Genomic DNA, 72089 nt, shown 5'->3' on the forward strand with positions numbered 1-72089 from the left:
AAGCCCCGACTAACACATTTATGCCCGATTTTTCAAATGTCCTGGAGTTCTTGTGATAACTCTGAAGCTGTCCTAGAGTTCTTATGATAACTTTTGTTACTCTCAGTGTGTTTCTTGCGTTAAATCAGGGCACGTTTTAGCGTTTGTTATAAAAATGTTGAATATATTAAATTTCAAAAGTTACCAAATTTAAAAAGTAACCTAATTTCAATAGTTACCAAATTGCAGCAGTAACCAAATCTGAATAGTAACCAAATTTAAATAGTTCATTCCAACAATTACAAACCTCAAAGAGTAACCAAATCCTGGTAATATTTCAGAATGCTTCAGTGCCTCTTCAAATCAATATAGTGGCACTAAAGCTACGACGTACGACGGACACACGTGCCAGCGATGGGATTCACAAACTCCCCACACACATACACGAACTCAACCCATCAGGTTTCCAGAGAGATCTGTGACAGAAGCTGCCAACTATTGTCGAGATCCCGACCCCTTAGGGTTACCATGGTGTTACACAACAGACCCAAAAATTAGGTGGCAGTATTGTGGCATTTACGAGTGTCCGGGTGGTAAGTGGCTGTTAGATAATATTCTCTAACAAATGAAACGGAGACAGTGAAACTTGGAAGAAAAACCCAAGAGAAAAAAATGTTAAATGAACTCAAACTTGACGTCATTCTGATAAAGAGTATACGCTATAATCATTTTAACTTTACATTGTATCGCAGAAATTTTTCTGCGCAGCAATAATTTGTCACAAATTATATCGCGAAAAGTTCAAAAGTTTCAATTGAAAAAATTATGTACCATCGAAATCGTCAAAAATTTATTTCTCATTCTTGTGTCCAAAAGATCTTTATTAAATGCACATCGTACCTGTCTAGCTTCGTTTTCAATGTCAGGATTTAAAGAAGGTCATAAAAATTCCTTTTTGTATTTAATGTAAAAAAAAATCTGTCAAAATGTCCGAAAAGGTGTTGTGAAGTAAGGAGGTCATTGTATACATTGTTGAGAACATAAACTATATATACACAATTGCAAAACCTATATCAGACTAGAGTTGCGTCTCGTCCAATATAGGTTTAAAAGCTGTGTACTCATCCAATATAATTCAGTATTGTACTCAACACTATAAATTTACGTCATGATATTGACACATGTCTAATATCGTACAAGAACGCATCGTACATGAAGGCATGATACTTATTTATCTATCTGTAACACGGTTGTTTCCTTCCAGGGAACTACTGGGCCGGAATGGCCATACTGGAAGATGTCTGGAAATGGATCCACACGGAGACTGAACTTGATCAAGGTTACACTAACTGGTATCAAAACCAATACTGGCAATATTGCGGGTCATTAAATTCGAACGTAAACTATCAATGGATTAGAAGCAAATGTTCACATACGGCAATGTACATTTGCGAACAGACGAAATATGCATAAGAGAGTTGTCGTCTTTTTATGATGAACGCTTCGTGAAATCAGACATTGATTGAACGCAGAACAATTCAATTCTATTCTTGATTCATTGTAACAATGCTGCCAGCGTTCTTTGCCGTAAAATGGAACTATTTTACAACACACAATAATTCATGATCATTTGATATATTTTGTACAAACATTAGTATAATATTTGCTGTATTTGCATATGCATTAAGTCAAAAACAGGATGAAATCTCCAGTTCAAATAGGGATAATAGTTAGATTTAATTAAAAAATTCTTCTTGATTTGATTTTGCAAAACTAGAAATCTCTAGAAACTCTTCAGAAAATGTGTGATGACATATTCTGTTCAAAATTCAAAAGTAGTGTAACTGTAGATGTTGATTTTTCTAGCGTCATCATATTTTACTTTTGGGCACTCATGGCCAGATGTTGACCGATATTAATGTAAATAGCAAAGCTGTATTTTTGATAAGTTTATATATCTTTTAAACTTTATGGAGTAAGACTCTCTCTTCTTCTAAATTTAGTTGGGTTCTTTGCTTATGATTTTCATGTTGGAGGGCTGAGAAAGAGAATCTCAACTTAGCATAGGAAAACTTTGCTACATGTTCTCTATCAAGAATGTGGAGAATCATAACTTTGTCAAAGTTCAGAGCTTTATACTATTTAAGATAAAAAGATGCTTAAGCTCAGTCGGTAAAGCCTCGGAACGGCTTTCCGAGGGCACCGGGTTTGAGTCCCGGTCAGGCTGTACATTGAAAAACAGTATTAATAACATGTCTGGTCCAAGAAGAAATGGTCGTAATAAACTTATATCATATAGATTCTTTAAACAAGGTTATGAAACAGAAATGTATGTCTCTATAAGTAATATTCCTGCTAAACACAGATCCGCTCTGGCTAAATTCAGATGCGGTGTTGCGCCTATACGTTTAGAAACGGGGCGATATGAAAATATGTCTGTTAATGCTAGACTGTCCTATTTGTAAAAATGCAGTTGAAACGGAAAACCATGTCTTATTAGAATGTTAATGTTATGAAACAATAAGAAGGAGTTTATATGAAGAAGCTGTTAAAATTAATCATAACTTTCACGGATGGAATGATGATCACAAATTTGATTTTTTTCTATCTTATCACGATATTGTTAGAGAAAGTGTCAAAGCCTGTTTCTCAATATTAAATATGAGATCGAACCTTCTGTACAGTTAGTTTTTATAATAGACAGTTACTTTTAATTGTACAGATATATTTGCTTGGTTTTTTAACATGTTATTTATTGTATTTTATAATTTTTGCTCTTTTTAAGCCAATGGCCAAGTAATATCTGATGATACCCATGTACCCTGAAACATTCGCGTTCTCCAGTAATCATATCCTATACATTCATTTTCTTACTTAGTCTCGCCCCTTACAATTATTTTCATGGTCATGCCATGTAGATCTATTTTTCTTACTTTTCATAGACTGTACATCCATATTCTTACACACAAAGATGTACTTGGTCACGTCCTGTACATCTCTGTTCTTACTTGTAATATCCTATACATTTATGTTCTTACATTGCCACGTCCCTTACAAACATGCGCTTGGTCAGGTCCTGTACATTTATATTCTTACCTGTAATGTCCTATACATTTATGTTCTTACATGGCCAGGTCCCTTACAAACATGTACTTGGTCACGTCCGGTACATCTATGTTCTTTCTTGTTTTACCCTGTACATTAGCGTTCTTACATGTCACGTCCCATACAAAGATGTACATGGTCACGTCCTGTACATTTATGTTCTACTTATAATATCCTATACAATCAAATTCTTACATGATCATGTCCCTTACAAACATGTACTTGATCATATCATAAACATTTATGTTCCTACTTGAAATATCCTGTACTTTCATGTTCTTATTTCGTCACCTTCGTTATAAACATGTACATGTACTTAATCATGCCCTGTATATGAATATCCTCATTTATCACATACTGTGTAATTATATCTTATAATAAAAAAGTTCTCTGAAAGTGATTTTTTATATATCCTTTAAATAACAAGAATTGTCTTTAGAACTTCTATAAATGCCGTTTTATTGTCTATTTAACATTTCTACATTTTGCTTGAAGTAAATTTGTAATTTATTTCGCATGAACGGTACATAACTCACGTGACCCATTATCAACCGGAATTTTCAATATTTTGAAATATGTAGTCATTTAGCTCAACTTGGTGATGAAGAAAATGAACATTATGTCAAATTAAAAATTCTATACAACAAACATGCCAAGATATGTAATTTTTTTAGACGATACATGTATTTTAAACTCGAAGAGCAGCGTATAGTGGCATCTTTTAGAAAAGTATTCAAATAGACAATCTTGGTCCATCCAACAGTTTGCAGGAGGGCTTTGAATGAGGCATTAGAATTGCAAGGATCAATCATAAAAATCATGAAATAAAGCATCTGCATGAAAATATTTTGGAAAAAAAAAATGTTCGGGTTCATTCGACTCCGAATAAGACAGAAGTAATTACGTAAAGAAAGACACCAGTTGCAGTTATTTTTGATAATTCTGCATAAGAATTGCAAGGATCAATAATTAAAATCATGAAATAAAGCATCCACATAATTTTTTTTGAAAAAATATTAAAGTCGAATAAGGAAAAGTGAACCAGTTCCTTATTCCTTATTCAACTCCGAATAAGGAACAGAAGAAAATATGTAAAGAAAGACACCAGTTGCAGTTATTTTTGATAAATTTGCATAAGAATTGCAAGAATCAATCATTAAAATCATGCAGATTTATAAAAAATAATTGCAACTGGTGTCTTTCTTTACGTATTTTCTTCTGTTCCTTATTCGGAGTTGAATAAGGAATAAGGAACTGGTTCCCTATTCCTTATTCGACTTTTAACATTTTTTTCCAAAATAATTTATGCAGATTCTTTATGCAATGATTTGAATGAGGTATAAATTTTATTTTAAATAAATACTAATTCTGCTGTTCCTTATTTAGATTTGAATAAGGAATCAAGAACTAGTTCCCTATTCCTTATTCGAAAAAGGAATAAGGAACTGATTCCTTATTCCTTATTCGAAAAAGGAATAAGGAATAGGGAACTAACTTTATGTACATAGAGCACAGTTCAACCACCGATACGTATCGTTCCTGGCAAGGCTGTCAAGCAGTTTACCATTATTAGTTTACCATTATAAGGGCTTTGAATAATTGCCTTCAATTTCGCAAGGAACTTAAACTTCTGTAAATGCCAGAGAAGAGGTACAGTGCGAATGACCGTAGAAAGGATTTCATAATCAATCACAACGAAAGTGACCTGCGCCGTCCGGGAATTGAACACGGGTCGCCCGATTCACAGTCCAACGCTCTAGCTATTGAGCTAACCGGACGGCTAGGTTGTAACTACACTTAAATGAAATTTTATATATGTATATAATTATGCTTATAAAACAATTTTCAAACATTGAAGAAAATGTGAAATATTAAATGCAAATATTTGTGCACATTATATGTAATCATTAAAATATATAACATTCATTTCGTATTGAAAAATTTGACTTAGACTTTATAGAAAATAAATGTTTAATTAAACTCCCTTTTTTACATGAAATGTTAAATTCGGTAATATCTTTACAAATAATGCTTTTTGGAACTTACAATATTGATAAACTTAATTTGAGCATCATACTTATGATATAAAACCATAAAAATATTGTGTAACAGGAAGGATCTTTAACAAAATCATTGCAAAAAGTCTTTTAAAATTACATTATTCAAAGCATGGCACTGTCAAGGTATCTCGTCTTCCCATTCGGGCCAGCTAAATGTCACCTTAATATCTTTAAGGTCTTTAGATCTTTCTCTTTTTTTTCGTTGGCTAATCAATGAGCATATTAGTTATACTTGTTTTCTGTAGGACATCATGTGTGAATCTGAATTGTTGAAACTGTCTTTGAAGTGCAACTTTAAAATACAAAAAATTATATCTTTAAATTATTATGTAGCACTTTCTATTTCGTTCGCCATTTAGTGCAATGGGGTGTTCATGGCACTATTTGATACAATATGTAACATTACTCATTATTTTCTCATTTTATTATTAACATAAACAATCGACACCGTGTTATAAAGCACATATACTTATACTTATACACACAATTATTACATATGTTTGTATATACAGAGTTTTTTTGGGTATATTTTTGCACATAGTTCACAACTAATATATAATATATAATGTATATACATGTAGGGGCTTATTTACTTACATAAATATAAACACATATATGTGCTACCTACACTTATTTCACTATTAAATAACTATTTCAATTTATATAACGAAGTTTACTAACAGCACAACGTATAAACTATAATTACATTATATACACATGTATGTTATATATTCAACAAATAAGCATCACCAGAAAATTGGTGAATATTTTATACACGTTCATATCTGAAAAGAAGTCTAATCTTTTATCTGAACTCATATTCTTATACATGCCCTTTTGGTTGGCAAATTTTGGGTATGGTCATTCTTTGTATAGAACTCCTTTTTCGGATAATAGTCATTCGGATAAGCATGTATAAAAACGGGGGGAGGGGGAGGGGAGTCAGTTTATCACATAATTTAGCTAAACACTGTCTGTTTTATCATGTTGGAAGAACGCATGAACGCCACATTAAAGTCACGATATAAACTAATGCTGAAAAAATGTTTTCAGATGTTATGTATTTGATAAGAGAATTGCTGTTAAACGTTATGCTGTTAGCTGTTGACTCAAATGACTCCACATATAGCGGATTCTGGTAAACGATATCTGTATTAGGATTATGGTACGGCGGCTGGTCGTTACTATGGTTATATTGTCGGGGGTGTAAAGGGGCGGCCGTCGTTCTGTCACCTATTGTACCCTTACAAAATCTTGATTGGTCCTCTGAAAGCAGAATTTAATGAAAATGACGATGCGTTTATTCGTAATATTATAATAAGGTCTTCAGCCCAAAATACAAGCATGTTTTCATTGTTCAAAGTATTTTTAATTCAAGTTGGATCGTATCATATTCAATCAATTAGGATAAATGATATAACCAGACAGTTCTGGTGTTTCTTTTATGCTCAGTGAAGAAATGTGGTGCAATAAAAGGATATGTGGCAACTTGTGAGTGCACTGCAGTTATTGCACTGTCTGTGAAATGTTATACGCAACACATTAGCATTCTTATTCAGATTTTAACAACACTTTTAATGTAAATTTGATGAATTTGATGAATTCAAACACACAATAAGTATGTAAAAAATCCCGCAAAAAGCACATATTTAACTGTACAAACTAAACATACGCATTTGTTTATGATTCTAAATTAAGCAATGGAGTTTTAATCCTAAATCAATAGTATGCACTATGGTGTCCTGAATTGGCCATTAAATAGCGCCTGTTGACAAGCTATGAGATGACAGATCGTGTTCATCTTCAATCAAGGTGTTAAGAGGCGTTGATATAAACATGTACTTACCGTCTTGTAAATACAGCAAGACTGCGGGTGTGCTGTCCAAAGCACATGTAGAGTCTGCCAATGTGAAACATTGAGGACTGTCCAGTTTGACCAAGGCCCGATAATTCCATTTCCAGTGACTGCATAAGAAACTTGTTAATACCTAAAATTATTATACAATATATCTATTATAATCATTAAAAAATAAATACAGGTAAAAGTATTCTGTCAGAAGTTGTAGTTGTTGTTGTTGTGCGAGTTTCTTTGTCATCTATATGTGATCAAACCTATGATAATACAGTCTAAATTTTGAAAGAATTGGATGGATGTACAGCAGGATAGACGGACGGACGGAAGAACATTCTAAGGGGATAGACATCTGAGGGGATTTACATTAAAGGTTGTTCCATTGATATTTTTTTTGATCTTTTACATCTTTATACACTTTTTGTCAACGATACAAGCGACTTCTTCCGCCAAAGTATTACTGTGTGTATGGTATGAACCTTATTATGTCAGATTTTACACAAAAACATTCACCCAATCCTCCTATTATAATGTATTGTCCCTTAGATCGGACAAACGGACAAATGTGCCGAAATTTTGAGTTAATTGGCTTTGTCTTTGGTCTAACCAAACAAACCAAACCATTTTCCTCACATACCAGTGCAATTGATTGGTTTATGTGCTTTTCACCTTTTTTATTAATTAAATAATACATGTCTGCTTCCTGGAACTTACCAGCTTGATACACTATTAACAGAAATGCAGTTAAAAAACCAAAGTTACTTATATATAATGAGCAAATTTATAATAATACATGTATCATGATAGATACCCAGCAATTGTAGTTTCCACTAATCATAGATCTTGTAATCAGGTATTGTTCTAAAGGATGATCTTTTAAGAATCCTAGGCATTGTAACTCTGAAATCAAATGGAAAATAATTAAAAATAGCATGACATTTCAATATTATCTTAGTTTACTTACTCTTATGTATCGCTTCAAAGTTAAAACTGTCTACTTATATTAACTGAACGGAAAACTTATATAACGGTGCTATTTAGTTTAAACATAAGTATATTATTATTTAAGTTTGCCGGTGAAAAAGTTTGAAGCGTGTTTGAACCACTTCGGAGTCCGATTCCTGGAAGTAAGAAGTACTGGTGTTATGCTCGAGTACGAGTAGTGCTGGAACCAATGACCCGCGGGCTGAGGAGCCGAGACCGTAATCACTTGGCAAAAATTTGTCTATTTGTCTAATAAAAAGCCCTGTTTTAAATGTGTATAGTAAATATAATTTATAAACCAGTTTACCCATAGGTGCAGCTAAATTTCTGCACGTGTGAGACCTTAAATTAAGCACTCCTCGTGTCACACATCCGTCCGAATCCCAGTCAGATATTGTACCCGTACACGCCTCGCCATACACCGTGCCATTAAACGGTATAGTGTGTGAAAACCCGCAGTATTCGTCCCTAAGGTGGCCGTCCACTGTAAATAAAAAACACGGGCATTTGTCCCGATTTCATATCTTATATCCATGAAAATAGCCATTCAAAATGAAAGTGTTTTTTCCAGGTGTTTTGGAAAACAAACTATATTCCAACCACTTCATATCCTTTTTGAAAAAAATCTTCATGTATACAGTATACTCTTTAGATAAAGTAAAGACTGTATAATTGTCAATGCTATTTGCAAATAAAAATGCATGACAATTCTTTCTCAAATGATTTAGTTTTCTAATATTATAACGTTTAAAAATTCGAAAATTTTCAACATATTTCCCCCCTATTTCAACATCGGTTGTTGAAGCACTAAAGTGAATAAAGTGATGATAAAAGCTTTAGCACCAAAGCAATAACGCCTTCACCTTTTCTTGCTAATGAAGTTAATTTGATTTTCTTAAAATTACAAAATGATTATTTTATCATAAGTACAGAGAGGATGATTTAATTGTGAAGTCTTACTTCGGAAAAACAACTGATACTGCTTTGGATTAGAATATAATTATTCTACTAAGGATGTCGATCCAGACCAGATTGAACCCAATCATATGTGGTACCAGACCAGGCAAGATACCAGACCAAACTAAGTACCATGCCTGGCGAGGTACCAAATAAGACAAGTTACCAGACAAGATGTGGTAACAGGCTAGACGTTGTACCGTAACAGACGTGGTACAAGACCAGACTAGGTATTTGACTTGATGTCTTTCCAAAATCAGATGTAGTACCAGATAAGACGAGGTACTAGACCAAAAGTTGTACCAGAACAGATATCATACAAGACCAAACGTGGTACCAGATTAGATGTGGTACCAGACCAGATGTGGTACCAGACCACCAGCGTTGCACCAGATCAGATGTCCTACCAGCCCATGTTTGTACCAGAACAGACATGGTACCAGACCAGACGTACGCGTGGTACCACAACAAATGTCGTACCTGACCAGATGTCGTACCAGAACAGGCCTTGTACCAGACAAGATATTGTACCAGATCAGACATGGTACCAGATTAGACGTGCTACTAAACAAGATGTTGTACCAGAACAGACGTGGAACCTGGTACCATGTTTCGCAGTCACCCTTTATTCTAAAAAACGATAAATAGATCTTACATGCAAACGAAATTTTAGCACAAGGCAATTTTGTCAGCATGAAAAGAGTTAATAACTTAATACGTACATATAAGGTTTTTCATGTTACTGCTCCTGTACGGGTCATGTACGGGACTTTTGTGGTCCTCAAAATGACAAAGACTGTCAAATCCAATATCTGTTCTGTAGCTCTTTCCTGGAAAAAAGAACATATTTTATACATATTGAGAATGCTACACAAATACCTTATAAATGCACTTATTTTAAACAAGGTTTTTGAAGCATGGCTTAATCTAAATAATGCATTATACATAAAATAATTGTACATGATTTTTCTTTAATATAAAGATAAGAAAGAATATGAAGATCGTATGCATATATTGATGTAAAATGCGATTTTTTCATTGTCGTTTATCATACACTTAATACTGATAAATGAAAATTATATGAGCAACTTGGTGTCTTACCAACACGGAACTGTAGAATATTGTTGTTTCTTCTATCCAGTTCGAAACATGTGTAACGCATTGAACTGAAAATATGAAAAATGATAAAAACAAAATGAAACAGTGCCAATGTTACAGACTCGGAGTGGAAGTCTGACTTAATCCATAACGCAATAAATTAAAAAAGTTTATGCAGGTATATGCCAAAATTTCATCAAGAGCAGGCCAATCATTGTAATCCATTTTTTTTCTTAAATATTAACCCTTAGCCTACTGGCAGGGACTTGTGCAGACCAGGATTAGCTGACACACCCATATTATAGTCTGCACCGTTTACTGTTTATACAATAAATATTTAGAAAATTTAAACAATTACAAACAGATCAGCCTCCAAAAGATCAATAAAAATGTCAATGCCTTTCAAACATTATTTCAAAATAATATTGAGAAATTTTATGAAAAGTGATGATAATGATGAACGTGATGATGATGATGAAAGTGATGATGATGATGATGATGATGATGATGATGATGATGATAAGGAGGAAGACGATGAAATGACGTTACTAACCAGCCATTGTTGAATACTGTAACTGTTTTGTAGAGTCTGTCACTAAACACACTTTTTTCCTTACATATAAACGTGCCAAACTGTGAGAAACGTATAGCAGTGTCATTTATCTTGACCTCTTCCTTATGAACCGTGTCATAAAACAACCACGTGCCTTGTACACGTGACGCAAAGGGACACAACATGTCAAACGTGTCACTATTTTCAGCTGAAACAAGAAAAAATATTTTTTAACATAAAACAGACACAGTCATGTAACGATTTTATTTAATCATTTTGTTATGAAAGAATAGGCGTTGATTTATTACTACATTAAAAATCACAAGTCAAACACGATTTGATACCAAATACATCAAGTTTTAATTTAGAAGTGTGAAGTTTGAATTGTTACGTTTGAAGTTCAAACTTATGTCTTAGTCATTTGTCTTATTTCACACTTTCATCCTCACACTACACAACTATGACATACCATCAATAATTTGAGTGTTAAGGAATACGTTGATAAATGATATAAGGTTTCAACTTTTTTAAAAAGAATAGTAGTAAATCCTTGACCCATATTTTGCGTTCAATTCAATTAATTAGTAAATGTCAATGTATACTAAAGAAAATTATTATTACAAATTCACAATTTAAAGTGGGTCTACAAAGTATTTCAAATATTGATAAAATAACTAGAAATGTATCAAACTGATATTGTTATAAAATATTTCCTGAAAAATATATTGATGAAAAAGTTCTTAGTGGTTCAGTATGAACATTTATATGATGAACAATGATATTTTGTTCTAGAATATTTTATTATTTCCTATTTATTACATGCTTTTCGGTGGTTTATAGAAATATATCAGTGATATAAAACTTGTAATTTCACTGTTTAAAACAGTGAAATTATCAATTTGATAATTTCATTGTTTTAATTTAAGCCCCTTACGTTGTTGTAGTGAAATACCAGGGTGCACAGTACTGGGAACCAACTTAATGACGTGACGTCGTAAATGACGTCACGTTGTATTATTATTTGGCGTGTTTTTCATTCAATATTAGGTTTTATCACACACCCGTGCCGATTTTGCGACTCCGTAAATATGGTATTGCACGGCCGTGCATATATTTTGACGTGACGTCATTAGCGTTATACAAACATAGTGTAAAGAGCGCTAAATGTTAGCGTTGTACTATAGGCGCGTCAATGAAAAATGACTCTTATTTCACTTTAAACAGTCTTTATTTTGGGTATGTGATAAATAGAATATTAAATTCATGTAAGTTCATTACTGAATTTATTGCACTCGTTGAATAAAATAATATTATGCTCGCCAGAGGCTCGCATAATATAATTTTATTCAACGAGTGCAATAAATTCAGTATTGAACTTACACTCATTCAATATCCTCTATAAATGACTTTATTAAACGTTTCTTTGCATATAATAAAAAGAAAAAAATGTTTAGTTTAGTGTAAGATCGAAATATTTTTCACCTTGTGAACACCAAAACTTCATATTTCACTCGTGGCTGCGCCACTCGTGAAATATACCTTTTGGTGCTCACTCGGTGAAATATATTCCGATCTTACACTGAACTAAACAAATATGAATATATAAATATATAAATATTTGTTATATCAGATCATGTATCTTACACTTACCAGCAACATCCATGCATAATTCTAGGGAAAGCCATGGCTGTCTGATATTGTTCTTTTTCAATTTATTTAACCATTTGGATAATATATGAGTTCACTTCGACTAATTATGAATTGAAAACACCTTCTTATTTAACCGGAATCCATTATGTTAATCCACAGTTACAATATATGAAACCATACCGTCAATGTATGAAACCGAGTTAGCAATATATAAGTTGATTTTCTCAATATATGATTCCAATTCTTCAATATAATTATGGTACCAAAGTAGCCATGTATGGAACCAGATGTCCTTATATGAAACCGAATTATCAATATATTAATTCATTTTTACAATATATGAAACCATTTTATCAATGTATGGAACCAAAGTAGCAATATATGAGTTGGTTATACCAATTATTCAATACATTTGTATATGGAACCAAAGTAGCAATGTATGAAACCAGGTGTCCTTATATGAAACCAAATTATCAATATATTTATTCATTTTTACAATATATGAAACCATTTTATCAATGTATGGAACCAAAGTAGCAATATATGAGTTGGTTATTACAATATATGATACCAATAATTCAATATATGGAACCAAAGTAACAATGTATGGAACCAGGTGTCCTTATATGAAACCAAATTATCAATATATTAATTCATTTTTACAATATATGAAACCATTTTATCAATGTATGGAACCAAAGTATCAATATTTGAGTTGGTTATTACAATTTATGATACCAATTATTCAATATATGGAACCAAAGTAACAATGTATGGAACCAGGTGTCCTTACATGAAACCAAATTATCAATATATTAATTCATTTTTACAATATATGAAACCATTTTATCAATGTATGGAGCCGTAGTATCAATATATAAGTTGATTATCACATTATATGATACCAGATCTTCAATATATGGATCCAAGTAAGTCATGTATGGAACCAGATGCCCTTATATGAAACCGAATTATTGATATATTAAATCAATTTTACAATATATGAAACCAGTTTATCAATATATGTAACCGAAGTAGCAATATATGAGTTGATTTTCACATTATATGATACCAGTTCTTCAATATATGATACCAAAGTAGCAATATATTGAACCAAAATGTCATTATATTAACGGGACTTTTTTTAAAGGCTGTATTCTATCCTTGCACCGGTATTACAGTTTCGCGCCAATATTCCTTGTTTAAAGAACAGCGTGCTTCACTGACTGCATACTGCACATTTTCTGAATAAGGAAATATTTGAATTTAACGTCACATTCACTTAAAATGGGCTGGGCAGGCAAAACTTATCGTTATATTTGTAGGAGTTGTATGTCATAATTTAAGCTATTGAGTCGTACTGACCATTAACAAAAACATATTTAAAAAATAAGTTCATCTCGACCTTTACCTTTGATCAAAAATAGGCATGGCCAGTAGGACACATCAAGGTTAATCTACTCACAAAGTTTAATATTCAGTCAAATAATAATTGATTTCATGAAAAAGTGTATGCATTGTAATAACAGAACCCAGTGACCTCGGCCTTTAAATTGTTGACTTGAAAATTGCTATCATAGAATGTAACATCAACTTATATACTAGCTGCTACTTTGGTTCCATACATTAACAAAATGGTTTCATATATTGTAAAAATGACTTAATATATTGATAATTCGGTTTCATATAAGGGCATCTGGTTCCATATATGGCTTCTTTGGTACCATATATTGAAGAACTGGTATCATATAAAGTGATAATCAAGTCATATATTGCTACTTTGGTTCCATACATTGATAAATTGGTTTCATATATTGTAAAAATGAATTAATATATTGATAATTTGGTTTCATATAAGGACATCTGGTTCCATATATGGCTATTTTGGTACTATATATTGAAGAATTGGTATCATATAATGTAATAACCAACTCATATATTGCTACTTTGGTTCCATACATTGATAAATTGGTTTCATATATTGTAAAAATGAACTAATACATTGATAATTCGGTTTCATATCATGACATCTGGTTCCATATATGGCTACTTTGGTACCATATATTGAAGAATTGGTATCATATAATGTAATAACCAACTTATATATTTCTACTTTGGTTTCATAAATTGATACATTGGTTTCATATATTGAAAAATGAATTAATATATTGATAATTCGGTTTCATGTAAGGACATCTGGTTCCATACATGGCTACTTTGGTACCATATATTGAAGAATTGGAATCATATATTGAGAAAATCAACTTATATATTGCTAACTCGGTTTCATACACTGACGGTATGGTTTCATATATTGTAACTGTGGATTAATATAATGGATTCCGGTTAAATAAGAAGGTGTTTTCAATTCATATATAGTCGAAGTGAACTCATATATTATCCAAATGGTTACATAAATTGAAAAAGAACAATATCAGACAGCCATGGCTTTCCATATAATTCTGTCATGGTTTGATGTCGTGTCTGTTCTTAAAAACAGTAATTATTTACTATATCACAGACCTTCCATTATAGAACAATTCACTTTAATACTTACTACATTTCTTGCACGACCGTTGGCAATGAACTGCGTATTTCTCTTCCTTTTTGCACTGTCCTTTCTTCTCAACCATGTGGCATCTCTCAGTATTATCATCAACACATTTATCAGGTGCTAAAGTATCAAATTATTAAGAATATATCCAAGGTATTCCTACACATTTTTTTTGTTCTACATTAATGCAGTAATTCCATATACAGCTGGATTGTTGATGAAGAAAAGTCCTCACAATATGCCTCAGAAATGAGTAAATTTTTGCTTATTAATAAAGGGCAAACATGAATTTTATACTGTTTTTAAAATGGTTTTAGAGGATGTCAGATGCTTGTTACGTGAATAAAGTAGCGATAAATGTAAAATAATGTGTGATAAAAGAATAAAGTAGCAAAATGTAAACAAATTAGTATTTTGACTTACATACAAAATACTTATAATGCACTATAACTGCACTTATTGTCAAAAAGCAACAGATGAAAAAAAGATAGTTCAACTGGCAAATTATAACTTTTTGGACCAAAATTAAAAGCTTTTGAGAAATAAAAGTATTCCTAAGGTGATATAGGTCTTTAAACAGTAAAAAAGTTGTTTTTACTTATTTAGAACATTTGTATAAATATGGTTTGATAAAGATAAAAATAAACCTATTGTATTCATTTCCAGTTCATGATACTCTATTCCAGTCGGTGGCATACCGTCTTCTTGCAAGGGGCAAATAACACTGAAGTATACCATCACCTGAAAACTCTGAGTAATTTCCCTTGGAAAACGCTGAAAGAAAGTGAAATTCAGGCAAAGTGAAAATCAGGCAAACGATTTTTGTGACTAAGTAATAAGTAAACATGTGTATTTGTTTATATGACGAAGTAAATTAATTCTCCATTTTTTAAAGTTTCTATTCAAGAAACAATAATAATTATATTTTCAGTTACGCATACTACGAAGAAAACTTTTACTTTTCTGAAACTTACGAGACAGAACTGGGGCTCGCCGTTAGCGTCACCGACAACGAGGAACGTGTAATATAACTCTTGCCAACCAGCCCAACAATAAAACCGTGACACTGAAATAAGAAAAATATTAACATATTGCTTGATACTACACACATTTGATTTAACCAAATAAATTTTGCCGTTCTTCGTCATTTTCTGTGTCGTTCAATCAATTTTTTATACAGGCTTATATAAAACCTGTCGAAAATATGCTATAAATCGCGTTCCATAGACTCGTGTGATATGTCTTTTAATTAAAAGTGATGTTATAAACATGTATAAATTACCCATTCCAGGAAGTTTCATTATGGATACCATATGTAAATAACATATTTTTACAATATATAAATTTCTGCAATAGTTATTTGTATAAATGTAACTTCAAAATAGTCAATCACATTTACAGCTGTATTTCAGATGTTATAAACAGTACTAACATTATCAAAGTTCTTCCGAAACCACGAACACATTAAAGGCCAATTATACCCCAGAAATGTGTTCATTTCATTTCTCAAAAACTTTTTTTAATTTTTGGTATCTTGTTACAGTTTCCAAAAAATAATACCCATTTGCTATATACATGAGTCATCTTCTGCTGATTTTGTTATGTTGGCAATAGGTATAATCACAGTTAATTGGTATTTTTGTATAGAAGTCAAAATACAACTTTGTTTACATTTTGCTACTTTTTACAACACATTACTACATGTTCAGTGCTACTTCATCAGTTGTTAAACATCTAACATGCCAATTGCTCTTAATCCATTATTAAAACATTATTAAACAAATAAAATGACATTTCTAAAGAATTAAAAAAATATTGATTTCTGAAGCATAATGTGCCTTTAAGAAGTATATTTATTAATTCACTTCAACAGGAAAGTGTCGTTGAAACAGTGGAATTATGTGACATCATTTACGCGGTTTGTGACGTTGTTGACGGATGAACAAATTAACAAGGGAGTTTGTTTATTAAAGAAATTAAACATTTGCTTGAAATCAGACTCATATATATTTTATAAATTTTTTCCCGCTATTATACTTTTTATAGTCTTATTAGCTCTTTCTCCAGATTTTTATGACAAGTTTTTATTCATTTTTTTTTTCAATTGTACTTTCAACAGTTACAAGAGTCTGAAAATCTTTCTAAATCTTGCGACATTGTTGGGACTTAGAAATTGTAAATTGGTTTCAAACGGTAGGTGTAATAGGATAATTAGTTTGAGACAATTTTAGTGTTACAAGCTCCGCTTCCCGCATCATTTGTCGGTGTTTTACATAAAAAGCTACCAGCAAGTGAAAATAATCAACATTCAGTATAGAAGAACACTGGTGCCTATTTTGGAGACAAAAGTAACGTAATTACACTCACAAAATCTTTATATATACTGAAGATTTAGATTTCCGTGAAGATTTCCTAGAAAATTCTCTATTATATTTAAAGTACAATTTTCTTCTTTTATCTAGACTATAATACAAAAAAACCCTAACAATGAAAGTTGTCAAATGAGTAAAATGATAATTTTTCCTTCTTATGGGAAGGAAGAACTATGTTTGTTGAAACTCACAAAGACATGACAAAATAAAACTTCACCTTGAAGTCCAAAGCATGCAGAATGTATGGACCTCGCCATTTTGAATCATGGACTGTGCCATTTTTATATTAGGAAGTTTGACTTTGAGTTAAGATTACAAAGTAAGCTGTTATCATTGAACAAATAAAGCATAGTTTAGTTTTAAAAAAAAAAGCAAATAAGTTATTCATCACCATACATTTATCTTAACTATGATATAAATGTCATTTTTTTTAAAATAATTTCTTCGTTTTCTGTAAAATGCATAGTGACCCCTCCCCCTTGTAATCGACGAGTCTAGAAAATAACATTTAAGGACATGAATGGTGTTGACATTTCCGAGGTCCGTACTCTCAGTGCCTGAAAGGGCGGCTGAACCTTAATTAAGCCTAGAATACATACAATACAACCCCGTTTCAAAGTCAAAGCATTCAACGAACTGTTGTTAGTATTTATACAATTCATAGAAAGAATAAAGAGAGCGTTCGTACAGTGTTATTTACAGAAAATAATCAATTAAGACAATTCTAGGAAGGGAACTGAAGATTCCTCGAAACCAGGTAAAACGAAATAACACAACACACAAAAGCATAGTTGACAATTGTACTCTCGGATAGTCTGTTCATAAGAGATAATAAAAAAAATGCAACATAATCCTCTATGCTTTGACTTTCAAAGCGGCCGCACAAAGTTTATATTATTTCTGAGAAGTCGCTGCGACCAAATATCTATACTATTTTAGAACTTCGCCATTTCAAAACTTCTCATATGTAAACAGTAGCATAAAAGATCGTGTAATAGTAATTAACTTCTTGTTTAAAACTTCAATTTAATTAGGAAAACATTTAATTATGCCCTAATTAAAAAGTAAATAACTTTGACATATCGCTTGCACATGTTTTAACTGACATATCTGTTTGAAAAAAGTTATATTAAAAGGTTTATTATGCCCTAGAAACGTATAGATTCTTATTTCTTAAGAATGGGCAAAAATGAGTTTTGAAATGTTTAAAATAGTGATTTCAGATTATGCTGGATGCTTGTTGTCAGAAGAATGCAGCAACAGAAGAAAAAACGATTGTTTATGTTATTGGCTAATGAGTTACATGTACTTTTTGGAAACTATAAAAGTACAACAAAAACAAAAAGCGATTGTGAAATAAAAATGAAATCGTTTCTGAGGCATACGAGGTATGATCAAAAAGTTCTCGACCCGATTTTTTTCTAGTCACTACACTGGCATTTACACACTATACGGTCGATACCGATATCTTTTCGAGTTATACGCGGTTTTAACATGAAACACACTTTGATCATTATAGGGGTGTGTCATTTAGACCAAATGGAGAAAGTTGAAATCAGAGCCGTCATGGATACACTTAGGAAGGAGTCCCCCTTCTATAGCACTGTGAAAAAATGAGTATCTGAATTTAAGAAGGGCAGAGAGATCATTGGAGATGATGAGCGGCCTGGATGGTCAAAAGAGGCCATCAACGATGAAACTGCCAAAGCTGTGCACGATCTGGTCATGTGCGACAGAAGGCGAGACCTGTGAAGCATTGCTAGGGAAGTGGGAATACGCTTTGGTTCAGTTCAGGCAATTCTGACTGATGTCTATGGCATGTCAAAGGTTTCTGTTAGATGGATCACCAGACAGTTGACTGACGACCAGAAACGAACCAGGCTTGACATTTCAAGATCGTAATTTAATTGTGTACATTGGGTTGAACTTGCAAAGTGGATCATTTGGATTACTGTGGTCAAGATATCTTTTGTCTCGCTACGAGGATGAACCCGATTTTATCCACCGGATCGTAACTCAGGATGAAACATGTGTGTATCACTTCGATCCAGAATCCAAAGAACAGAGCATGCAGTGGAAGCATCCTGGCTCACCCACCCATTCAAGAGAGTGCCATCAGCAGAGAAGATGATGGCTGCAAATTTTTGGGATAGTCAGGGAATAATCATGATTGACTGTCTTGAGCAAGGTCGTTACATAAACGGTGCGTACTATGCAGTTGAATTTAGACGTCTGCGTCAAGAAATCGCACGTAAAAGGAGGGGCAAACTGACTCCTGCACAACAATGCGCCAGCTGACACTTCTCAAGTTGCGATGGCTGCTGCAGCTGACTGTGGCTTTGAAATTCTTCCCCATCCCCCATATTCTCCAGACTTGGCCCCCTCTGACTTCTACCTGTTTCCTTAACTGAAAACCAAGCCTCGTGGTAGACGTTTTGCAAGCAATGAAGGTGTCATGGAGGCGGCCAATGAGTTCCTTGAGGACCAAAATAGAGAGTTCTATTTTCAACTTGGAGCACAGGTGGGCAAAGTGCATTGATGTAGAGGACTATATTGAAAAGTAAGACCATTAGTTGGGTTCTCTGACTACCGGAAGAACTGTTTGATCAATCCTCGTAATAGCTAAGAGTATATTTGAGTGTAACTAAATAGAATGTTAGTATTTGCATAATTATAAAACATCTACATATAATGAGTGGATATTTATTGCACTAGTATTTGACTTCTTTCTATAAACACATTCTTATCAGAAAAAAGTAATACCTTCCGATTTTGATGAAAAGGGGTTACACTGGCTGCCTTTTGGAGCGATGAAATTTAGACCGTCCCCTTTTGCACAGTCGATTTCTAGACGAGATTTTCTCCATTCCTCCTCGCAGAAATCCTGTACAATAGAAAAATAGTTTAACCTGGTCAAAAGATTTTAAATTACACACACAAAAATTACGAATAAGGTGTTGGAAAAGATAGATGGAGAAAAAAAAACTAACTTTATTTATTTATTTTTTAAATTCCTACTTCGATTTTTATTTATTTATGTTTTTTTTAATGGTGTACTGCATGGATGCGTAAATCTGTAAAACACCTTTCATATCACCTATCAGAATAATGAAAACTAATTGTGGTTCAAATAATATATGTTTTGTTTTATATTTTCTGCTCTATTCACTGTTGTCATTACATATGCTTTAGTTTCTTGTTGCTACAAAGTCTTTTGTTAAATGTATTTGCTAATCATAATAAAGCTTTAGTTATGTTATGTTTTTAGTTCTGTTCATTGTGTAAAATACCATTATTATGGGATTATATGCCTGTAAAGGCCTATGATTGTATGTTATTATATGTCTGTAATGGCCCATGACTGGAAATATAATTTATTATTTTCAATACCACAGACTAAGAACATTTCAGTTATTGACAAAATATAATTTATAAATTAATAAACAACAATACAAAAAGAGTTTAATTGAACAGAGGAAAAGAAAAAAAAATAACCAAGACTTGCTTATTTCAAATACCTATTATAATTCTGCACGAAAAGTACGTGTATGCCATTTTAAGTAAAAAAATCAATAATAATTACAATTAAAGGCAAAACAATCTAAACAAACAAAGAAAAAGAAAAAACATCTTCAGAGGTATATTTAACAAACGATTACAATGTGTATATAATGTATTTCTAGCTGCATATATTTTTACGGTTAAACGTCACGACGTCAATAAATATTTTACCTCATTTGTTAGTTTGTTCAACGTCCGGAAGCTAAATCCACCGTTAATTGGACATGTGATCACCTGACGTCTCCATGGAGCTGTACGAAAAAGAAAATGAACTGTTTACAGATACATTTCAATTAATAGACCGTAATTTCAACTATTTTTCACCATGCTTATAGTATCTCTATGTCTGAAGATAATGTAAAATCAATTGTAAAAATTGTAAAATATTAAGCAAAAGACTTCATGATTTGCTTATATATATGCTTTGCCTGGTAAAGCAAAAATAAACAAAATAACAATTTACCGATCCATGGCCACTCTTTCAATTGTAATTGTCGTTCATCACATAAATTTTTATCATTGAATTTACTCTTCTTGCCTGAAATTGGAAAAGGGCATAGATGTGATAAAATTGAAATGCAAAAAGATTTTACATTAAGAAAAATAATCACTTATGATATGAAAATTTGATTATCACAATCATTGCACTCACTTTTTTTAAATATGCATGCCTTTGAATAATGATTTTCTGTCAAAATACTGATATATTCTTCTTTTTAGCTATTTTAAGTATAGAAACAAGAATTTTAAAAATACCTTCCATGATCTGGACGACATTTGTGCTTCTCTGAATAAACTTGACACACAGAAAATATGGACCTCTGCAATGAATGTGGAAGAAAGAAAGAATATTAAAAGATTGGTAAAGTAAAGACAAAAAAGGAAGTGTCTCGTTTTCATGTGCTGATTAAAATTTAGTATGGGACATGCTTGATCCTGGGAAGTTGCCAAATCCATTTGCTTTATGTTATATACTTTTCATTTGTATAATATTTTACATGTTTGTGCCGCAATAAAATATGTTAAAATAGTAATTTAATAAATAAATTAATTTCGTATGCTGATTAATATAAAAATATAACATTGGTATGGGAAGGCTTAATCCTGGGAAGGGCTTAATCTAATGTTGACCAACTCATTTGCTTCATGTTATATACTTTTCATTTGTATATATTTACATGTATGTGCTGCAATAAATATGTGTTCAAACTAAATGTGACAGTAATCTAATAGATAAATTAATGCAATAGATAAAACATCGCGCACTTAAATAGTTTCACTTGTGCAAGGTATCAACACCTAAGCTGTATCTAAAATGTAAACGTCTATTTCGCATTCAACCAGATTAATAATCAGTGCCTGGATTTTTATAAATTGAAGTATATTACACGTAGATACCTCCGAACTCAAACAGAAACTTCAATTTCAATTTGAATGTAAAAGGAAAATAACTAATTTAATGTCACACATTTACATAAGACGTTCTCTCAGAGCGTTCCCGCAGCTTACTTGATGAGGCGTTTGGGATTGCGAATGTTAACAGAACTGTCAAAGAATTGAGTGGAGTAATGAAATATTAAACACACTGTGTCCAGACGATAGTGTGTGACTGCTCTTCATCTCGTGCAAGAGTCGAGTAATAATCACAATGTGGTATTATTACGAGACTCCATGTTTCGTGACCAGAGTGCTTCGCGTTTCTCGCGTAGGGTTATTAGTGTTGCGATATTGCGATAGCAAGTTTGATATACCAATATCACGTGAATAATGTAGTCGGAATTATCAATGACATTGAGTTTTACCGTCCATCCGACTGTCTGTCCGTCCGTCTGTTTGTCTGTTATGATTTCTACAGTGTATCTTCTTTATCCTACTTAATTACTATAACTTTACCTTGGCCATGATAACTTTCATTTAAATCATCAAGAAATTATGTAAATACTATAATACTATAACAGAGTCGACACATGTCTTGTGCTTGATCAAAACGCGTCTTTTAGTCGTTTTCAAGGGCAGGCGTTATCGAAACAGGTCGTGGGGGTAGGGTAAGAAACTCTTAAGTGTAATCGTTGTAAAACGCGTATTACATAACAAAACTATTCAAAACTTATGTAGACAGGACTGATTTAAAGAAAATATGAATGCTAGAGGCATTTTATAGTACAAGTAATATCTGGAGTGTTTTAACCTAATATGGGTATGCTGAAGACGATGAGGGTGGATACCAAGAAAATAAAATTGACCTTAACCTTCAAAAGGTCAATTCAAAATGGCCGCTTGAAAATACTAAAATAGGTCATTAAAACTATGATACAATATGATGCAATTAATTATTCTTGTCAAAATCAAATGATTATTCAATATGATAAGATTTTAATGAGATTGGCCACCAAATTTAGCGATTATAAGCATATATTTCGTAATTAAGATTTTATATTTCGTTAAAACGAAATAATATTTCTAATTGGGAATTATTATCCCGTAAAATCGAATTCAATTTAGGGAGAAAAATGTAGAAAATGTCACTTCAGGTGTTCTGTAATTTTCAACATTATTTGTAGCTATGATTTTTTAAGTTGTTCATTTTGTTTTCATATATTTTGCACTTGGTTTAAAATAAATATTTAAATTTTTTTGTTTTGAAATGTCAAAAAATGTCATTTCAATGCCATAAACACAACACAAACCGAGACAAAAAATGTTTAAGAATATATACTGCGCCCCCCCCCCCCCAAAAAAAAAACACCAAAAAAACAGGTTTTAAAAAAGGCAACAGTAGGAATCGAACTATAGACCTCTCATACATCAGTCAATCACTTAACCGGCTGTGCAACTACAGAAGTAACGATGACGTTTACATTTTTAGCAGATATGACTTTCACTAATATTAGTTTTATAGTTTTTTATTTTATCCTTTAAATGGATTACTGTTTATCCATGAAAATTATATTTAATAATTTCACAGTGAAAAATTATGAATATATAATTTTACACTTTTCAATGACAAAACTACTTTCTTAAGATTTTCCCCATGTGGTACCTCAATTTATTTTTGCTGACAATTCTGACAATGTCAGGCTGTTTCGAGAAAAGCAAAGCTGAAATTGATAAATAACTTAAATGTCAAAAGTAATAAAAAGAAGAAAACTTACTTCTATTCATCTTAATTACCAATCAGGTAATATCGTCTCTAAATTTTTTGTTTGTTTTATTTTTACAGTCTGAAAAATACATTCCTCCCACATGCAAAACTGCTCTTGATGACATTTGGGCATATTTAAGTTTACCATCTTGTTTAAAAATAAGTGACTATTTAATTTGAAATTTAAAGTTAAAGTTAAAAACAAAAACAACAATAACAACACCATATTTTCATCGAGTCAGAAAAATGTCTGAAACCGGAGATTGCTACGTGTGTTTGCTATACAATGGCAGCTCTCGAAAATTTTGGAATTCAGTCACGGTTTTGAGAAAATTCTACAAGAAGATTATCAACATCATTCCGGGTACCCTCCAATAAATTTCCAGGAATATCTTAAAGTAACAGCAAAGTTATTTATACAAATATTACTTGTAAAAAAAAATGGAGTAATATTTTCTTTGACCATATATAAAAGTCACGTGGGTTGACTACATAGTAGAGGTGTTAAAATATAATTGTAATACACCTTTTGTTAGCCATTGAAATAGTATTTTATGTATAAAGGATTTTCAAAAATGGTTATTATTCAGAGCGGGCGCAATGGTGCAGTGGTAACACTGTCTGCCTACAAATCAAGGGGTCGTGAGTTCGATCCCCCGCTACTCCACTGAACGAATAAATGACTACAAGATTGACAAAACCAGGACATAGACACAGAATGACGGTAACGATAGAAACAAGAAAAAACCTTAACGGAACAGGAAACAAGTACCAAAAGTACAAGACCGAAGACGACGACCGATAACAGAAGGAAGAACCGAGACAAGGACTGACAACAAGCGAACAAAAACGAGAACCGCTAACAGAGACAGAGACCTATAACAGAAGTACTGTCAACAAGCAAAAATATACGTCGACCGATAGAAAAAAGAAAAACCCTTAACGGAGCAGTAAACAAGTATCGAAAGTACAAGGCCGACGACGACCGATAACAGAAAAACAGAGACAAGGACCGATAACAGAAGACCTGACAACAAGAGACCTGACAACAAGCTAACAGAGACGTCGACCAATAACAGAAAAACAGAGACAAGGACCGATAACAGAAGACCTGACAACAAGAGACCTGACAACAAGACAACGGAGACGGGGATCAATAACAGAAAAACACAGACGAGGACTGCTGACAGGAGAATAGAGACGGGGATCGATAACAAAGACGCAAACCGATGACAGAAGAATTGACAACAAGAAAACGGAGACCAGGAGTAATTACAGAAGAAAAGAAAAGAGACGAGAACCGATGACAGAATAACGGAGGCCAAAGACGAGAACCGATAACAGAAGAACGAAGACGACGACCAATAACAGAAAAACAGAGACGTGACCCGATGACAGAATAACGAAGAAGAACAAAGACGTCGACAAGAACCGATAACAGAACAAGACAGGAACCGATAACAGAAGAACTGACAACAAGACAACGGAGACAGGGATCGAAAACAGAATAATATACACGAGGACTGATGACAGAAGAATTGACAACCTGAAAACGAAAACACAGGACTGATTACAGAAGAAAAGAGACGAGAAGGGATGACAGAAGAACGGAGAAGAACGAAGACGAGAACCGATAACAAAAAACGAAGCCGACGACCGATAACAAAAAAAAAACAGAGACGAGAACCGATAACAGAACATCTAACAACAAAACAACTGACAGGACCGATTACAGAAAAACGAAAGTCACGACATAACAGAAGAACTGACAGCAGAGAAATGCGAAGAGAACCGATAACAGAAGAACGAAAGTCACGACCAATTATAGAGGAACTGACAGCAGAGAAATGCGACGAGAACATATAACAGAAGAACGAAGACGACAACCGATAATAGAACACCAAAACCCAAGAGTACTCAGAGAAATTAATTAATGTATATTTTGCATGCACACGTTTTAACCCCCTTTTACGCTGTGTAAAAGTATGCATCTGACTAGCCACTCTATATGCGTTCATAGAGTCCCAGATAAAATACATGAAAGCTCTATATCTAGCAGATAGGACAGGAAAGAGTGTAGTGTTCGCTGCGTAAATGCCTTTAAGATTTCAGTACTATCTTTAATATTATTTCTATATTACTATTATATTGGCATTTAGAAAAATGTATGCCATCTTGGATTTTCGGCCATATTGGATTTGTTTTTTTACATGCTTTGTGACACCCCAGTTACACAGAGCCATCGGTGATTGATCGGTAGTTTTTTTAGCCAAATTATGGAGTGAACCGATGACAACGTATTTATCACCGACATCACCTATTGGTCACCTGTTTTCCACCTATCAACTGCTATTGGGGAAAGATAAGTTTCGTCGGTGAAAAATTACCGGTTGGGATTTTTAAACACGTTTAAAATTCTCGATCGGTGAAAATATTTTAAAAATTACCGACGGCAACCTATATCACGAGATGTGCAAGCTCTTAATCACCGATATCGCCGATCGGACAAAGATAACAAAATATGAATCACCGGCCATATCTGACGGAAAATGTTTAACCACTGATGACTAGCTATCAAACACCGATTAATCAGCGTTACGCCCGATTTACAAGCGATAAAAATCAAAAGTATTTCAGCATTTAATCATCGACCCATTCCCGTTTGAGTTTGCTTTCTGTCACCGATGGCCGTTTACACAGAAAACCAGAAATAAAATCACGCATGACAACCGATCATAATAGCGAGTCAATTTAAAATTAAATGACCGATTGGGGACCGACCGTCTGTGTAACTGGGCCATGACAAATTTCAGGCTTTTCCTTTCCTTAAAAGTTTTATTTGATCTATCATCCATTTATGATAAAGAAATTTGGCGGCCATTTTAGTGGTCATTTTAAATGGCCATTTCACTGGTCAAGATCAAGTTTTTCAATTTGGTATCCACCTTTATCGGATTCAGCATACCTTAAATAGGTAAAATACACCAAGATACCACTTGTACTACAAAATGCCTCTAGCATCTTATAAGGAGCCAAACTCTCAAAATCAGTCCTGTCTAATGCAAACATATGCTGGTAATCCATTGACTTTTCAAGAGCATTTTAGCACATGACCATTGCAAGTTACATATTTTAAGTCTGTCCAGCCGATGAAAGTAACAGCACTGTTAGGTTATAATAAAGTGAACCTTGTCGTATGATCATTGTGAATTTATGCATTTTTATATAACATAAAAACTATATTGAAATAAACACTCAGTCCGCTTCCTTGACTAAATATTTAATATGAAAATTGGCAAGCCTATAAACGGGGATGTCAGATAAGATAATTTCGTTATTTTTTTTTTATTTTACATTTTCGTTTTAAAGGTGTCATTCGGTATTTCATGCACCGAAAAATGCGACTGTTCCGTTTTCGGAAAACCTCGCCAATTATCATTGAGTCTTAAGCCGGGCATGTCAAAGCCTATGACATCCCCGTATCATAAACGTGATATTGAATCAAATGCAGTCAGAAGTCATGAGTATAAAAATCATTATTTCGTTTAACAAAGCTATAAAGTAAAACGTTAATTAATCAAGTGTTTGGTTCGCTTACCCTTCTGATCCATATTCTATGACTTTGAAATGATCGAATCTCTCTTCAGTTAAACATGTTCGGTTATGTAGATTTGTTTTCTCTGAGCAACTCCCTTGTATACCGGAAGTTGCTCTGTAATGAACGTGTCTTGACTTCCGGTCACATGGCCATCGATTCTTTGTGCTTTGACTCCATATTAGTGAACCATGCACAAAAACTTCTTGCATTTGTCTTACTTTTGGCTCGTGTCTTAGGTTGAGTAATGACACCTGTGTTGTCCAAGGCATTGGAGATCCTGATTCGTCTATAGGACTTTGTATATATTCTGGGAATGTGCATTCTGTGGTAGCTACTGAAATGAATTAAAATTAGATTAAATTGTGAAGATAAACAACAACTGTAATTGTTATTATTGATTTGCTTGTATATTTTGGACCTGATGCATTTATTTACAAAACACGCCCATACGAATATGTTGAATAAGACTTTAGAAAAGGAGTTGAAGTTGGCAAAAACAAACAACTTGAGCATGCAGCGATTAAAGTGACATTATACCCATGCAAGGGTATTTGATGAACGAGTAATGAATGAGCAGGTGAGAAACAAAAGTTAGCATTTTGACATAATTCTTTTCAATGTTATGATTTTCTTCGCATTAACGACTAAACACAGTGGCTAAAGAAAATTTCTGTAATTATCCTTTGGAAATAACCTGTAAAAATAAAACGTGTTGGACTGTCTTTTTTTTATATTTTAGGCTTCCTTAACTTTTACCAATATCAACAACTTTTGCATAATCACCATTTCAAGAATTTATCTTTTGAATTAATTATATAGTCAATTTGACAATGAAAAAAAATGAGCACAATGTCACCTTAAAGAGAGAAACCCTGATTCATTGCTGATTGGTGTGTAGGTATGAAAGCTTTGTGCTACACATTATCAGCAGAAGTTTCAGTCTTCTCTTCAAATAAGAATAAAGGCTTCTGTTTGCAATTATTATAAAAATGTTTACAAAAACATCTTCTTATATCTCAAGTTTATTCTATCCACAATGCGCGATGGCACATGATGTCAAACGGTGATGTCTAGATATCTGATGAAGGCTATTTAAAGAATTTGTTGACATTGTCATCATTTTATGAATCGATCCTGTCACGCCAAACAATACATTCTCTCTTTAAATTGTAATTAATTTAATGAAATCTCTCCTGCCAATGTTATAGCTCAGTTAATTTGAGTTCATGATATCTACCAAAGTTTGAACTAAACAATTTAAACAAAAACAACCACAACCATAAAAACAGTTTCAAGTTTCAAGTTTCAAATTTATTAGCATCACCAGCAAATCAATTGCCTTTGGCCATTTACAAAGAAAACACATGAAGTATGGCAAAGACATACAATACAGAATAGTATAATAACAATACAAATTCATACAAACAAAAACTTTCATGAAACAGTTAAAGTTTCAAGGGTATATTTACGCAAATTCAAAAGCTTCTTTAATAAATTTCGATAATAAAATCAGTTTCTTTTTGCTGTTACAAGACATAATACTATTAAATTTATTCAAGGAGGCCATGATATGTTACCAAGGATATTCTGTCGAATTTGAGAGTATTTTGTACAACATAGGAGAAAAATGATATTCGGTTTCCTGTTACATTTTGATTACAACATTTTTACATAGACGATTTTCTCTATCTAATCTACTATATCTGCCTAGTTCTACCTCTAAATTGTGTGAACAAAAGTCTTAAACATGTAAATTGTTTTCTATGCATATCACTGGTAATCTTATCTAAATAAGTTTCATAGCTAAATGTTATTTTTAAATTGTCTGTAAAAATCTAAATTTAGATATATTATTTAACGATGTATTCCATTCTTGTATAAACTGATTCACGTAATGTTCTTTTTAAACAGAGGAAAATAATTCATACTTGTATCGAAGTTAAGTCTTATATGCGAATATCCAAGGTGATCTAAAATGGAATGAATGCGACTTGCCCAACAAGAAATATTTACATTGTTGCATTGGTCAATATAAGCAATTAAAAATAGGCATGTTTACAGAATTTTTAATTTTCAACCAGTATTTGAGTGCTCTCTCTTTTGCAACAATAGACAATGGAAATATCCCTAATTCCATAAATTGCCATATTTGGTGTCTGTTTACGTACTCCTAACAAATATTTTTAAAAATCTTATATGTAGTTTATCTACTTCTTTGAAATTGTAAACACCCCAAATTTCCGATCCATAAAGCAAAATAGGTACAACCATAGAATTAAAAAGTTGTAATTTGGTTTTGATATCTAATTTAACTCTATCAAAAATAAACATCAGATTATGGTATGCCTTAAGGGCCTGGTCTGACAACGATTTAACTGCATTTAGAAGATTTCCAGTGTATGAGAATTTAACACCTAGATATGTGAAATTATCAACAATTTCAATATTTTCATTATTTATAAAAAAGACGTTATTATGATCAGTTCTTCTCTTTTCAAAACACACACTTTTTGTCTTATTTACATTGACTTTCAAACCCCACTTTAACGAGTAATCATATATTTTGTCTAACTGTGCCTGTAAACTATTAGGATCAGTTGTGAACAGTACAATGTCGTCTGCAAAAAAGTATCATATACATAGATAATAGCTCTAGATCTTTATTAGTCATTGCATTTATATCAATATTTGCAGAAATATCATTTATGAAAAGTATGAATAGCAAAGGAGACAATGGTTCTCCCTGTTTCAAACCCAACGTTACATCGAAAAAATCTGACATAGACATACTAGAAGATATTTTCACACAACATTTTACATTACTATATATATTTCTAATCATGTTAATCATTTTACAGCTAACGCCAGATTGAAGTAGTTTTATCCATAGCTCATCTCTCACAACAGTGTCAAATGCCCTTTGGTAGTCGATAAAAGCGCACCAAAGTTTTTCCTTTTTCGATAAAACTTTTTGAATAACAGTATGTAGCAAAAAAATGGCGTCAGCTGTAGAACGATTATCACGAAAGCCAAATTGTTCATCACAGAAAATATTTTCTTCTTCACACCATTTATTTATTCTGTTCCTAAGCGTTAAAGAGAAAATTTTGGCTATAACATAAAAACAGTAAGCTGCAGTTATTTCAAACAGCAAAACGTGAATATTAATTATTCAACATTGCATGTATCATAAATAATAAGTTCATCACTGAATTTTCTACTTTTCTTAAAGTGACATTTTGCCCATGCAAGAGTAAATGGTTGAGTGTCCAGGTATTATTAAAATAACTTTATATTTTGTCTTATTTATTTTCAATTTTATAATAATCGTCACCTGAGTAATTAATGGACCACATAAAATGTCTATAAATGTCCTTTGGAAATTATGGTTTGTGTGGGTCAGTCTTTTTATATTTTAGGCAGGTTTTATATTTTATCCCAAACATTTATAACTATCAAGCATTGTTCAATCACCATTAAAATAGTCAACTTTTTGAAATATTCAACTAGTTTATTTCAGCTTGACAGTGAAAAACTGAGCAGAATGTCACATTTATAAGAACATGTAGATTTAAAACGGATTCTTTTTAATTCTGCTAGATTCAAAGTCAGTCTGAATTTTATCATTCAGTAAGATTGTGACTTTATAATTGTTTGTGTTTTCGGATTTTAGGGACAAATTCAGTGTAGATATTTGTCTGTAGAATAACTTCTTATCCCGGTCTGGAAAAAAAATCCACCGCCATAACTTTGACAAATGAACCTCAACAAGAAAGCTGACATAACTCAATTATAGATGTATATTTTCCAAGTATAGTTAATTATATATAGTTAAAACGAAATAAAAGTTGTAGCATGTAATCGATAACAAGAAGGAAGTTATTTGATCTGATTATGTTTGTTTTCATAATTACAAGCAATATCTTGATCAAGTAATTATTTACGACACTAACTTGTTCTTAATGTTTAGTCATATTTTCTTAACATTTTAAACATTTGGATTTTCTTTGTCTTCGTGTCTGATTTGTAAATAAAGGGATTCTTTGTTGACTTATAATGAATTTTTGTTTATATTTCTGTACAAATGCATCATTTTGAAACATGTTGCTTTATAACTTGTACTATAAATTCGACTTACTTTTGATTATGGTAGGCAGGATATTTTGTAAATTGGTACGAAAGACCGGTAGGGCCATTACAACTTCATGAATTCACAATTCTAACTTCGTGAATTCCTTTTTGTATGCTTGACAAAAAATGTTAATATATTTTTACCTGTTTCTCTTATCATTATGTAAAAAAAAATTCTACTGAAAACATAACATTTTTTTTGCATTTTTATTACAATATTCTTAATTATAAAACGACTCTGTAACTTGACTGTCGGCTACCTTATCTGATCTGGTGACCTTGTGAAATAAGTTTTCTAGCATTTGCAAACAATGGGTACAAACGGAAAGGCATACGGAGTACAATTTACAAATAATATACAAATTGATATAAAGTACATTAGAAAACATAATATAAAGTAAAACTCATCGAGAGGTATGAAAATATAAAAATAAATCCCGTATTTCTGTTTATACATGTGCTCTTTGACCTATAAATTAAAATGACTTGTCTTAAATCCGGAAAAATACCAATGAAAATACACAAAATATGTTTCACCACAGTGAAAAATAACCTTTCAGTGAAAATACAGAAAATGAAAATATGAATTATATTTCATCAAAACTTATTCATATTTTATTTATAAGCATATAATAAAAAGTACAATTTGTATGAAAATACAAACTTTTATAAAACACACACTTTTTTTATAGAGTAAAAACAAATAAATATAAAGTGAATTCAAAATTCTGTAAAATTACGAACTACGTGTAACTAATATAAAGTACAAACTATTATAAAGTACAGACATATTATAAAAGTACTAACTAATTCAGAAAACAAAACATGAAATCTCATTTCAGTTATATTTTTCCAGCTCTATGATTGTTAACTAACCCAGATCCGTATTGTTATCGAAAACCAATTAGCTATCTTGGCAAGAACTCTGTCAATAATTCGGTCTTGTTCAATGAAATATTAGTAGCATTAACTGAATTACGAGCAAAGATTGCTCGATGTAACTCGTGCTGATTGCTCTAATAGAGATAGAAGAAAAAGGGTGAAATTGACATGTTACACATATCAATCATACAATCATTTTTTTTAAAACGCTTCCTCAATAGAAAGAAATGATGAAACGTTAAAATTCCAGGAAGTTAGAGAGAAGACATTCTTTATAAAATAGAAAGCAAAATATGCCGTCTTGACCCTTAAATTGCTGAATTTCTTAAACTGTCTTGTCCATCGTTTCTAGATTTTGGAGCAGGCCATTATTAATTTAAAAGATAACAAGATGAAAACCTCAAGGTAATAAGTCATTAGTATAGATAAACGGCACTGATGTGTTGGTTGGCTTGGCAAAAAAAGCGAAGCAACTTCGGTTTCAGCAGTAAGATTTCTCAAAATTACAATTGATTAAATAAATTAGTTTTAAGTTACAATTTGCCCAATCATGTGTAAATGGTCAATCAAAGTATAAATGGTCAGTGAGCAGCAGGTAAAAATAAAAAAATAACTTGACATTTACCCATAATTGTATTCAATCTAATATTTTACTATGAATCAAAATCAATCATTCACGTGACAAACTATTGTTTAGAATGTATCGGTAACGCTATATTCTTAAAATGATCGGGGTAGTCTTTTTATAATTTAGGTTGTTTTACATTGTATCATATACCTTTTCCAATATCAATTATTGGTCAGTCCTCATTATTATGGCCAATCTTTGAATATTATATTATATTACTAATTCATTTCAACTTGACAGTGAACAAAAATGAGCAAATTGTCACTTTGTATCTATATAGCATTGGCGTTTGAGTCGTCTATTTTTAACTTATAAATCAGAATTACTTTGATTTTTAAGCTACTTTAATTTTGATATTTGTTAATTCATTTTTACAAAAATGTACAGATTATAATCAGTTATTTTATTCTGTTATGGCTAAATTACCATATTTAAACATATTAAAGTTTGTAACAGACAGTGATTGGTCCTTATTAAATCTCAAGGATATAAAATCCCTTACTTTACCATATGATACTTTCACGTTCTAAATTTTGTAGAGGAAACACAATTTTGTTTTAGTTGAATCTTTGTCCTTTGAAGGAAAATCAACACAGATACTTTCAAGTCAGGTCGCAACGGACACAAAAACTTTTGATAAATCTTGTTTGAAAACATCTGTAAAAAATCCCTTTCTGTCAGCCTGTTATAAAGGTTGATTTTAAGACATTTGTAGCATAATCATAAAGTATTAATCATAACATATGTCGTATTTTGACATATGACATTTAAATATGGTACTCATTTTGCAATTATGACCAGTTGATTACTTTTTTCATATCAGGATGTTTCTAATATTCTGAAATTGCAATGTCTTTGTTCTTGAAAATGGCCCCATACAAACAATACAAATGGTATAAAACAAAACAGGAAGAACTTCGACAACAGCAGATGTTGATTACTATTTCGTTCTTCTAAGCCTCATTGAACTGGTGTAAAAACAAGCCTTTGTAAACACTTTAAATACTTCAAGCATAATCTGCTATCGTCAGCTCATATGACAGACAATGTAAGCAATTACTCTTTGGTCTTTAATAAGTCTGCAATAGATCTTCTGTTATTACTTAATTGAAAACTTGACAAGAGTTAAAGTGATTTGTATCGGAAAAAGGAAAGCTACTTCATTGACAAGAATGATACTTGCCATTGATTAGAAGAGATAGAGGCTCACAAATTATTCATGTGTCGAACATGTTTGAAATATTAACCAAGCCAACAATTATCGCCACTCTGGTAATTAAAGATTGTAGCATACAATAGGTAGGTGATCAATCATATTTTAAAAGCGTGTCGTCTTAAGCATTCAATGTTTAACGTGAAGCACTTAAGGACAATTTTAGAAATATTACTAAACGATTTATAGATTTAAAGAAGATTTTTTTTCAAGTCTACAAGTAAGGCTAAATTGCTTTATTTATGTTTCCCAAGTAAACTTATGCCATTGCCCTCAGCATAAACATGTTGAGATTTAAGCACCATTCCTCCTACCAGCAGCATGTAAATATAGTCGTCTAGCTTTGCCCGTTGTAAAATATCAGCTTTAATTAAAGCATACAAACCAGCATATTACATAATTGTCTTGACTAGTCAACATTTAACAGTCTCAAACAAGCACCACCATAAATTTGACAAATGAACTCGAGCTAGAAAGTTGACATAATTCAATTAGAAATGTAGTTTTCCCCGTCTTATAAATGTTGGCATTAATTTTGTGTTGTCTTAATAAAGTTAACTTGTTGTAGATAGTAAAAGCAAGAAACAGCGCTTTCATCCTGTTTTTGTGCAAAGTTTTCAGAAATGGGTTTGATAATAAAACCGTTTTCGACATCAGTTTGTGCTTCTTTCTTTCTATAATTTGTCTATACTAGTCTTATATATATCCTATTTATTCCGTTTGTTTCATATTTATATCATATCATTTGAGTTTGAAGTTTTTATGCTAAAACAAGAGAAAAAAATTCTGAGGTTCAAGAATACAATTCATGTATGAAATTTGTATAATAACAGCGAAGCTATAGCCGTTAGGTGGTTCGTGATAGATACATTAAATTAGTTTACCATAGTCAGTGTTTATTTAATACCCTTATACATTATATATATAAATTGAGGGTGCAGATATATCTTAACCCTTAATCTACTGAAATTGTGCTGTGGATTTGCCTAGCTTTGAATTTTGAACATTACGAGATTTCGATATCAAAATATAAAGACTTGGTAGTTACCAGCAGTAAGGAGCACGGTTGGACTGCAAGAATGTCCATGCTTGCCAGATTCTCTATAAGTGACATTGGCTAATTGCTTTCGAATCATTCAGGTTGAGCGTTTAAACAAGAATGTAGATGTATGGTTTTGTGAAACAAATTTGTGTTTAGAGACAGAAATATCTAATGTAATTATAGTTGAAAACTGTCGATACCGTCACTTGGCTTTATGCCTTTTACACATCGAACCGCTTTACAATTTGCTGTAACTTATTTCAACTAGGAACTCATTGTCTTTATTTCGCTAAAACTAATTCATTATTCACAAGAACCCAAATTATTTTTCATATGTTATATCTACTTGAATACAATTGAGTTGATATTTAGTCTGCAAATATTGCACAATTGTCTTAAAGTAGCAGAAATAAACAATAATCAATTGAAGGACCATTTGAATTAAAATGAAAACGAAAATATTATGTAATGTAATTAATTGGCAAAACATGTACAATACATGTATGATAAAAGGTGCATATGTATATGTATATCAACATTAGCTTTATTTGTTTTGTTCGACGTGTTCTGTACTAAGATACTTCACACATTATTAGTGTCAAAGTCATTATAACATTTCTACAAGAGATACAAAGCCTAACAAACTCATCGGCTAGTGCCAATAAATCATTTGTTTTCACAAAACTGGTAAAAACATCATATCAACGGTCCTGGAAGCTTTTAACTCAGTTATGATCGAGTTTATATCCCGAGATATTCGATTTGTTACTGTCGCGTGTGAAACTCCATCATTTTTATACATTTGTCACACTTTTTTACCGTTTCGGATAAACAACCAAATGAAAATATGAAATAGAGAATATGTTTATCATATTGTTAAATTAGTTAAAATGATGTCTCATTTACGCCATAATACTATTGATAAGAATAATGAGTTTTGACCGTGACTCTATGATTAACCATATTAAATTTGTTTTTCTTAGACTCATTAATTTGCTCAAAAAGATATTAGTTTTTTAGATTTTTTTTTTGCTTTCTACAGCTTTTATTGCACATCATTTATTATTCAACATATTCCAAACTGCTTTATTCATGTGATAAGCGGTATCTCTAACGAAGTCTGTCCATACCCATTGTCTGGTTTTAGCCCCTAATTCATCATTCAGCCGCCATCTCTTTCTCCAAGTTTCATTTGGTTTTCCTCCCTTTTCCCCTGCTGGTATCAACCTCATGGCAACTTAATGGATAACAGTGTATTCTTTTCGTAGTATATGACCAAACCAACGCTATCTTCAACGTTGGATATTTGGTTATGGGAGAAGTGTTGATCCGGTGATATGGAGGAGGTTTACAGTAGATATGGTGTTTGCCAGAATTTGGCAAAGGTATCTCTCTGGAAAATATGTAACTTGTTCCTGATAGACATAACTGCGATCGAGACAAGATCCTTAACTTTTGTTATTGGGAGGTCTTCTAGATATTCCTCAATGATGCAAAGTTTTTTCTTGCTTTAGATATCCGCGACTGATGTTACCATCACTGGTTTCCTTACTGACATGGTGTACACATTTACTTTTATCTTCTATTGCACTGTTGATGCTGTGTCTTTGCATAAACGTTTAACATATTATAGTCACCCGGAAAAGTAAAAGTAAATCTAAGCTCTTTAGCAATTGACTAACATGTATAATTTTTATACTTATAACTTATATTTGTGTTAGATTTTACCTTCAAAGGCAGACATTGTTTGCATTAAGAGAAGTAAGAGCTACTGGGTGATGAACCTGATGAAGCCGTGAACATTTACTTACACATTCTGAAGAATATTTAATGGCAGTGAAAACCATAAATAATCTGCCTGTATTATAATATATGTGTCTGTTTAGATTTATTTTATGTCGAATTATCACTAAATTTACTGTCAGACATTAAAAAACGTAGGATAGCAAAACAAATACAAAGAATCGATTCTCGAAAGTACATTATCTGTGCTGATGTCAGCTATACGACTGTTTCCTGAAGGTACGTTTCTCCAACCAGTGAAAATTGTGTTTCAATTTGTCAAATAAAATCTCAACGTAAATAGCATTCCCTCATTCAGTAAACAATATTATTTCATTATACATATGTTCGTTTTAAGATACTTTTAAAATGTATTAGTTATACATAAGACTGTTTACTGACAAAATGAAAAAAATATTACAAAATTATGTGTATAGAATTAAATATTTGGAAATTATTCACATTCATTGATTTTAGGAAAACCTTTAAAAGAATGACAATGTCCATCACGCCCGTTTAACTCACAACGAGTGTAAAATGTCCATCGGTAAAATTGTTGTGAGCAACTTCCGTTCCTCGTTGTGAGCACCCATCTAGGACGTGTGACACGATAAACAAGGTGAGTTTTTCATAATTTTTGAAGATTAAAGACATTTATGAAAAAATATCGGAATGCAGTTAGCTAGCGATGTGTTTTCCGAGTATGCACATGTAAAGATATTGCCTGTTGGTGGACAATTTGATGGAAATACCGTGCGACGCAGTCACTCGGGGTAGCTGGAAACCTGGAGACAACTTCTCTCCGGACCAAATTTAACATTGAAAACGTCGATTCTGGTGAAGTTTTGTGCATTCTAACCTAAAAACAGATGCCCACAAGTCTTCAGCGTAAATTATTACCTGAAAGTCTTCATAGAAACGAAGATATACCCTTTTTTGCTTTAATCCTCGTTGTGAGCACCATAACCTCGTTGTGAGCAAGACAAGGTCAAATTGTCCAAAAACATTTAAGATTGGCCATAATGTCCTTATATGAATCTGTTATTATGCGACTATCGTTTTTCGCGGATGATTACTTATTTAGTGTGTTGTAACTTTTAACACTACACAAGTATATTCTTAGCTTAATAGATAGTGGTAAACAAAAAAAACCCTACATATTCCTACGATTTTTCAAATGTTTTGCTGTTTGTACAAATGGTGGTGAACTAATAAGGGGAGGTGAATTATGTATTTAATTGCATATACTTCGTGTTGCCAGAGTTAACATCGAGGGCAGTCTGTGTGAAATAAACATGCATGTATTTATCCTGAGCTTCATTCATGTTAGACTGGCCAAGTTATGTAGAAAAAGACGAAATATTGCAAAGAAAAACTATTGTGCAAAAACGTTTTGATTGCTTTTGGTAGATTGAAAATTGTATTCTCGCCATTTGAATTACATATTAAAACAAGACACGCACTGCGCTTGTCTTGCTCACAACGAGGTTATGGTGCTCACAGCGAGGATTAAAGCAAAAAGGGTATATCTTCGTTTCTATGAAGACTTTCAGATAATAATTTACGCTGAAGTCTTGTGGGCATCTGTTTTAGGTAAGAATGCACAAAACGTCACCAGAAATCGACGTTTTCAATGTTAAATTTGGTCCGGAGAGAAGTTGTCTCCAGTTTTCCATCTACCCCGAGTGACTGCGTCGCACGGTATTTCCATCAAATTGTCCACCAACAGGCATTATCTTTACATGTGCATACTCGGAAAACACATCGCTAGCTAACTGCATTCTGATATTTTTACATAAATGTCTGTAATCTTCAAAAATTATGAAAAACTCACCTTGTTTATCGTGTCAAACGTCATAGATGGGTGCTCACAACGAGGAACGGAAGTTGCTCACAACATTTTTACCGATGGACATTTTACACTCGTTGTGAGTTAAACGGGCGTGTCCATGCGTAAAATGGTTTTACGTAAACGTTGTGACCTTTAACTCTTCTTGTACCATCAACGATTCTGTTGGCCTGCTAATGCATGCAGACTGTTCTACAAAAAATGGAAAGATGAGGTTACCGAAAAGTTCGTTAATTAGATAATATCTATAATTTAAAAAAAAATTGTAATTTTCTGTTCATACATCAGCCTGTATGAATTGATTAAACTATTAACAAACATACAGTTATCATTAAGTTTATTCAAAATGTGATTTCATTTGCAATTTATATCAAGGCTCTTGTGTTGAAATTGACATATTATTATATACAAAATGGATAAATATGTATCAGACAATACATAGATTAAATTGAAAATCGAGTGTTTGCGCAATTGTAGTTGAATTTAAGTTAATACGCCTTAACGTGGGCCAATTTACACAGTTAAAGGATTATTTTTGAAAAATATATAGTGAACCAATGATCGGCAATTTTAAAGACACGTTTTCGGTCCGCATCTACAATAAACTGTAAACAAGTCTAATGAAACAATTCGAGTGTTTTCATATTAAAAACACCCGAGTAAAGTCCCTTTAACAATTGTTGAAAATACGTCAGTGAAAAAGTGCTAAAGAAAGATAAACTGCTGTAATGGATGTGAATTGACGGAAACAATTTTATTGACTGTTTGCCATACCCTGTCAAACTTTTATGTAATAAATGTTCTTAGAAGGACATCTTTATGCCTGTATTCCCGAAACACAAGGAATTCTCAGAAGATGACATGGTTAATAACGCAAATATTGTAAAAGTGTATGGGAGAAACGGATATTATAAACGAATTCAGATAAAAGAGCAATACGTAGTCATAATTGATGAGTTATATTCTATTCATTATATATAAGATCTTATGTCGGCCATATGTTTCGTTTATATATCTACTTGTATTTGTCACTTCCGGATAAATTGGTAATAACTGGTTAGCCTCATCGAACTACTATAATTTGTTAAAATTTGCATAAAAACAAATCAATCAAGTAAATGCTGAAGTACCCAAACTTGAACATATTGTTGTTTTGTAAAAAACATAAGTTCCAAATACAAACAAAATCTATATTTTTATTAAAGTTCTTGTATGGGGGCGGGGTGTGTGATACTGATGGTGGGCTGAGCAAATGTCAAATGTCAAATTTACTTAACTTACTTTATAACTTTAAGCTATTTCCTTCAGATCCACAATAAATGGAGTAAAGAACTTTCCGACGCTGTTGTTTTAATTACTCCGTGTAGTAACCTAATTAGGCCACTGTTCGCATTCTTGTATTAATGAGTTTTCTAAATTCTAAATATAGCATTGTGACTTCCTGCTTTTTAATGATTTTAATAAAAACATATGGACCCCTTCATTTTGATATAAGCAGTTAAAGAACTTGCGTAATAAATTTTGATTAAGATTCTTTTACAGTTTATTTGATCCTAATGACAATCAACAAGACAAAGCCACATTTTCAGCAAATTTAGGGGAATTTTTGTTGGCCTATAATTGAATTAACAAGCTTTGATATTATTATACATTCCTCAATCAAACAACTACAACGCCAGCTGTCTAAAGAAGTTCAAACATTGCTTCTAACTAACAAAACGAAAATAGAGAAACGGGAAGCATTGAACATACTTCCAGACCGCTAATCACCGACTTCGATCGCATAGCACTGTCTTTGATCGCCCAGCATTGGTGTAAACCAAATTCAAAATGGAATATTGTAAAGATATTAGAGTTAAGAAATGCATTTTATCAACAAATTGTAAAATTTTTAACTATCACAATCAGTACCAATCTCCGTATGTTATATCCGGAAATACTGCAAAGGTCTTTATTGCTATCTTGCTTAAAGAATTTAGTAGTCTTACATAAAGCTAAAATATTTTTAAAAAACTGAACATGTCCTTAAAGGAAATTATCAGTTTGTTAAAAACAGTCAAAATTAGGCGCCATGGTTGCTAGATTATACATATATATGTCCAGTAATGATAAGGAATTATAGAAGGTCGTCTATCTTGGCAAAATGAAGAAGTTACAGGTTCGTTTAATTGAGTCTGTTCCTTGACGGCAATGGTAAATGCAAGCCCGTCCCAATGCACTTTTTAATAAGAGTGTCATTTCGTGTCATTAAGAATTAAGAATCATCAGCAAATTTGTTCATACCTTGAGATACTCGTGATATGAGGTCCTTCTAGATGTATACATAATTGTTATAAATCTATGCTGTATATAAATTCATTTAAACATATTATATATGTTTTAAAAGATGATAAGAAATATTCACAATTGCCACCGAACGTAGAATGTTTTCACCAGTATTAATATATAAACTTTGGAAGAAAGGTAATTAAATAAAAATGATGGTTTCTGTTTTATTGCAGCATATTGTTGTGCAGACTTTAACAAATTTGTGAACAATCAAACAACAATAACTACACATTTTATTGAGATGAATACACTCTTAATTGAATTCATGAAAACAAAATAAAAGCAAACTGTATTTTCTTCTGTAGTAGTTTTTAATATTGGTGACATTGTAGCGGTGTCATTCTTATATTTTCCATCAAATCGACAGAAAATTTTACAAATATCAGGAATTTAAATTGGCAATCTATAAGAATGATGCGACGTTTCTTATCTTGCTGTCTCCATTTGTGTCAAAATAAAATTGAGATATGGCTTCAGCTTATAAAGTTTGTCTAAAAATAATAACAACTTCATTTGGTGAACCGCTATATCATCTATCATTTCTATAACAAATGGCTTAAATAAAAGAAAATTAAAACAATCTTTGATTTAAGTTAATTTTCAGTCAAATAAATTGTCAAAACATGCTCATTTTAAGTTACAGGGCATTTTATATGTGATGATAAGAGTTCGAGCCAAGACTTTATTTCGCCATTTATAATTGATAAGACTGGAAGATTTTATGGCACTATATATAATACGTGTGTACTTATATAAGAATGCATGTTTGTAGATTGGAATTCCTTAACGCTTATATATATTGCCAGTAAGCGGTATGGTATTAGATTTCCAACCTGAAAGAGGAAAACTCCAAAGTTTAAAAACCGAATATATATGTATATGCCGTACATTGAAAAATTTTATAGCAGTAACTTTACACAGATAATTTGTCTTATTATTATACAAACACTATATTTCTTTAACAGAAAAATAAACCTATTAAAAATTAAGATTTTTTTTTGTACAAAAAGAATACATTGAACAACATGTTTTACTTTATTGTTTTTATGTTTTTTAAAATGCATAAAACTCTTGTTCAATCTTTATATTCTAAAACTGTTCTGTTTCCACTTATAAGCAAAGACAAAATAATATCTACTTACATAATCATGTTTTTTTTTAAGTTTAGGTAATTTTACATATTTATGAGAGAAAAAAAATGTTTACTAAACTACTCAATTAAATATCATAAATATTATAAAAATATATTTTCAAAGAAATGAAAACTTTATTTAAGTAAATAATTTTATTTAAGTAAATGGAAATATGTATTTTAATGTTTATAGACAGGACCGACTTATTGCTGATTGTAATATATTCCGACAATAAGTTTGAATCATAATGCGTTCAATCAAACATAACAGTTTAATGGAAACAATTTTGAAATGATAATAATCATTTCAAGTCATTTCTATTTACGATATTGAAATTTTACAAGATATATTCATAACGATATAAAATAACATGTCGTATCGTTCTATTATAACATTTTCATCTCAATAAAACTAACAATGTTTAGTATGGCCATATATATGTCCTGGAGATAGCATGCAATAAATGTAAATTGAATCAAAGAGTTCTCCCTGCCAATGGTAATTCACTTGCTGTAAGCAATGAAAATCATAACTCGATTTTCCATCAGCTGATTTCGTGAATAGTTTGCAATAGAGTTTAATGGATTTAATTTAGGTCCATACTTGTATAATTGGTGTTTGAGGTAGAGAAGGGAAATGAAATTATTGTCAATGTGACGGGCGATATGTTTGACAGGAGAGGACAAATACAATCTCATTCTATGTAATTACATGATACGGGAAGAAAATCGCGTTTGACTAGATGTCAGTTGAGGTACATAAGACCTAAAAGATAGGAATACAAGTGTTAAAAGATAATTATATGTAGCAGAGTATTTTTTGCCTACCAGGCGAAGAAAAAAACCCACTGTGATGGAACAACATTGAATAGCAATACAGCATATCTCATTCTTAAAAATGCATTACGTCTTATCCTACTTTTTTTAAATGTACAAATTTTCTTATTAAATACCTATCTAAATGTTGCATTGTCTGCTATAATATAAAACCATTTTTCTCACCTTGTGGTATGCAAAATGCACTTTAACATTATACAGGGTATGCAATAAAGTAATAAATGGGCCTCTACTAGCATTAACCCTTTCGTATTCTATTGTGAAGAAAATGATTTAAATTACTTTCTTCTATAATTACAAAGTATGTTGCAATATTTTACAGGTCTTTATATCAAGCCGTTCAAAGTATTATCTTGTAAACGTATGGTAAAAACAAATCGGATTTAATTTCGCATTTATTTGAAATCAACCTATCATATGCTTTTATTTTTTTCAACTTCTCACAATGTACATAATTGAGCCGCGTCACGACAAAACCAACATAGTGCGTTTGTGACCAGCATGGATCCAGACCAGCCTGCGCATCCGCGCAGTCTGATCAGGATCCATGCTGTTCGCTTACAAACCCTATAGCAAGTAGAGAAAATGATAGCGAACAGCATGGATCCTGATCAGACTGCGCGGATGCGCAGGCTGGTCTGGATCCATGCTGGTCGCAAACGCACTATGTTGGTTTTGTCATGACGCGGCTCATTTGTTAAAGAATGATTCTGTCAGGTGAAAAATAGAAATACAACGTATAATCCCCCCAAACAAGTGAATACAAATTTATCACATACCCATGCCGCTTTTGCGACTCCGTAACAATGGTATTAAACGGCCGTGCATATTTTTTGACGTGGCATCTTTTTCAATATAATAAACATATAGTTAAGACGAGCTTAATGTTAGCGTTATACTATAAGCATGCAAATAAAAAATGGTCCTTTTTCACTTCAAACGATCTTAAGTTTTGGTATGTGATAAATAGAATGTTAAATTCGTGTAAGTTCATTTAAAAAGTTATTAAACTCGTTGAATAAAATAATAGAGGCTCGCATTTATAAACTCGTTCAATAAATTAATGCTTAAACTTAAAATCATTTAATATCCTCATTTTATTTTATAAAATGTCCACTGTTTGTACATAGATATAAAAAGGAAAATTAATATTAACAGATTTAAATCTCTAAATAACACGCTAAATATTCATCTTTCAACTTTAAGAATGATGCTATTTATCTTTTCGAAATTGGACTTAACCATTCATCATTTGTAGAGAATATCAGACATGACTGAAAAGTGGTGGTCTAGTGGTTAAGGTGTCTACCTCTCAACCCAGAGATCATGGGTTCAAGCCCTAATCGGGTCACGGCCATGTTTCTTCATATGACACCAGTACTGGTTGGTTCCAGGAAGCAGTCTCGAAAGTGATTAATTTAAGTCGCAAGAACTTGTTTCGCAATCGAGCTTAAATAAATATGTTTAAACCAATTAAAAGCGTGCATTACAAAGCATGATCAGATGACATGAGTTTGTCGAATTATCTCGAATTATCTTGTTCTGCACTGATCGCGCGGGTAATTCATGTTGCCTCTAGCAGTGTACTGTAAAGGTTATAAGAAACAAATGAAAGAGAAACTATTAAAAATACACAAAACCAAATTAAAGACACGTTTTCAAAATAACTCAACAAATGTATGTCTGATGCATTGCAGTTAATATATTTCAGAAATTAATTGTATGTTAACAATTTCATTTACTTATAAGTATTTTGTTAATAACATACATGTTTTCAAATAAAAAGTTGGTCAGTTACACTATTGTTATAATTGCATAAACTCAAGCGTCAATGTTACTGTTCTGAAATCACTATTGTATGAACTGATCAGAAAATGCTTTACAAAATAAACCTTTTCAGTATTTAAAATATTATTACTTTTGGTTAGAGTTGGTCCTAAGTTCCTTACATTATACATTTTTAGTTAATAAAGTTTCTGATTCTAACATGTCTTATTCTGGCTCGACCATTGGGAATCTCATTTTACTATTTTCTCTGATAATCAGTACAGTGTACTGTTGAATATAAATGATTAAAATGAAGATGAAAATGAAGTGACTGAAAAATACATGAAACTGCATTAGCATCTGCCATCATGTATTCATACACGCATGCGGAATACCTATTCTTCTGATATCTAATTTCTGGTGTTATTATTATTTTACCATGTAACGATGTACCATTACACTCAGCACACAACTAAACATATTCTTCTTGAAGCTGAAATGAAGGTTAGCGTGTTTATTTTATTTAATTTTATAAAATACTTATTTTTTCACACTTCAATCAACAAGATTTAAAATTGTTTTGATCAAAACTAGACTTAGTTTGTCCACCATTGTATAGCATTCATTGTTTAAAGTTAGCTCTTTAGATTTTGGCGAAGACACTGTCAACGTATAACATATGAAAATATTACATATTCTTTTACTTCAATTTGAGAATTTTATCCAAAACAAATGTAGTGTTTGAAAAATGTTATAATACTTTTAAGATTTTTCTTATTCTTTTCCATGCAAAGATAGGAGCTAAATATTGTTTTCAAATAGTAGTGGTATTCTTAAAAAGCCCTTTTTCAAATTCTAAATGCCCTAGGAAATCTTGTCCGTTCTTTTTTCTATTTACCGCATCTAATAAATCGTTACCCGTCACTTTTTACTTGTCCGGTACTTTTTTTACATTCAAAATAAGCTATTTATTAGAATGACACAACGTCTCGTTCCCGGCAGGCCCCATTTGTGTCAAATTAAAATTGAGATATGATTGCATCTGTAACTTTATTTCGCAAACAATATAGAGGGCTTCATTTCAGAACGGCAGTCCCAATATCGTAAATCATAAAATGATTGAGTAAATTAAATAGAAGTCATTCTTTGAATGTTTTAATGTATTGAATCAAATGGATGCCAGTATAATGGCTCGTTCAGCAAAATATGATTAGTTTTTATATGTGATTCATTCCACAGTATCAAAGCCATAAGAAAAATTTGGAGTAACAAAACTATGAGAAATTCACGAGGACAATAATGATATAGTAAAAAATTAAATAAATCAAACGATATATCGATAAAGATATAATTATAAAAGTATGAAAATTAATAATGAAAACTGCACTGTCTTCTACCTTTTCCCTTATATATAGCCGTGCTTGAAAAGAAGTAAATTCGAATCATTCGCAAACAAACTATAACTTGTATGTCAGCTCTTTGTGTTCAGAAATTTCAGACAGACATTCATCTTTCTTGTGTATAAAATACTGATATATGGCAAAATATTGTTGAAATACAATTATTTGTTGTGTTATAAAACGACTAGCAAATTACCAGAGACAAGTTTATCTCACAAAATACATTTATTTTCTCTCATATTCAGATAATCACATTATATATTAGGCATATTGGTGTAACCATTCTGGAAGCAAAATATTCAATGTTATTAAATGTGTCAATGAACGCGGTGACATCGGATATGTTATATATCTACCCCTATCTCACCTGCATTATATCACTGCATGAATACAGCCAATTAAGATCACTTTAATTAATCGCAAATTTAACATACCTAGTTGTATGCATTGATTCGGTATCATAGTGTTATACAACAGAAAGTCGATGCTGAGATCTAGATATGAAAATAGGTGACACATTTGTTGCAATAATTGATGGTTGATTGTGATGATTACCTATTAACATACACAAAGTAAAGTTCCCAAAACGAAGTGTCATGCTACATACTATATTGCGGTATTAATTGCATTTAGAACTTTATTGAAATATATTTTTTGATGTTTAAACATATGTATTTAAGATATATTTTGATGCACAGTACTAGCATTTGAATCATTTTCGAGTCCATTTTTTTCATGGGACTAACAAGTACTTGTGTTTTTAGGGAATATGGTCGTTGCAACAGATGAGATGGAACCCACACTCACTGTGTTGCGAGGTTTGACAATAACAACTTGGCTCCCTCTCCCTAATGATTTCAGTATTTCATCAAGGTCAAATTTGAAACAAAGCATGTGCACGTATCTAGTACATGAGTAAGCTTTACAATATGTAAAACCTTGATAACAGGTAATGACTCTTTGATTCGGAAATAATTTATTAATTTAGCGTTCGTGATAGTTTGCAGCATAATCATCAACTTTATCTTTACTCTATAAGACTATAATTGTGGATTGTCTACTAAATTATTTAAAGTAACCCACATGTACTTTTTGGTTATTCTAACGTTATGAATAAAAGATGCTACCTCATCTACGTTTTCTAAAATTACTTTACAAAAATAATCAGCAGAAAGACAACTAGTGTACTTGAACTTTTCACAGTAATCAAAGTGTTAAATACGGAAATAAATGTTCTGTTGAAATTGCGGGAATATATTACAATTTTAATTTTTCGTTCCAATATAACAATAGATCAATATACAGTATTTCTTTTTTAATATTGTTATGTTACATTATATGTTTTTTCATTAAATTCGCTTAAAAACAGATATACACGTGCACTACCATGATAAATAAAGTTCAGAAAAGTAAGATACTTAAGGGCAGTGAAAACTGCAGACTTGTTTTGAATTAAGAGATAAATGAAAAGTGCAACATCTCTCACGCCCCAAAGCACCGGCTTGAACGGTATTAAATTTTTGAACACTCAATGTTTTGATGCATTGATCCCGAATAACCAAGAACATATAACATGGCTTCACAACCTGTGCATTTTCTAAGAAATAGAGAAAACATTGTTATGAAATTTATAGCCGAACGTATATCTACATGTCTAAAAATGCAGAGAGACGGTGACAGACAGACTGCTATTAATGTTTCGTCTAAAAACAAAAATATATCGGGGAGATAATTGAAAATCGTCCGTTCTCTATCTAAATTGACAGTTTTCAATTAGAATGATATATGTTACAACTTTGTAGAACATATGTCATACTTATGGAGAAAACAAATGTAACACAGTTTATGACACCCAAAGGGGATTTGATATCTTGTACAAGCAGTCTGAAAGATTTGTTCACGAACATTTTGCTAGTCATGATTACGTACAATAACAAACATTTTGGAAGGAACTATAGTAAAATGATGTTTACTCAAGAGTTTTTAAAAAACGAAAGAAAACTTGTAGCACTATTTCTTTTCTCAAAATAATTTACACGGTTAATTTCAGCTCAATGTTTTACTTTTGAATATACAATTTACAATATGGGCCTTAATTTGTGTTATATACATTTAAAGCGTATGTTTCTTTTAGTAATTTAGATGTTGGCCACAATAAAAAGGCACTTTTTACTGAACATGATATCAAAATGTTATAAGGCGCTTGTTAATACAAACAAACCTTTTTTCAAAATGTATGATTTTTGAAATAGTTCAATATATCTTATGATTCGAAAATGATTAATATGTTTTGTTATTATGACACAGTGTGTTTATCGGTTACCTGACAAATGAATATATCATCATCATCATCATCATCAATGAAACTATTGTTATTATTATTATTATTATTATTATTATTATTATTATTATTATAATAGAAGCGCAGTGTATGACAAAAAAGTATGCTAACACATTGTGCATCACTATAAATATGAACATGAAAGATCTTGCTCATAACTATATTATTGATTACATATTAAGACATTTGGTACTTACATATATACTCGTACATGACTTATTAAATGATGATAAAATTAGTTCATAATTGTACACTCCCTAGACACTAACTTTATGAAGAATACATTTTACCACATGACTTCGCTGATTTTGCATGTAGTATATTCATTTTTCATTACAAATGTATGTATGTCTTGAAATTACACGCAAGTGATACAATATCAGCACATAAAGCACTCGTAAAACGTCAACACAATTCTATTTTCATTTATTTTAATGCGTTAAGTCATGTGATAAAATGAATATCACATTCGTTGTCATAGAATATAAAAGAGTATAGAATTTTATTAAACTTGTTCAAGAAAATATTTACTCGCTTTATAAAAAGGTTCATATCGCAACTCGTATGCCTTTATACACCACATATGATTATAGATTTGTGTTCAATCAACTGATAGAAAAATGCTTTTAACTCATTCAATATATATATATATGTGTAATATTTGCTCATATGAACGTTGACATATTGAAAGTAATTTGTTCCTATTGTACTTAAACAACTTGGTCATTCATTATTATAAGATTTGTAAAGATAAAGTGACTATTTTGTATAGCATTTACAGAAATGGTTTTGTATTTTTATTCATAATGATAATTAATCTCCATACATAGCTATATATCACTGAAGCCAGTTCAGCAAACTTGGCTATATCAAAGGCGCAACACAAGTCCTCTTTTTTTTTACCAAAAACAAAAAAGGCATAATAATTATTGTGATTCATTGTTATAACTGGAAACATTACTTGATATGTCTAGTAGCGTTAGAGACTCAAACATCATCTATTGAACTAAACGCTGAGGTCTATATTGACAGATTCGTCAATAATCCACTCAAAACTCTGGCGTGCGAGTAATTTGTATTGAACTAATCACGGTGCTGTATTGTGCAATAAACACTCTTCATATGAATACTAGAAGACAATAGAAGATTTATATATTACTATTTTACTCATGCCAAATATATGGCAGCATGTGATATCCGTAGATATTTCTTGTCATATTCATATTGCTCATTGTCAAGTTATATGCATTAAACAGTTAGAAAATTGTCATTTATTAAATTTAATTGTAAAACATTTTAAAAGACTTGTAAAAGGAAATACAATTTTGAACGCAACGAGTAAAACAAAAAGTATCATAGTGTCACCAAATTCGACCCATTCTTTGATATTTTGAAAATAAGCATCTTCATAGTTTTAGTTATAACACTTTCCCATTACATGCTGAGTCATTTGTTTTGACAGTTTCTATGAATTGAAATTGGAATAAAACAATTCTTAGCCTTTTGAAGTTCATAACATGCACCGTATCAATAAATCAATTTACCCCATCTCGGAAAGACATGAATATGACATTTGTTCTTAAGATTATATTTGTCGATGTATTCGTGCCATACAAACATCTACGACACACAAAAACAAAACTAATCCTTTTCTGATAAAACTTTTGGGTTTTACATATAAAAAGACAATTATTTTTAAGAACATACTCCTCATTAAAATGCGGCTGCTTTGTTATTATAAATGTACATGGTTATTTAATTTGTAAATACTCGGGAAATAATATTTTAAAACTTTGCTAACATTTATGTTTTGGCTTTAAAATTGTAACTTTTTACCTTCACGTGTCATTGAATTTATGATATGCCTAAGTCTGGAATCAATTTTTAAGCATTTAGTTGTTCGTTTAAATGATTGCAGTTTAAAAATGAATAGATTACGCTTCTAGCCGTGAAGAGCCTGCACATTGAAGTGTTGATTGGCCTAGCTAGCGCCACACTGATGCCAAAGCATTATCATTACTGTCACCGACGTTCAGAAAATTAACGTATTTGAGTCCTTATTGTTCTAATTGATTTCACTTGAAATTTTGACTATTTTTCTTCAAGATTCTACTTTAATGTGTAACCTTCGTGCAAACATAAGCTACCATTCTAAACGGCATAGATGGGATTGTTGAAGGAAAGTATATCATTTAATGTGCTCATTGGAAGAAGTTTAATGAGCTGTGTAAAGAGAGAATGTATTCAAGCAGAGACTTACTAAAAAGTCAAGACCTTAAACATTTAAGAAATATATATCTATGTTGTACGAAATTCACGATTTCAACTTCGTGAAAATGAAGAGATAAATTCGTGTAGTTATAATCTTGAATTCATGTAGTTGAAATCGTGAATTCGTGAATTCTGTACATTAAAATCGTGAATTCAAGAAGTTAAGATTGTGAATTCGTGAAGAAGAACCCGAAAATTAAAGAAATTGAAATGTCACTACCTGTCTTCGTATCGTAATTTTGAGTACCTTGTGTGGTGTTGAACGGTTTGTGTTTAGACGGTCATAAGCTATGAAAAATCAAATGGTAAATCCAAGAACAATTAATGCTCATATAGAAAGAATCATTGAACATTTGTTAAGGTATCTAACAAAGTTTGAATTGGACAGCATAGCTGATGTTATATGAATTGTCAACTGACTTGACCAACGTTTAATAAGGATATAATTGAGATAGAGAAAATAAGAATCCCTAAAGAAAGTTCAAAACGGCATATTTGAAAATGTTGCAGGCCCTGTTCATAAAACCTCATTCTAAATGAAAAGTTAAGCAATGAATATATTATAAAATTCATCCTTTCTCGTTTATAACGTATGAATTAATGACAAAACTGTAATGTTATGGACTTGTGTCTTTGTAAGTAATTATAATAGAGTAAAATTGTTAAAAAATCTGTTGACACTAACATATCATAAAGATAAGACGAATAAGCTCATAATCTTATAATGACGTAAACATAAAATTTAAATTTGAGGGAATAAGATGCAACTTTCAGAATTTATTGATTACACAGCATGTTTGTGTGTGAAGCGAAGTAAATTGGAATATTGTCTATCATTGAAAGTATGTTTAATTGCTTACTAATTATAAATGTCTTAAGTGTAATGTATAACAAATATTTCTGCTCATGTTTTGTTTCAAGTATTAAATCGTATTGGCGTAAAATAATGAATCATGAAAATGATGTTGACCTCTTCGGTTGTTAGACATTTGTAACAATTTGTGTGTTTGTGTTTGTAACGGTAAATTCATAACTTGCATCGTGCAAATTGCTAACATAGCAATTGGAGGAAATGTAAAATTGAAAAGAATAGACTCCTAGGGGACTAGATATTTACAAAAGATATATGTAGTTGAAACACGTATGATACCCGCTGGAGATGTGTACAGATTTTTACATACGTTCAAGACGAAATGCCAGCCGAAGAACGTGTAGTGTGTAGATTAAATTCCCATAAGCGAGATTCAATTGGACTGACTGTAAAGTGTAAGACATTTTCCGTAAATCTCAGTAAGTTATTGGCTAATAAATTCCCGTTCCTATGAATATTTAAAAACTGTTTATATATCCCAGAAGAAAGCTCGTGATTTGCATAATTGAAAAGTAACGCAAAAATATAAAGAATATGGATATTTAATAAGACTATATCATGACTTACCTTCAATAAACAATTCAAAAAAATTCACCAAAACAGCCATAAAAAACTAAATAGTCTGTTGTGGAACTATTTGTTTTCCTTTTCCGTTTTGAAGATTTCGGGAAGAAAACGGGAGCAAGCGCAACAAGAAGTAAAAATAGGCTGAACATATTTACTTATGATAATTTTGTTTATTGCACAATTTTAATGATATTCTGTTATATAATTTCCTTAGTGACCAAACTAAGATATTATCACCATTCAAGCATCAAACCTTCCTTTATAGTTGAAAATATGTGTTTCGTATGAATATATTGTAAACGTATTGTTTGTTTGCGCACATGGTATTACAAAATGTATATTTTGTTAATATATGTCTTAAAATAAAAGATATATGAGCCGCGCCACGACAAAACCAACATAGTGCATTTGCGACCAGCATGGATCCAGACCAGCCAGCGCGTCCGCGCAGTCTGATCAGGATCCATGCTGTTCGCTTACAAACTCTATTACAAATAGAGAAACTGATAGCGCACAGCATGTTGGTTTTGTCGTGACGCGGCTCATATGTCCTGTTCCCCTTTGTTCTGTTATAATATATTCGCTCATTTTCAGAATTCGCACAACTACTGCCAGAGTATTTATAATTGTATAATTGTGTTAAAACGAAAAATATCATACTTAAAATGGTTTTAAGGAAAATGTCAAAGTGCGTCTAGATTTCTCACAATTATTTAAAAAAAAACAGTTGAATCGATCACTATAATATTTAACAAAAAATAATAATAACAAAAAATAAAAAGGAATACAAATTAAACCGACTTAATGCAGCAGTTAATGAAGTTTTTGGATTTGAATTAACATATCTTATTTAGTCTCTTTGATATTGTGAGTAGTATAGTTCAAATGGATTTAAATCTTTCTTTGAGTTTTTCATTTTCTTCTTTTTTTGAAATATTTCCATGTAAATTCAGTTTTTTAGTTTCACATTCAAGGAATCTATGAGCAATACCAAAGGAATACTAATACGATTAATCTTTAGTTTATCTTCTAAAACCTAATTTCCCTATAGAATGAAACAAAACAGAAAGTCATTAAAAGTTCAACGGTAACTCTAATTGCCCCACTCGATTCTTTACGAGAAAGAAGCCTCTATTATACACAACGTGTAAAAATAGTCCCCAAGCCTTTGTACCTGAGGATGACAAAAACTCTGATCTGATTATACATTCCTTTACTACATTTACATGTAATTTCGTTCTTTTTTTCTGGGAGTAATTACACATAATATGATTATTGCTTATGTTGTAATTAAGGCAGGATATTTTTTGAAAATTGTAAAAGAAAACATTGGAACGAGAAACTGAAATGTTACAACCTTGCATGGTCAAATTAAGTGAACATTTGTAATTTTGTTTTGTGTCACCATTTTGATGTTACCATGATGGGTTGCTCGAAATTTGATAATATTGAATGAAGTTCTGTTTTTATGTGACTTTTAAATAACGGTAGAAATAAATTGCCCTCAAATATATGCATTTTTGAAAAAATAATCGGCATTTGCCATTTACTGTGTTCTTGAACGTTGAACTTTTTAACATTGAAATTTAATAAAAACTTCAACACGTATTATATCTGTATTCGTCCTTCTTTTTTCTTTCTTGCATGCTAAAATGTTAAATGTTGCGTTATAAAAAGAGCCACCCAACAAGCAATGCCAACTTAACTTACGCAAAAGGGGTATACCAGAAATTGAAACTGAACTTAGTTAAAGCTAGCTGTTTTATACATATTCGAGTTGGTCTTTTTAAATTCGATGTTCAGTGCTTTTTTAAAGTATATGATTTGACGAGAAACAAAATGATAGAAATATTTATACTATTGTTGCATCCATATCACACAATAATAAATTAAGTACAATGTTTATAAAAAAACAAAACAATTCTGTTTACGTTGAACGAATTGTGTTAATCAAAGAAGATAAGAAATATGAAAATCCTAATCTAGAATCAATTTAGGATAAACTACTTCATCAAACACGAAATGGAAATATTCCAGATAATTTTGGGAATGATAGTTTTTTTGTTATTTGCAAATAATCAATTCAATTTGACAATTGTGTGAAAACATGTTCAAGTACATAAGTTTGCCTTTAGAAATCAAACATGCCATGAATTAACATTTAGAGGATACGTTTATTATTATTTTGTTAATTAATTATTTTCTAATAAATGTACCAAGAAAGCCTCTATCTTTTGTTATTCTTTAAAAAAAATATAATTTACTTTTATATGTCCACATTTGAACAAATTATGAATATGTCAAGTTAAGCTTTACAGTGATAATTTCATTTTCTCGGCAACTTGCCGTTCACAAAACTATTTTTAGAAGATCGTTTAAATAAATGACTTACCTGAAATAAATCCTGCAAATTGCAGAAGTTGAAGAATTCTTGAAGAAGGCATAATCGACTATATTTGAGTGCTTGAAAAAGTCACAGGTACATATTAATAACACAATCAAAAGACGTACTTGTTAAGTCCTTTTACAGCGATGCAACAAATGTTACAATTGTTTGAATATTCTTTCCAAAATTGACAGTCTCATGTCTTTTTAAGTTCCGACATTCTTGTAATAAAAGCCAAAGAAATGACAGATTTATTACGAGTGAAGATTCTCTAGCTCTTCGTTTATACTTTTTTTGCTATGAATTTAAATTGACAGTGGTCCCATTTCGATAAACTTCTAAGAAATAGTTTCTTAGAATTATGCATACGTAATTTTACATTTCATCTAAGGAAATGACACGAGCATTATATAATTTTATTATGCACAAGCACATCATCTTAATTCGTCTTTCTCTTTATGTGTTGGTGTTACAATGTCTGTATCAAAATATTTAAAATCATTTCTGAAGAATAACTATTTTGAGAAACTTATTTAATAGCTTTATAAAAAAAGCAAAAATGATTAACCTCTTTATTCCCTTTTCCGTTAAATCGAGAAATAAAAATCTTCAGTAAGAAAAAAGAAACAGACTGATCAAATCCTGTCAGTGTATGCCCTTTACACTTTAATTAAGAAGTTACATCACAATTATACAATGATAACATTATTAGTATCCTGGAAAAATTTCGAATCTGTCTTTTTATTACGAAAATAAATATATCTAAGGCAAAGTAATCTGTTTTAACAAAACACAATTTCATAAATTTATGTTTCTGCAGCCGTTAATTCTCAATTTGTCTCCTCGTGGGGTTTTACTCTACACTCCTATTTCTTCCATGACTTCTTAATTTTGTTAATGCCAATGGTTTGCCTTGCTCTTCTCCACCTTTGAATATATTGTCACCTTTTTTAAAAAGTTTCATGCAACTTTGACAGAATATTCCCGTCACAAATATTGACAAGCGAATGAACTTGCCGATACAGTATATCAACAACAAAATGTTGCGCGGAATATCGCCGACAACAAATGATAACGATAGCAGATATAAATACCTAATCAAAGAAAAGGAAACAAAGAGAAAAAAGTCCGATAGAGGAATAAACAGCTTTGCCAATAGCAGCAATAGTGCTTAACGAATTTAGAAACTATAGATATATTTTAAGAATGCCTTTATAAATTACTTGTTCATCTACCCGATAACTTTTCAGTAGGCATTAACCTACGAGACGAGCAATATTTCATGTTAAGTCTTTTAAGATATACGTTTTCGTAGTGGACAATACAGTTAATCAAGAAAAATATCTGATATCTAAGAAACAATGTGACTCTTTGATTAAATGCATGATATTCCGTTTGATGGTTAAGTACAGGTCAAGATGATGCATGAACATAAGCAGTCGTAAAACGTCTTATTATCACAGTTTTTAGTAAAGGAAATAACATGAATATGTGGATTTTTTTTTATCTTTTCTTGTTTCACTGAAAGAGATATTCCATCATTAAAAGGGGGAAATTACACCTCGCCTGGGATATGGAGCAGTGAACAGCAAAATGGAATTAACTGTATTTTGTTTTAAAGCGTATAATTAAAATAATTTGCGTCGTAAAACGAAATACCCCTAAATGCTAATATAATGATCTTTCAACAATCAATTTTGTGTTTTCAGGTAGCGATTTTAACAATACCAGTACTTAGACAGTGGTCCGAGCTACTTCTTAGTGCGTACTAGTGACCTGACTGTTAAATATAAGACTTTTTCTTAAATATCAGTAAGTTATTGGTTAAATAAATTTCGGTTATGTAAATATTAAAAACTATTCATATATTTCAGTTGAGATTTCATGATGTCCATCGAATAAAAGCACAAATAAACAATAATATGGATATCTTTATTTTAAGATTAAATCATGACATACATTCAATAAATAATTAAAGAAATCCGGGAATATCTGTCAAAACTTAACCGTTTATTGCAAAATTTGGATTATTTCTGTTCTGGGAAGCGTTCGCAATATGAAGTAAATATATAATCCATTCGAATAAAACCTGAAATAACTTCAAAACAACAATTTTATTTAAGCAAAACATGAAAAAACACAAAAATGAAATAAAAGCAAACAAAATGATACTTTAAAAGAAAAACTAATTAAGTCTACTAAATGAGTCTTTAATTAAGTTTATGAAATCTCTCCAATACATCTTGTGTTGTTTCTTTGATATGGTGACTGTGATATTTTAAATGGATTAAAGTCTTTATTGGCCTTTGTTCTCCTTTTTCAAATATTTCATGGTTAATTTTTTAAGTTTTATTTTAACATATGAACAATACTAAAAAACCGTTTTGCAATCTTTAATTTAACTTCGTAAATATAAAATTTAAATTAAAAGATTTAAACACTTAAAAGGAAGTTGTTTGAAGTTCAACCATAACTTAAATTGCTCTTACTCTTCGCAGTAAAAGAAAACCTGTTAGAAGCGTGTTTAAAATGTATTTGAAATAGAGAAAAACGGAATTTCTGAAGAACGCCCAAAACGACAAAATTGAACATATTACAGCCTCGGTTTGATTAACCTGTACTGGAAAGTGCAAGTTCCAATCCGCACCCCTAACACCTTCAATTTGACACTAGTAAAAAAAGTGTATAACCCTTACTTACGTTAAGATGCTAATAAATCTATTATACATTGACATGTACTTTCGTTTTTTTTAAACTCCAATTAATTTATATAACAGAGATTCCTTGTTAATTATATAATTAACTTATTTATTTATTTCATCACGTAGAATTTTCCGAATGATGCTTAGTAGACACAGCAGTCATACAATTTGCTACAATGTGCTAGTACATGTATGCAATAATAACATGTTATGGTATTAAAGAAATTATACTACTGTGCATTGTATTTTTTACAGAAATAGTACATTTGTATGTTAATATACACTTCGGATGAATTATGGCAGATAATAATCATTATTTTAAAATATTTAACATGTACAGAACTACTGATTTTTTTATACATTGATACATGTGTGCATTTTATGTTAATTTGTTGCTTATTTGTAACTACATGCAAGTTGTCCTTATGGGTGTAAGACCTTCTTCAATTTACCTGAATAAAATCTATATAATATGCATAATAAGTATTGCCCATTCTACTCGAGTCTTAACGTTATCATGGAGTCGAGCACTTCCTTGGCAACGACAATAATTCTTTATAAATTATGTTAACCCATTACTTCATATACACGCCTTTTAACGCCTTTTTCACCCCCCTCCCTTTTTTGTTGTCTCAAATGATGAAAAAATGCCTTATTTAGGCCCCAAACACTTGTTTTTGTTTGAGAAATGTTGTTAAAAAAGTGACCTCTTTTTTGGCGCGGCCCCCCCAACCAAAAGATACATCAGGGGGTTGCCAGAAGGGGGATGTGCCCCCTTCTGTTTGGGGGGGTTTGAAGGGGGGTGGAGTCCCCCTCATCGCCAAGAAAATTTTGGACTTGTGAGAGGCTGTAAATGACCCCAGATTGATCATAAGGTAACGTGTTACCAACGCTGAAAAGCATTTGACTGTATCTCATTGAGAAGTTGCAGCACTTTGAAATCAATTTTGATGGAAAAAATCAAGCAAAATAGTGATTTTTGGCAATTTTGAGATGTCCCCTCGTTGCCATGGTAACAGAAAATTTTAGTCTGAGCATGTTGTTGCAAGGGCAATGGTCCAGTCATCATTTGTGCCAAGTTTGATTAGTGTTGAAGCAGTTTTTATAGTATTATAGCAATTTGAACTTGTAACGGAAGACTTTTCAATGAAAACAGCCATTTTTCACAAAATGCTCATGAAGCAATGGGTTAATGAAAAAAATAAAAAATTCTGCAAAACAACAATTTTTCATCAAATTTATATGACAGGCCATGTTTAAACATGAAAAAACGCGATTTAGAGTAATTTCAAGTATTTTCATCATTTTCTGTTAACCCATTACTTCATATACACGCCTTTTAACGCCTTTTTCACCCCCCTCCCTTTTTTGTTGTCTCAAATGATGAAAAAATGCCTTATTTAGGCCCCAAACACTTGTTTTTGTTTGAGAAATGTTGTTAAAAAAAGTGACCTCTTTTTTGGCGCGGCCCCCCCAACCAAAAGATACATCAGGGGGTTGCCAGAAGGGGGATGTGCCCCCTTCTGTTTGGGGGGGTTTGAAGGGGGGCGGAGTCCCCCTCATCGCCAAGAAAATTTTGGACTTGTGAGAGGCTGTAAATGACCCCAGATTGATCATAAGGTAACGTGTTACCAACGCTGAAAAGCATTTGACTCTATCTCAATCCATTGAGAAGTTGCAGCACTTTGAAATCAATTTTGATGGAAAAAATCAACGCAAAATAGTGATTTTTGGCAATTTTGAGATGTCCCCTCGTTGCCATGGTAACAGAAAATTTTAGTCTGAGCATGTTGTTGCAAGGGCAATGGTCCAGTCAACATTTGTGCCAAGTTTGATTAGTGTTGAAGCAGTTTTTATAGTATTATAGCAATTTGAACTTGTAACGGGAGACTTTTCAATGAAAACAGCCATTTTTCACAAAATGCTCATGAAGCAATGGGTTAATGAAAAAAATAAAAAATTCTGCAAAACAACAATTTTTCATCAAATTTATATGACAGGCCATGTTTAAACATGAAAAAACGCGATTTAGAGTAATTTCAAGTATTTTCATCATTTTCTGTTAACCCATTACTTCATATACACGCCTTTTAACGCCTTTTTCACCCCCTCCCTTTTTTGTTGTCTCAAATGATGAAAAAATGCCTTATTTAGGCCCCAAACACTTGTTTTTGTTTGAGAAATGTTGTTAAAAAAAGTGACCTCTTTTTTGGCGCGGCCCCCCCAACCAAAAGATACATCAGGGGGTTGCCAGAAGGGGGATGTGCCCCCTTCTGTTTGGGGGGGTTTGAAGGGGGGCGGAGTCCCCCTCATCGCCAAGAAAATTTTGGACTTGTGAGAGGCTGTAAATGACCCCAGATTGATCATAAGGTAACGTGTTACCAACGCTGAAAAGCATTTGACTGTATCTCAATCCATTGAGAAGTTGCAGCACTTTGAAATCAATTTTGATGGAAAAAATCAAGCAAAATAGTGATTTTTGGCAATTTTGAGATGTCCCCTCGTTGCCATGGTAACAGAAAATTTTAGTCTGAGCATGTTGTTGCAAGGGCAATGGTCCAGTCATCATTTGTGCCAAGTTTGATTAATGTTGAAGCAGTTTTTATAGTATTATAGCAATTTGAACTTGTAACGGAAGACTTTTCAATGAAAACAGCCATTTTTCACAAAATGCTCATGAAGCAATGGGTTAAATGTGTTTCTTTGTTCCAAGAACTCAAAAGTGATTAATATGGATATAAATTGCATTAAATTCTCAATCATATTTAAATTAATATATATTAAGTTATGAAACTACTTTGGGCTGTCTGTATCAGGAAACATATGTGTACCTTTGTTCAAAGAATAACGTTATTAATTGTTCGATAAATTGGACTGTGCATGTATAAAATCGCAAAGCTAACGAAATGGCGTTGATATTTATTTTGTTATATTTAAATAAAAGAAGCACAAATGATATAACTATAACAAAATCATAATTGTATGGAAGAAACGTTGTTGTACAGACACTGAAACATTTATACATTATACATTCTTATTTTGTTGTTGCTTTTTCACTTTTTTTACATATAAGATTTACCAAAGTATTTAAGGTGTTTCAGCTAGTATACGTTTCTGTGGCCATTTTAAAATTGTTTTTTTTAAAGTTAGTCATTTATCAAATCTATAAGTAAAACAATGTTTTGTTGACAGAAGAATTTTTCAGCTGCAAGCTGACTTCTAATATTCAGTCAACTTTATGCTTAACACCAAAAACTTCCGCTGGTATGCAATTATGCTTAATCTTCTTTTTCTTGTTCAAGATCAAGCAATAAATTAACTATCTCACCAACAACACAAGGTTTATGGCTGAAGCTTCTGCATGCTTTCATTGCATATTTCTGCTTGAAAATAGCTTTAGAAGTATTTCAAAATTTGCCAGCCAACATTTTATTGATATTAGACTTCCCACACAAAATTGTTTATGCTATCTTTCTTGTAAGAAAATTGACAGTATTTTAAAACAACAATAAAAAGCATTGTTTTCCCTGGTTGAGCATTTTAACCAATGACGTCCATGAACTACAGAAAACAAAAAGACCTTTACATAAATATTGTTGTCTACGTTTCTCTGTGGTGACTCATACCGCTTCCTTTGCTGGTCATAGTCTTTTTTTTAAAATATTTTTTTTGTAGCATTAAAATAGTCATTGGACAAAAAAACACAAGACAAAAATCCGATATCAGGAGTATTTGCTATAAAACAAATTATTTATATAAGTGAGTGATTTATTTTAATATGTGGATAACGTGTTAAATTTAAGGTATAAGCACCCTAATGCATTACCTCCGCGTTGAAGTGTATTCAAATAGGCTAGAATTACTGTTAACTACATAACATTGAAAATGAGGGCCATGGGTCCAATCCCCAGAAGGGTCAACTTTTTTTTTCTTTCTTTTTTTCTTTTAACATTATTTATGTATCTCTCATGTCCCATATGGAAAGAAAAAAGTGTTTAATTTTGAATTTTTAATTTATATAGGTATTTATTGGCTAAATTATGCTAAATCTAGTAATAAATATGGTACCTGATATTTTCAAAGTGTAATATAATCAAAACTAGACGGTAAAAGTATTTCATATTTTACAAAATCAACCAATATACTTTTTAAAAAATTTAGGGAAAATTTGAAAACAGGCAATCATTTGGGTTAATTTTAAGATTTTTTTTAATTAGGCTCCCTTAGTAGAAAAATGGTCAGACATGTGGTAAAAATGGGTGGGGTAGGGTAACATTTTTATACAGATTTCATAAATTTTAAGTAGAAACCATAATTTTGCTTATGTGGATTGTTAGCTGAATGGTACTATTTGTTTCTTACCAAAAATTCATTGAAAAACATTTTTCATTAGAATGTTATTGCAGATTATTTAAAGGTTCCTCATTTCTAAAAAAGGGCCCTAATAACATCCTAGCTTGAGTTCAGAAAAGTGGCCATAACTTGATTTCCGTACGGTAAACTTTGTTTAAATTTTGCATACAGGCGTACTTTAAGGTATACATCTGACCTATGATGTCATTTCTTTAGTTCCTGATAGTGCCCATTAGGGTCCTAATACCTTAATCTGAAAAAGAAGTAGGTCCCTTTCACACCCAATAAAATTCTATGGATATCTAATCGATATGTTTGTTTATTTGTTGTTACAAGGACCCGTAAAAAACGGGCAAGAGACAATCCTGAAATCGTTGTATTCATGTGAAAATGATTGGATTCAACAATTACTGTGCCCCAAGAACTAATCTGTAATTGTTTTTGATGCTAATACTATAATATGTCGTAAGGTTAATTGTATTGTAGTTATAACTGATATCAGAGTCAGATTTAAAGAGGATGTCTTTCCAAAGAAAATAATTTTTTGTGCATGATCTTTTCGTGTATGATTGAGGATTGTTTTCATGCATATGTACTTTAAATGTAAATGTACTTTATGTGTTCTTTTGGCAAATTTATAATATCTATGAAAGAACACTTTGTAGCACCGGTAAACCAAATAACGTTCTAAAAATAGTACAACTTAAATCCATAGCAGATATAAGAAAATGCAAGCAGTGGAATTCGTGGAGAAATGTTGTAAAAATCAAAGAGCTGTTCATGGCTTCCCATATCACTTCGCTAAAATAAAGTACAAATATATAAATAGTTAAATATATAAAGTATTAAATGGTTAATAAGGATCATGTTAAATTTATTATGTTGTAATATATTACACTTAAAATATGCTGCACAAATGACCTACTTGTAATTAAAGACAAAACAAAATAGTCCACTTCGAAATATTATCGTTTATTTTCAAATATGTCTCAAAATGTTATTGTTTGTATTAAAGAAGACTGTATAGTCGAAACATGTATATAATGACATTATAAATAATTAAATTCAACTTGAGTTGTTTTTATTTTTAACATCATTACAAAATGTTTTGATAACAAATGCTTTACTAAATTTGACCCTTATACAAATAATGGCACAATTTAAGAGTGTTGGATAACCTGGTCTATTTTCTGTTATTGTTTCCACTTTAGGTGGTATTGTAGAATTGAAACACTTTTGTTTCTTTTGTAACTGGTTATGTCATTATATTATTGTTTGTAAACCATACAAAGATCAAATGATCTTTATATAAGTATAATAATTAAGATTGTCTAATCACCTTCATTGTTGTAATTTTTTTTCTCTGATTTAAATTATAAATCATTTAGTACTGTTGGGCTTTGCACAATGCTTGTAATCTTTCTGTTAATCCAAAAATTTCTTTAAACAGTTGAACATTTACATTGGTTTGTAACTGATTGAAGTCTATTCCATTGGTTCACAAAGCATTACAATCGTCATCCAATCGCTTTTTATTCTAAGTTATGCTTAAGGGTCATAAGCATTGCTTTGTACTAGTGTTCTTAAATAGCGTTGTTTCTTCTTTCACCGTACGCAATATACATTGTTATTTCTTTTATGTAAAAATAGAAGTCACAGCAATCACTATGCATTTCATGTTGTGCTTTATGCAAAATCTGCAAATAAGGACCGCTTAGAATATGAAATTCCGAAGAAAGTTCCAAACACAAGCATCTGTCCAATACCGATTATTTTAGCTGTGAACATGATATATAATGCACACATTACGTATTTAGATAGCGGTGAAGATTTCTTTGTTGTTTTAGTTATATTTAAATAATCGTTGTTGGTGAGTTAAAATAGTCTTGTTTGATTTACATCAATAAAAGGAAAAACTAATTGACACAATAATAAAAATCTGATAAAGGTGAGTTTCATCGGAAGCAATGGAAAAAAACCTGATAAAAAAATGCAAACTTTTTTGTATTGAATCTATTCATGAGAGGAAATGTAGAAATGCCATATCCCTCACACCCTATCGCACCGGTTTAAGCGGTGTTCAACACTAAATCTGCTGGAATCCCGAAATAACAAAACATATCACAATAATGATAATAAACATCATATACACAGAAAGCAAAGGGCCTTTAATTTATATTTGACCCCTTTTAATATATGCTTTAATATATGTATGTCAATATTATGACGAGGAGTTGTACAGTTTAAGTCAATAAAATGTTTTATTCTTCTTTCTTCTCAACGTCTTATAGGTATGTGTCACATTTTAGAAAGTTGGAGCTACAACACTCAAGTGTTTTCTCGCACAAAAAGATAGTAGTATCACTTTCTGGAAAAAAATAGCTTGTATTTCTGAGCTTATTGATTTTAAAATGTTTCGGGAAGTCATGTACTTTAAACAATACATACATCCTACAACTGAACAGTTGTTATTATATTATGTAAACAGATTGGGTTCTTCGTAGTGAATATGGTAAATATTTACTGAGCAATTTTGATTTGTAAGTCTTTGTTAAAATTACTATGCGCTGCGGTGATAGACGTGCCACTGTTGTTGATTGCTGCTTTTGAGTAAAAGCTTCCAGGCACGCAAGTCTGTCTGACTTAAAATGTAGCCTATGATATACTTGATACGATATTATATTTATGATGATAATAAATAAAAGTTTTTTTCTTCACTTTTAATACTACCGAAAAATGTTCAACTTTGCTTATGTTTTGGAAAGTGAAAAAATATAGATTTTTCTTTCTTATAAACGAGCGTAGGTGTCTTCAATGAAATTATCAATAAGTATCAACTTTCGATGCTCTAATATTTATTACTTCGCAGGGGTTTGATATGATGAACAGCATAAAACAAAATATATTATTTTACTGATAAATAAATCTCTTTTTTGGCATTTTCGCAATAAGGGATAAATATGTTAACACAATATATAAAACTTGTTACGGATATAAATTAGCCTATTTATAAAGTCTAGCCTTGTTGGCATCTCATATTGTACTTGTATGGTAGTTAGATACACTCAAATCTCCAAAGATTCAACACAAATATTTGTTAGACAGCTTTTCTGATATCAGCAAAATGATTTAATCCCAATAACCCGCGAATGTCACGTTTTAGAATTAAGATATTACTTTGTAATAAGCAATGACATTGTTGTCAATAATTTCTCCTACAATTAGTTTGTATAAGTTGTATGAAGGCATTTATTTGCAAATTTAATCGGGGTTATAAAATAAGCCCTGGTTTGATTACTTGATATTTGTTTAAGTAAAACAAAAATAGAACAAACACAACACAAATTCTGGACAATACCATGGATATTATAGGAAAGACATGTCAATTACGTCATAGTTTATTACGTTGAATCCTAGCCTCGTCCTCAGATGGGAATTTTATATATGACAATTATTGAAGGGTTGTTTAACAAGGCCAATTGTATTAAAAGGCATAACAGTGGAATAATTCATTTGACTCTTCATATGTATATGATAATAAAATTTTCTCAGTCAAATATGGAACATGTTGATGAAAATACAATAAGAAAGTAAAACTCCTAGCAGGTGCTTGACGTATAGGAGGTTCTTGAGACTGTGTTTGCCTTAGAATTATGGGTAACACTGAAATATGAGGCACCGGTATAACACCAGAAGACGGTATTGGGTAAACAAAAGAGGTGATATAAACATTTAAACATTATACTTCTCAAAAAAAGTCAAAAAATAACTTGACCGAACAAGATCTTCAAGTTCATTTTGAAGGTAGTAAAGATTTGGGATTCTGTTAAATAAGGAGACCGACGGAATACGTTTTTGGAGGAGGGTTTTCTTTTTTTCGGGTGTCTGGTTGGTTCTTTGGACTCGAGTCACCGGTCAGATTCTGTTTATTTTACAAAGTGGCACATTCAATGGTAGGAAAGGTTAACGTAGTAATGATTAAGTTATGACGAAATACATATTTCGAGATATATAAACTACATTATAACACTGGTCTACCAAATTTCCCATTATAAATATATTTAAAAAAATGAATCCTCATATACAAGAGAAATCATCCTCTAATCACGTTTTTCAAACATTCACTGTACCAAGTTTTAAATGTAGCCTGAAAAAACGATATGTTACAAATATTTTTATAACGACTAGGAAAGTGCATGAATTTCATATGGTAAACGTTTAGAAAAACAGGGATAGTATTCAATTAATTAAAATATATTATGTTTAGATATGTGGTCTAAATAGCTAATTTCTGACTTTAAATCATTTTTATCCCGGTATATAGTATTGACTCTGATGTCAAATACAAGTACACTATTAATAAAAACATGCATCGGAAATTGCCTAACGATCACTTGATATGGCTTAACACAGAGTAAACTTAATGTGTTTTTATATTTATTTCTACATTTCGGAATTAACCATATTAAGCCAAAAAGGTCAATAGGTGTGTAAGGGATTGGGTAGGATCGCCTACATTAAGCGTCTGAACAGGCTGAGCCCAGTCATCAATATTTTCAATTTTGTTGTATTAGGTTTTTTAATGTAACATTTTTATCAATTTGTTATCATATTTCTGGTGTTATAAGAGAAAAATGATTAATGTATGGTAGTGTGTAAAAAGTGCATGGCTGACGTGTTGACGTTGACAAACGTAAATTATCTAAATAAGAATTTTATATCGTTATCAATAAATTATTTTTATTATTCGTTTTAGATTAATACAAAAACTCTTTATATATGTATGATGTTAATTCATGTTACTCGAATATAGTATTTCATCAATATTCATGAAATATGAATTCTAAGACCCAATAAAGACAGCGATGTTTTAACACAATGTAGCAACTAACAGTATCTAGTCACAATAGACAACCAGACTAGCTTATAAGATTTTGTTTACCTCCCCTAGTATGTTGTAACGTTTGATTTGTAAGTCTGTGTTAAGATTAATATTCAACGATAACAGACATGTCAGTTTTGTTGAATGTTGTTTTGTGTAAAAAGTTCCAGGCACGCACATCTGTCTTGTGTGAATTATAGCCAAGGTTAAACCTCTTATTATGATTCAATTATGATTAACAAATTTTCATTTTATCTAGAAAATGACGTTAATGTGAACATAATAGTGTAAGTATAAGGAAAAAAGGTGTTAAAATGCCAAATAAATAAATATACATTGTCTCGGATCTCAATCTTTCATCTTGGATTCTGATGTGTGTCGGTATTTATGTTATGGCTTAGATGTTTTGCAAATTATGTATTTATTGTCCCGACTATCTCATCAGTTGATATGTTTTCTGGATCTCAAAGATCACTGATAGTGTTGAAAACAGAACAAAGTTTAAGCCAGTCTGGTTATACACGTTAGATCGCAGGGATAAACGGCGGCCGCCATTCAGATGCCTTAACCCTTAAAAGCAATCCCTCAGCCACAATATATTTTGAAGAAACAATAGGCGATGTAATAAAGAAAAAGTCATTGTAAGTTGTCAGTAGACGTACATATTCAAAAGTTAGCCATACACCCTGGCACGATATAAAGTCAACACGTTCATGCTGGACAAGGGCAATATGAATAATTGACAACGCTGGCATGTTTAGTCAAATATGATTAATAAAACATAATTTGTCGTTAGAACTATATAATGCCACAAGAAATTGACAACGGAAGTACTGTTCCAAAACAGTTATGTCAAATAAATCTACTAATAATACACACCATTCTCATTTATCACGACAAAAAGTTTAATATTTTGAAGTAGAAAAAAACTTATAGATTACGAGTAATTTTGTAAATGGTCAACTATTTTATCCTGTTGCATTTTCACAAAAAAATGTATGCAAAAAAAGTGTATGATAAGAATACAACATTTAATGCATTAATATACATGTAAATAAAAAAGCTTTTAATTCACATTAACATGAATTATACTGTTCATATATTCTATCCTGGTTGGTACCTTATGTTGTATTTTATGTTTTATGGTGAGGTAGCTAAACTATCTTCAAAAGATTCGATACACACATTTTCAAGACAGCTTTCCTAATATCAGCAAAATAATTTAATCCATATAACTAGATGATTGTAATTTTTTAGAATAATGTTTTACTTTGTAATATCACTTGACATTGTTGTCAATTATTTGTCATACAATTAGCTTTTACAAATTGCATTTTTGATAATGAAATTTGGCTCCAATTTCTTTAAAAAAAACAACATATTTTTAAAAGGTTAACAAGAATAAAGCATTCTAAATTTCAACATGAAAACATAATATTGAGTTATTTAAAATAGGAAAATAATTATTTGAGACAACGACCATGTTGTTTCATTTCGACGCCAAATGGGAACTGTTAAATGGAAAGACGTCCAGAAATTTTGAATTCAAGCCTCTAAACCAGTTGTACCCACTCCATTGTTCATAATTAAGACAGTTTCATGATATCAAGAAAGCGAATAGATTAAATAATAACCTTCACCGGCATTTGAAAATGCATTAATTTAAAATAAATTATATATAAGGTTAATAATTTAAAAACATAACATCGGTAGCCATCGATGCGCTTATTTTTGTATATTATAATTTTACCATGTGAAGGAATAACGTGACAGAAGTTTATGAAGAATATATTACACGTATAACGGAAGCAATACGAACGCTCTTTTTTCGCGAATAATAAATCATCTGATTATAAAAATCATTTTCCGCTCAAATCATGGTAAGCGTATGTTTCGTAAAACATTTCATCAACATTAATTTAATAACTGTAAAAATGCTTATGTTTTATATACATGTATAAAGAACATCACTAAAAAGTTTAATATAAATCTTTTTTTTCCCATTCATTAAGAATCTTATACTTTACACTCATACGTAGTTTTCTTGCCAGAATTTCACATGACGTTAAATTTGAGTCAAATATATGAATTTAACAATGAATACATAAACATAAACTCACATAAATAGAATTGATAAAAAACTTGTACAAACATACAAACATAAACCGTAACATTACATTACGTACAGTTTTGTTTTGTTTTTTGTTATTGTTTTTGTTGTCGTCGTTGTTGATTTTGTTTTTTATTGTTTTTGCTTTTTTAGCGCCTGCTGCATACTGCTGCGTAATGTTTCACAAAAAAAGATATTTGAAATCATAATATTTAAAATTTTGTCTTATAAATAATTTGCTTATTGTTGAATTTTGCCGGCTTTAAGAAAACTTGGAAAAGTTTGTTAACTGACAGAAAACATTTTTGTTTGTGAACTGAAGTCAGAAAAGAATTAAATTGGCTTTTTCTGATGAAATTATTTCGGCTTACCTGATGTTAAAAACGATTAGCATAATCTTATATGTCAATTTTGAAACTTAGTATCACAATAATGTGGATCTTTTAACACGTCTTATAATAAAATAATATTCTGATAATGTCAATATTTTCACCTCCCAAACCATTACCAAATTTTCGCCAATATGAAAATGTGCCAATCTTTATCAAAACAAATTTAGAAGTAAATCATTGGCTACATTTTATGCAAGACAGACTTGCGTGTCTGGAAGCATTCACTCAAAAAATGCCAATCAACAACATTGGCATGTCTATTATTACAGTGTAGTAATCTTTAAAAAATGCTCCTTATAAATAAGGCGTTGTACTTTTGTAGCTCAATAGCTTGTACGTACCATGAAATATATAAAATCAATAAGTGAGACAAACATATTTTATTTCTAAATATTGATTTAAAATAAGATTAATATAAAGACATGTTACCTTCTGTCTTACAATTGCTCACATTTTTAAAAATGTTTGTGTTTAATACAGTAAGGAAACTAACCCTGGTGTCCCATCACAATTTAGTCTGGAATGCTGCGTTATGACTAAGACAGGGAAGCTTGCTGTCGTAAGAGCAAACAAATGGGAAAAATAGAACAAGTCTGGTAAAGACTTACTAATGACAATGTTTTTCACACAACATCAATATGACTGAAAGGTTTTTCTTATTCTTCAGCAACAATTTCATAAACTAATTGTGATTGGCTGTAAGAGATATGGTCTTTGTATTTTAAACATAAGAAGAGGTAGATGACATATAGATTAGATAAACAATTATAGCAGTGAAACTGGATAAAAAAGGAGTAAAATATTTCAAGTGATTTACATCACGCTTTCTGTTTTCTCAAGTCTACTGTGGAGATTTTTCATAAGAGTTCGTAAATAATTTCATTTATAACCAAATAATTTTTGTAAGTAAAATTACTTCCGGTCATGCCCAAGAATGCTCATAATATGTTTTCGGCTCAGATCTTTTTAAGTTAAATCAGCTTCAAAATGTGATAGAAGGTATTGTTATCTCCAATACTTGACAAACAAAAATGTCCTGCAGTGCGAAATGTGTATTGGCAATTTTACATATGGAACTAGCTATGTAATGGTCTTTTCCCTCAAAATTCTTAAAATAAAGTTTCCTAAAACCTAATGAACATAAAATGTCGATCCTATGTTTGTTTAGTTTATTATAGTTAAGGACGGTACACATATTACTCATCTGTATCAATACTATAATAATATACCGTAGGCAAATTTTCAGGGCTTTATAATTCCATATTCTCGGCTTTATATGTGGACAACTTTGACAAACAATGCTTCAATGAATGGGCAACAAATGTGTTGGTAGTCAAATATGAACATCAGAAATAGGTCACTAGTACGTAACCAAGACTTTATAATTGTCAGATGATGACATCCCGAACAGATTTTTATCATCTAAAAGCATTAAACAAAATACATTGTTTATGTTGAGGTTTTACATTTTTTACAGTTTCAATTATTTCCTGGAGATATAATAACTATATAGTTATCAAACATAAAAGTCATGAGGCAATTATAACAGGTAGGTACAGACTTTAACCATATCAAGTAGATGCATTTCATTTTCTGAAGATGATGATAAGTTTGTCGATCTCGTTCTTTCAATACGACTGCTTGTATAACAATTTTTCATAAAGTTTTATATTTGAAATCTTGTCTGACAATTTATTCGCTGATCTTAGAAGCTGCCGGTTTTATGAGAGATTGGAAATTTATTTAACTGACAGAAAACATATTTATTTGTGAACTGTAGTCATGAAATAATTTAAATGTCCTATCTGACAAAACAATGCGGCCTACTGACCGCTAAAAAGTGGCAGCTCTAAATTTAGATGCTATGACACATGTATAGTTTCATATAAATTTAGCACGTATTACTTTATTTAAAACAAATTAATGATTACAAGAGCATTTGTCCGGGTATGCGCTTTGATTAAGTAAAGCATAATATTTCGTACATGACAGCATTGACTGATTTCTAAGTAAAGCATTGTCACTTCGAATCGTATACATTTTAATTCCTATATTAATAATTTCTACTTTCAACTATATATTTTGCTCAAGTCGTACATTTTCTCGGAAGCATAAACAATGAGACAGGCTAAATCGAAACATAGTAAGAAGTAAATTCTTGGCTTTATTTTACGCAAGACAGTCTTGCGTGTCTGGATGATTTTACTAATTAATGCCAATCAACAATATTTGCATGTCTTTTACAAAACATAGTAATCTCAACACAGACTTATGAATTAAAATTTAACGGCAAATATTCAAGGAAAAATTTGGAGAAGCCGTTCAATGAAAGTTGTTCAGATGTCACAGTATATTGTTAAAGTATGTGTGCTTTACAAATATAAAGCATTTACACACAGACTTTATCCTGTGTTTCTCTCTCGATATTTTAATGCGCAGGAGTTTACAAGATTGTCTGGATTGTCAAAGTTATTTTTGACAAAGTTGATAGCTTAATAATAAGATTTTAAACGCAGTGTAAAATAATTTGTGGGAGGAAACAGAGGAGAAATGGTTATACAGAACTTAAATACTTATTTGAAAAACTTAATTAGAAAGTGAAAGAATTTAAAAATCTGAGAAACTTACTGAGCAATTTTGATTGGTAAGTCTTTGTTAAAATGACTATGCGCTGCGGTGATAGACGTGCCACTGTTGTTGATTGTGCTTTTGTGTAAAAGCTTCCAGGCACGCAAGTTTGTCTGCCGTAAAATGTAGC

The 72089-nt window shown here is 31.5% G+C and overlaps 1 protein-coding gene across 2 annotated transcripts; it reads right to left on the reverse strand.

The window, feature by feature from the left end:
* Nucleotides 1-5654: 5654 nt before the first annotated feature.
* Nucleotides 5655-55970, reverse strand: LOC132735325 (uncharacterized). 2 transcript variants are annotated; one of them, XM_060722266.1, is made up of 16 exons: nucleotides 54899-55970; nucleotides 27466-27796; nucleotides 21482-21546; nucleotides 21189-21263; nucleotides 20897-20976; nucleotides 19928-20048; nucleotides 15767-15858; nucleotides 15440-15566; nucleotides 14796-14912; nucleotides 10589-10796; nucleotides 10039-10103; nucleotides 9660-9767; nucleotides 8288-8464; nucleotides 7808-7896; nucleotides 6991-7132; nucleotides 5655-6410 (listed from the first exon to the last, which is right to left on the reverse strand). In XM_060722266.1, the coding sequence occupies exons 1-16, from the start codon at nucleotides 54948-54950 to the stop codon at nucleotides 6127-6129; spliced, it is 2133 nt and encodes a 710-aa protein (XP_060578249.1). In that variant the 5' UTR covers nucleotides 54951-55970; the 3' UTR covers nucleotides 5655-6126. The 2 variants fall into 2 exon arrangements, with proteins under 2 accessions (XP_060578249.1, XP_060578248.1); XM_060722265.1 differs by having other exon boundaries at nucleotides 27466-27799.
* Nucleotides 55971-72089: the final 16119 nt, after the last annotated feature.

Source organism: Ruditapes philippinarum, unplaced genomic scaffold (assembly GCF_026571515.1).
Source record: "Ruditapes philippinarum isolate M1 unplaced genomic scaffold, ASM2657151v2 ctg7000_1_1_1_1, whole genome shotgun sequence".
NCBI classification, from domain to species: domain Eukaryota; kingdom Metazoa; phylum Mollusca; class Bivalvia; order Venerida; family Veneridae; genus Ruditapes; species Ruditapes philippinarum.

Bases quoted from the DNA above. Each gene is read 5' to 3' on its own strand.
- LOC132735325 (XM_060722265.1), bottom strand. From the start codon at position 54,950: ATGCCTTCTTCAAGAATTCTTCAACTTCTGCAATTTGCAGGATTTATT. The intron at 21,547-27,465 runs GTAAGCGAACCA...CATTCATTGCAG, and splicing joins ATAGAATATGGATCAGAAGG to AGGTCCATATTTTCTGTGTG. The intron at 10,104-10,588 runs GTTAGTAACGTC...TCATATTTTCAG, and splicing joins ACAGTATTCAACAATGGCTG to TTCAATGCGTTACACATGTT.